The sequence below is a fragment of the Varanus komodoensis genome, unplaced genomic scaffold (assembly GCF_004798865.1).
Source record: "Varanus komodoensis strain SLA01 unplaced genomic scaffold, ASM479886v1 scaffold18_3, whole genome shotgun sequence".
Taxonomy (NCBI): domain Eukaryota; kingdom Metazoa; phylum Chordata; class Lepidosauria; order Squamata; family Varanidae; genus Varanus; species Varanus komodoensis.
The window spans coordinates 12,916,540-12,985,714 of record NW_025335549.1 but is presented as its reverse complement, the minus strand read 5'-3'; the positions used below and the strand labels follow the sequence as shown (position 1 = coordinate 12,985,714).

At 43.1% G+C, this 69,175-nt stretch overlaps 2 protein-coding genes across 4 annotated transcripts; one reads left to right on the top strand and one right to left on the bottom strand.

Annotated features, from left to right (window-relative positions):
* The first annotated feature begins 2,640 nt into the window (after window positions 1-2,640).
* On the top strand, window positions 2,641-4,246 carry LOC123022057 (growth hormone secretagogue receptor type 1-like). The gene is made up of 2 exons (XM_044427456.1): window positions 2,641-3,397; window positions 3,954-4,246. The coding sequence occupies exons 1-2, from the start codon at window positions 2,641-2,643 to the stop codon at window positions 4,244-4,246; spliced, it is 1,050 nt and encodes a 349-aa protein (XP_044283391.1).
* Window positions 4,247-9,358: 5,112 nt separating this feature from the next.
* On the bottom strand, window positions 9,359-63,619 carry FNDC3A (fibronectin type III domain containing 3A). 3 transcript variants are annotated; one of them, XM_044427209.1, is made up of 26 exons: window positions 63,477-63,619; window positions 45,238-45,377; window positions 41,608-41,683; window positions 39,010-39,086; window positions 35,727-35,961; window positions 34,071-34,349; window positions 32,162-32,217; window positions 30,201-30,355; window positions 29,371-29,430; window positions 26,704-26,842; window positions 25,029-25,082; window positions 24,484-24,605; window positions 24,212-24,386; window positions 23,420-23,506; window positions 22,671-22,809; window positions 21,885-21,953; window positions 21,153-21,271; window positions 20,403-20,508; window positions 19,319-19,494; window positions 18,416-18,529; window positions 17,047-17,196; window positions 15,547-15,827; window positions 14,416-14,628; window positions 13,515-13,681; window positions 12,558-12,679; window positions 9,359-12,149 (listed from the first exon to the last, which is right to left on the bottom strand). In XM_044427209.1, the coding sequence occupies exons 2-26, from the start codon at window positions 45,346-45,348 to the stop codon at window positions 11,832-11,834; spliced, it is 3,600 nt and encodes a 1,199-aa protein (XP_044283144.1). In that variant the 5' UTR covers window positions 45,349-45,377; window positions 63,477-63,619; the 3' UTR covers window positions 9,359-11,831. The 3 variants fall into 3 exon arrangements, with proteins under 3 accessions (XP_044283144.1, XP_044283145.1, XP_044283147.1); XM_044427210.1 differs by lacking the exon at window positions 63,477-63,619 and adding an exon at window positions 61,419-61,436; XM_044427212.1 differs by lacking the exons at window positions 45,238-45,377; window positions 63,477-63,619 and adding an exon at window positions 44,865-45,203.
* Window positions 63,620-69,175: the final 5,556 nt, after the last annotated feature.

Sequence of the window (69,175 nt, the reverse complement as noted above, 5' to 3'; positions counted from 1 at the left end):
AGTGCCTGTCCTGAAACATCCTTGTTTGCTGAGGGGGAAATGGACAAGAGGAACTACATGAGCAATTGGGACGAAGCTCAAACAACCCGTTTTCTGGACCTACTTTCTGCATTCTTTCTTTCTTCAACAATTCCGAAGTGGCCACCCATGTAGGAAATCCCTAGAAAAAGGGGCAAAAGATGCAAACTGCCATATGCTAATTTATATGTATAGATGCACATTTAGAATTTATTATAAGAGTTTTTATAAACGTTAGTGATCATTAGTTTACACTTAAAGCAATAGGCTGGACACATTTTGTCAGGCTGGAAATTGAATTGTTTTGATGGAATTACAGCTGATGAGATTTTTGCTTTTTTATGAATGTGTTTAAAGGCTGGTGCCATATGCAACTGCTGACCCTTGGCACCTTCCTTTCCTATATCCGCTTTCCTTTTTTATGGTTTCTTGTGAAAATAAATTTAAAATATTTTTAAAAAGCTTTTATAGGCCATCCGTTACAAGTGTCTTGGGACAGTTTACAAGAAAAAAAAAAAAAGACAAAACAAGGCACTGCATCCAACATCCAATTTAAATTTATATATAACTATGTTCCATCATCATATGAAAGATCACCTTTGCCATAAAATGTACATTCACCATCTTCTGTCTTTTATTAACTTTTGGGATAGATAAAAATCTGAACTTAGATAAAAGAATTAATTATAAGAAAGAATGCTTGCCTTGTGCATAGTACAGAAGGTCTGAGTTCATGTGATCGGCAGGAATGCTTGCCAGTTGCTTAGTTTTTAATTCTTTCTTTTAAACTGGAATTTTACAGGGTGGTTCTTCCAGCAGAGGGCAACTTCAAAAAGAGGAAGGGCCTCTGGAAGACCTTCAACAGAGACTTGAAGGTCTCTGTGGAAGGTCTCCTTAAAAGGATGCAGTGGAACCCTGTTTTCTACATCCTCAAAGACTGGGGATGTTCTATATGAAAACATTGTTAGGGTACCTGTGACAAAGTGCCTGACAGTTGGACCCAAAAAAGCTTTACGGTTCAGAGACCCGCTTTCTTACAAGTGCACCCCAAAGGTGCTTGGACAGACTTGGAAAATGATTGAATAAATGACAGCTGCATGAATGAAGTTTGCCTCTGTTGCAATCTTGCAACCTCTGGACAAATGAATTAAAAATGCACTTGGCCAAAACCATTCAATGCCCCACCACCTGCTGCAGGGAAGGCCTGGGCAGCAAAGTGTGTGGGGGGAATGTTCTCTCCCCACTCCGCGGTGCGCTATTCATACTTGCTAAAGTACACTGGGAAAATTTAATTGATCACAGTCGTCTCATTAGATTTGCAGTATCAAACTGCCACTTGGACCTCCCAGGTAACAGCGGATGCTCCCGACATTAGTTGATTGATTAAGGAGGAAAGAAACGGCAAGCCCAGCTGTTTAATGTTCCTTGTTTAAACGGTGGCCGATGTTGATAGATAGATAGCTCTAACATGCTGTCGAATTTGTCATGCCACAGAGAGGGAAGAAGGAGAAGCTCTCAAGTTCCTGGCTGATTTCCCTGGTAGAAACAGTACTGAACCAGGTTCTTACGCATGACCGCTGCTCTGACTGGGCAGAGAGATGCAGCCTTGCTCGCTCTTTTAATGGCTTTGCTACAAATGATGTCAATGCACCAGTTGCTTGTGGGATTATGTGGAAGAACCAACTGCACCGCTACCAGAATTCCTGTTGGTCTGTGGATGCACCGAAGGGTCTGGAAAGTATGTTGTGAGAAGGTAAGGCGTTTCTCAACACGCATGTCTCTGCCTGCTAGTTTAAGCAACATGTCCTGGCATTTGTTTACTTGGATAGAGGTTTTTTCTATCCCAAGAGGAAGGGACCTTTCCTGAAAGGGGTCTGCTTGTGGAAAGCTCTTCTGCACAATTTTGGGGGATCCCTGTCTCCCCAATACAGTTCATCCAATGGATCCAGCGTCTTTCTCAATGCTCATTGGATGCAGCACGTCCAGAACATAAAATAAAATTGCCATATGCACAAACTTTTGGGCTTAACAAGAAACTTAATGCTACTTTTGTACATGTTTGTATCAACTACTGAACTGCCTCCCTGAGACAACTTTTGCTTTTTCACTAGTCCCTAATAATGATCTGAAGGCAACTTTGCTGAAAGTAATTTCAGGCTGGGTCTGGTTAGTGTGTGGATGTGGTTGACAATGGAGGAAATGTGGGATAGAAATAAATATTTCTACCTTTCATGCTTCTAATTAAGGGTTGCATTGATGATTTATGTTACTATTACTGCTACTGTTCCTGGACTGGATTCCATGAGTTCTTAATCTGATAGCATTTTGACTGTGTAAATCAATTTTGTTTCTGTTTTCTTGCTTCAAGCAGGGTTAGAGGATCATTTTTAGCTCCCTTCCAACAATAATTTCAAAAGTCAAGTAATGCTGCGAGTCTGCATCTTCAAGTTTTACAGGCAATTGATTTGTACAACCATACCTCAGTCTTGGAAAAAATATTAAGATTACTTTGTTGATGAGTTATTAGAAGCATTTGGAAACTTCAGGTCAAAGCATAGACTGTTCACAAGTGGAAACAGGTTTGATCATTTCTCGGTTAGAAGAAATAGAAATCAAGCAGAAATGGATCCCTTCACACTGAACAACTCAGATGGAGATTACGCAGACTATTTTGATGTGACTTCCTTTTCATTGTTTGACATTCCCGTATTGGTGCCAGTGACAATCATTTGTATTCTCTTGTTTTTCTTGGGCGTTGCTGGAAATGTGACCATTATATTAATTTTTATGCATTACAAGGAGATGCGGACAACTGTTAACATGTATTTATCTAGTATGGCCTTGTCCGATAGTTTGATCTTCCTTGGCTTGCCTTCCGATTTGTACAGAATTTGGAAATACAAGCCATACATCTTTGGCAATTTTCTCTGCAAGTTTATTGTCTATCTCAGTGAAACCTGCACATACTCCACAATTCTCCACATAACTACGCTGAGTGTCGAAAGATATTTTGCGATCTCTTTTCCTTTGAAGGCTAAAACGACCATCACTAAAGGACGGGTCAAAGGTATCATTCTTCTAATATGGCTTTGTGCTTCAGTGACGGCCATCCCAACTCTCTTTCTCTTTGGTGTCGAACACCGCAATGGAAGCTTACCAGAGGAAACGAACGAATGCAAATGCAGAGAGCAAGCTGCCCATTCAGGGCTTCTGGAAACAATGACATGGCTCTCCACGCTTTACTTTTTCCTTCCCGTGTTTTGTTTGATGCTCCTCTATGGGCTGATCTGTCGAAAGCTCTGGAGAACTGCACATAACTTGGAGGGACAGCAAGCTGCAACTCGAGAGAGGAACCACCAACAGACGGTCAGAATGCTAGGTGAGTGGTAACCAGCTTGACCCAAACTTCTTTCTCAACTGTACTGGGGAGGGAGGGAGGGAGGGAGGGAGGGAAGTAAGAGAATCTGGAAAGAGACATTTAACACAACAGTCTTCAAAACAATAAATTTCACTGCACAGTTAATGGGAAATCAGACAGACAGCATGTTCTCATGATGCATCTGCTCCCCTTAAGGTGGCCGTGCACCTTCTTTTACAGAGGACTGCTCTCTATGACAGTTGAGGTGGGGAAAGAGAAAGCCTAAGGGGAAAACCAGGAGTTTGTGCATGAGAGGATTTCAGCTTGGTTCTGGAACTGATTACAAATTTCTGAGATGAGCAACCTGTTTGTCATTCTTGTCTGTCTGAGCTGCTGTCAAGCATCTCTGTCCAACTGGTCGATTTGGGGCTTCTAGGAAATAAATCAGCCAGACTCGCTCACACAAGAATGAAGTCTGCACATCCCTGTTTTAAAGGTTCAGAAATGGTTAAGGCACTTGTAAGAAAGGGAACAACTTGGAATTGCTGTGCTGAATGATCTGTCTTTCCTCTTTCAGCCGTGGTGGTCCTGGCCTTTGTGTTGTGTTGGCTCCCCTTGCATGTGGGTCGGATTCTCTTTGCCCAAGGAAATATGGTCCTCTATGAGATCAGCCAATACTTCAACCTCGTGTCAATGCTGCTGTTTTACCTTGGAGCATCTGTAAACCCAATCCTGTATAACGTCATGTCCCAAAAATACAGGAAGGTTGTATGCAAGTTTCTGAACCACGGCCGGCCGTGGCAGCCAAAACACTTCAGCAGGAGCATCAAGACTTCCGTAGAAGGTTTGGAAATCAGTTCTTTCATGTAAAATACTTCTGAGATGTGCTAGAAAAAGGGTGGTTGTCTTAACTTGCAAGATAGTTCTCTGCATCTGTCCCACAATACTGGCAATAATTAAAATGCAGTGAGGGTTAGAATTGTTCAGTTGTCCACTTCTTTCCAGCCACCCTGGCAGGGTTTGTTTCAGTTCCCTGTCTTATTTTTTCAAAGGTTTCTTTTGCATTTGCTAGAACTACATTAGCTTTGGATTAGCTGCTTGCAATTTTGATGTTTTCCATCCAAAAGCCATAACATTCACAGACAGTATGATTATATCCCCCAGGCATGAGGTCTGCCAAATAGCATTGAGTGGGCATCGAGTCCTCACTTTCCAGCCAATTAAAACAGTCTAAATGCTATCTGAATGAAACAGAGGTCAACAAAATCTTAGTTTCCATGTACAGACAAAAAGTCATGAGACGTATGGCCTGCTTTGCAGTGGTTGGCCATAACATGGTAACCCAAATAAGTGGTTTAATTGTGGCTGAATCACACACAGATCACCCTGTTAATCCATGGTTTGTTGGGCCATTGCTGGTGGCTTGTTCCCAGAGTGGCTTGTTGTGCTATGAGAACCCAGCGTGATGGCTTGTGCCAAAGGTGAGAGTCACGTGACAAGATCAATAGAAAACCTGTGCTCTTGCCAGCTGTTGGTCAGGCAAACAACACCTTTGTTCCCAGTTCCTGCTCCTGTTTTCTGCTCAGTCCACACAAATGGAAGAACTATGCAAATCAAGCCATGCTCTACTTTGACATTTGTGCAAAATTTCCCAAATTTGTGCAAGTTTCCTAATTTGCAGGTTTTGTGTACTTTGCAGAATTAAAGGTGAATTTAGTCATGAGAAATATGGGGTAAGGGGAACTCCAGAGACCAAAGATAGGAATCCATGGTTTCAGATCATAGCCTTCAGCAACATGAAATTCACCCTAAGTTTTGGAGTTCTACTCTCATCAGCTCCCAACAGCATGCTGGGTATTGTAGTCCATGCTGGGAATTGTAGTCCAAACTAGCTGAAGGATTTGGGGTTCAAAAAAGATGCTTATCTGTGGTTGTTTTGACTACTTTAATACATGTTATGTCTTCAGAAAACCTGCTGGACATAAATAGTTGAATAATGGTTTTCTTAGGCTGTTGTTAGAAGGAAAGCCCTCCAGATACTTCTGTCCTTCACAGCTCTGCTCAGCTCTTGCAAACTTATGGTTGTGTCTTCCTTTATGAAGTCAATCCATCTCATAGTTGGTCCTCCGCCTCTCCTTCTTCATCTTCTGCCTTTGATTTTTCCTAGCATTCTTTTCTTCTCTGCTGCATCTAACCATCTGATGATGTGTCCAAAGTGTCAGCTTCTGTTGGTCATTTTTGCTTCCAGGGAAAGCTCTGACTTGATTCGCTCTAGGACCCACCCAATTTTTCTCTCTTCCAGCACCATTTTTTGAAGGAGTCAGTTCTCTCTTCAATGTTCAGCTTCCACGCCTACATAAAGTGATTGTGAATACAAGAGCGTGGACAATCTTGACCTTGGTTTCCAGTGAAATACCCTTAAGTTTGTTGATTATTTTTTAAAATTTATTTTATATGCTGCTCAATAACTAAAGCTCTCTGGATGGTTTTCAGCAACACATAAAAATACAATATAAAATACAAACCACATTACAGTATTATTAAAAAAGGTTACCATAAAAGATTAAAACCAAATTAAAAACACCTTAAAAATCACAAATTAAACAAAGATTATCTTTTCCAGTTCCTTCATTGCTGCCCTTCCAAGTCTCAGTCTCCTTTGAATCTCTTGGCTGCAGCCTCCCTTTGGATTGATGAAGGAAGAGAGGTATAAACTGTCTTTCACAATATCAATTTCTCCATTGTTGACATTAAAATTGTGTACTACTTCTGAGTTTTGCTTTTTCAATGTTCACCTGCAGCTCATTTTTGTACTTTCTTCTTTCACTTTCATCAGGAGTCATTTCAAGTCATTGCTGCTTTCTGCTAGTAATGTGGTACTATCTGCATATTCTAAATTACTGATAAATCTTCTGTAAATTTCTGCTCCCCCTTCCTCTGATTGCAATCCAGCTTTGCATATATGTCCTGCATAGAGGTTGCATAGATAGAGAGATAAAATGCACCCTTGCCTGACATCTTAGCCTATAGAAATCCATTCTGTTTCTCCATATACTGTTTTGTCATTTCTCATCCACCAAATGTAAAGGCTCCCCCATTTCTTTCAGGACCATCCATAGCTTCTCACGATCCTCACAAGCAAAGGCTTTGCTGCCATCTATAAAGCAGACAGATCTATTTCTGAACTCTTTTGGTGTGCTCTAGCAGCCAACATATATTTGCAATATAATCTCAGTTGCCTCTTCATTTTTAGAATCTTGCTAGGATTTCAATATATGGTAAAATTCTTTACTGAAACACCTTGAACATTACTCTGTTTGCATGGGATATTAGTCCAATGGTCTTATAGTTAGTTGCTCCACTATTTTCAGTTCCTTTCTTGGGGCCTGAAACATTTCCAGTCTGTGGGCCATTGTTTTGTTTTTCGTATTTGTTGGCATGTTTTTGCTAGGATTTGGACCAAGGCAGGCATTACAGCTTGGAGTAGTTCTCTTGGTATCCTACCTACTCCAGGTGCATAATTCTTTGCTAGTGCTTCCAGACCAACTGTCACTTGACTTTATTTTGCAGGTTCTTCCTCATAGGATTCCTCTTTGAAAGAGTCTGCCATCCCTTCTTTTACCTTTTCTGTACAGTTCATCTATATATTGTTTCCACTTTATTTCCTCCTGGCCAGATGCTATTTTCCCTTGTTGGTTCCTCAGCATTCTTAACTAGGTTTGAATTTCCCTTTGATTTCTCGGATCTTCTCCAAGAAGTCCCTTGTTTTTGCCTTCTATTCTGTTTCTCCACAGTGGCCATTGTAATCATTCTTTTTGTTGTTAGGTGAGAGTCACTGAAAAGTTGCATTAAGGATTCTGACACCTTTTGCTTCTCTCTTGTCTTTTGCAATCACTCCCTCTGTCATTCCTCTAGGCTTTTCCCACTCTTTGCTAAAAGAATGGTCTTTTTTGCATATTCCCCCCACCCCTGCTTTCTTTTTCATGTTTTATCTTTTTTCTCTTCCCAACAACTCTTTCCCCCTACCCTGGAAACTTTCGGGAGTGGGCAACATGTGCCTTTGCAGAAGCTTTGCCTTAGACTCCAGTAATTCCTCACCATTAATTAGCACTAGTACTAGCTAGAGCCGATGGGAATTGTAAACCAAAATGAGTCTAGCCCCCCAGAGTTCCAATGAACTCAACTGTGCAAATTGCAGCGATCTTAACAGCCGAAGGGTTGTAAAAATTTATATTATGCTCCTATCCCATTTATCTGCTAATGTGAATCACTGAATTTAATAAGACTTATTTCTGGATAAACCTGCACTGCTTACTGCTATGTAAAGGATTTCATATTGTTTCAAAGGTGATAGTGATGGTGATCCAACTTCCAGCTAAATAAGCTTAACAAAATTCAAGCTTGCTTGCTTTTTCTGACTTTCCAGGTGGCTTTAATAAAAACATTATCTTTCTGCTCTGTTTGGAACTGCTTTGACTCATCCTTTTGGTCTTACATATATAGCACCTGGAAATGACACCAGGAAACAGGAAGTTGTGGTGTACATCCTTCAGTTCTGGTATGTACAGGAGAGATAGAATTAGATTAAATTAAACCCTGACTGAACTGCAGAATGTGTGTTGATTAAAGAGACAGCATTCAGTGGCAAATGGTACTTTAATTAAGCCACAGGGTTCTGGTCTGCAGTAGCCACCCATGAATGCTCCGTTGTCAGGTTGTGTGACATCCCAACCTGCAGTTACTGGTGGGTTAAGCCATGGTTTGCTCTTAGTTACCTTTGAGATGTTTAAGCACATGCAATCCAAACTGTCTAGGTTAGGATGTTAATGTCACTTATTTCTGGAAACTGAAATTAACCTATGATTTGCAGTGGACTATTGTTGTTGCACAGGAGAAGGGCAAGAATTTCATGCAGAAAAAGAAATCTCTGGCTCACATTTTGCTTTTGGGAGAATGGAGGAGACAGTAAAATACATATGTGCAAGAGAAAGAGAGCTGCCTGCTACTCCATCAGAATACCTGCTGTGACTGGCAGTTGGTTCTGCAGGCTTGCAAATGCTATTTTCTTGCTCAGGATTTGAAAATCAGACACAAATCCAGTAAACTGTAGTAGCACAGACTTCAAAGATTTGGGGAAATGCATTTGTTGAGGGAAGTTAACTTGGTGCATCATTCTGGGAAGAGGATTGCAAAGCTGAGATGTAACCACACAGAAGTCTCTTTCTGATCATTAATTGGCAAACTAATCTCCATGCTGCAAGTGAGCTGGGGCATCGGCAAATAGTTCAGCCGTACACTGTGAGTATTCAGGCACCCTCACCTCAAGGTCCCATCATATCTCAAACCTGGATTAGTCTAATGCCTGCTGGCCCTGAGGAGCAGAGGCACAGCAGCAAGTCTAAACCTCACCAGGATAAAGGTCCAGTTATGAAAAATGATGACGGGAGCCTTCCATCTCCACAGCACTTTGGAACGTGGCTTCCTGCTTCAAAGAATGCTAGATGTGGCGTGCTTTTTGCCTTGCATGAAAGCGTCTATGGCAAATACGCATGAAAGTTTCTATCTTGAGAGTCTTCGGAGTTCTTTAAACAGTAAGTCAGTTTTGACCCTTATGGTTTCTCCGCATTGTTATTCTCTTCTTCTTAAAATTCCTTGCCATCTGTAGAATCTGTATCATGGAAGCTGAAGCCATTTTTTTTTTTAAACAGTGCCTTTATGGTAAACCTAACATTTGGAGATTGGCCTTGACATGAAAACTGGGGACATGAGAAAGCATTTTAGCAGCATGACTAGTGCAGTAACTCCCATGGCCCATGTGTTCCTTCAACAACATCGGGACTTTAACCTTTATATGTAATATGCAGGAACAGGACTAATGGCAAAGGGACTCACAACTCCTCTCAATCCTGAAAACTGCGTGCAAAGAACTCTTGTGTTCTTTCCTTCAGGCTTTACTAGGACACAGCCATTTCACAACCCTGATGTGAACAATTTTATATTTTTATTGGCCATATTAAATATATTATCTATTTGATAGTTACAATTTAGTAATACAATGCCTGGCAGGTTTAACATAAGTATGAAATACAGCAAAATTACAATACAAGAGAAAAGGAGATCTAATACATTAATGCCACTAGATTACATCTATCTGGAATGTATAGTTGTAAATATAAAATTCTACATTATGCTTTCCAGTAAACATTCTGGAAATATAAACAGTTTGTGGCAATTACAAATACAAATTAAACTTTAACTTTCTAGGAAGTCACAATTTTGGTTAGTATTTATTCAGAAAACCTAATTTTAAAAAATGTATCTGACATACTATTGCCAATTCATTCAGACCCCCCCCCCAATCATTTTTGTCAGAGTTTAACAAAAACACATGCTTTGGCAACAGAAATCTGCTGAAAACAATCTATTGTTTCATAAAAAAGTGAAATATGAAAGGAAATTAAGGAGAACATGTTGTAAACGTTCCTGCAAACTAAGGACACTAACATTTGTATAAAACTCTTTCCAACACTGAAGAGGGTCTTCCATTACAATAAATGATTAACTTAAAAGTTCTGCTACAAGTAGAACAATACATTCAAACATACATTTTCCAGAATTTTTTTAAAATCAAAATAAATAGATCACAAAAGAGGAGAGTACATTTTTGAAAAAGGTTAATTTCAGATTGCACCATAAAATCTACTTTTAAGATAGTGATATGTCGTCTCGTGTGTGTGTGTGTGTGTGTGTGTGTGTGTGTGTGTGTGTGTGTGTGTTTTTCCCCCAGATGTGAAATGCAAACACAATGCTACAAACCATAAGCTATCATCATGAACTAACAGTCAGCTGAGAAACACTTTATGATGTTCTATTTTCTCAAACAGACACATGTTGAGCTAAAATGAGTTACACATTACTCCCACGGTCTCACATATAAGTGCAAGCATTCTGATGTTTCATAAAGTATAGCTGTTGAGTCCTCACCAGTATGCAAAACCTAACAAAATGCACGGCCCCTTTCACTTGACTCCGTTGAAAATAAAATGGGCGGTTTTCCAGCGTTCAAGAGAGCGTGAATCTAAAGACAACATTTAATTACTTCACAGGTACCTGCTGCAGAGGCTTGACAAAGAACAGTTCTATGTAGTGCATGATATCCACCCCCCAAAAAACAAAACACAAACACTATTCCATCCACAGCCAGACCTGTCACTGAAGGTTTTCATCACAAAACAGAAAAGACGTGAAGCACAAAAACAATGGAATATGGAATTGCTACGGAAGAGGGAGCAATTCCTTTAAAACTCATATCTAAACTTTTAGAAGAAAATTCATTTTCACATGTGACTTGATCAGTTGGATTACATTAGAAGAGCATCCCAAGAAGGGGGGGGAGGGAACAAAAACAAACCACAGTTTGATTTTCTTTTTAAATTTCACATTAAGAATAGTACAAAAAACATTTGCTCAGTTTGAGCCAAATAGTGAAACATTTATCATAAATGCACTTTTGTTCTCATTAAAGACCAAAAATCTGTGCTTTTCCTCTGAAAAAAACACTGCAGCGGTTTAAGTCAGAAGCACAGGTGTTACTGTTCTCTCAGGCACTGAGAGTGAACTCTGGGTTGGGCCAACAGTTGTTTACCAACGACAGAAAGCATTTCATTTAGAAATGTACAGTATACAAGGGGACAAGTTTTGCCACATCACATACCAATGCAGATCCCTCTGTGTGCAGATGATTTCGGTGCCTTGAGCACTTCTGATTAAAAAAAACTCTTGAGGATGCCGACGTCTTCTCCTACCACTGGCTCTTGATGTTGTGTTAAACTATTGGAACCCCAACGATTAAAACAACTCGCAAAATAAAAGTAGCACTATCGCTGAAGTGAAAGCGGATGTTTTGGTTTCGATTTTTTCTACAGTGTATCTCAAATGTGGTATGCTCTAGCAATGTTTGGTAATACAGTCCTGTTCTAAGCTTTGCTGCTGTTATCACACACGTGCCAAGACTTGGGCTGAAGTGGTTGGTTTTCCCCCACCCCTCACTTTGCTGTACTCAAAAATAAAGATCTTACTGTGAGAATAAAGTCAAGCTCTGAGAATCACAAGTGCGTGTTAAGGCAGCTTTTTCGTTTTTTTTTTTCTTTTTGCTGTTTTAAACAGCTAACCCTGATTAGAGGTTGCACAAGTGTGCTATAATAGGGATTTTCTTCTCTTCATTTCTTCCCTCTAACTTCTCCTATCCCAGGAGGTATGGTTGCTGGGGAAGGGAAGGGGAGTTTCTACCTATCCTGTCTTGCTGTTAGTCAGCAGCAACAATGGAAATGTCTGTCTTATACAATCATTCCCAGCTATAGCAATTTAATTGGAATTTACATAAATACCAAAGGCATAAACTTCTGCATGAAAAATAATAAGCTGAGTAATGCAGTCAATTCTTAGGGTCGCCTGCTTACTTGATCACAAAATATTGAATGATAACAGCAAACAAAATGGCAACTGTTGCAAAGACAACGAGAAGCAGAAAAGCAAACTGTTCGTCAGTGAACGCCTTCTTCCTGCTTTTCGTGAGGTCTGGGCTGATGTCTGAGCACTGCGGAACAAGCTCCTGCTTCTGAGATGAGAAAGCCGTGCTAGGACTGTAAGGTCCGTACAGCTCTTGCAATCCACTAGAGTCCTGATACTGCCGCCCAGCACACACCCTGAATCGATATTCACAGTTTGTCTGCATGTTCATAACACGGAATGAAGTCTCTGGTCCCTTGTATACCTGAGGAAGGAGCAAGAGCCGAGTCACCTGTTTTGGTAGAAGCGCACCTCCCCCCCCCCCCCCAGCCCCTCCAAGCCCCTGAAAATGATACACAGGGAGCCAGGAGCTCCTGCTAGTGGGGGGAGCTTTGATGGGGTGGCGCAGCGGGGGGATTTTCAGAAGCCAGGCAGAGGGGCCTTGTCTTGTTAGGGGGCGGGGTTGGATCTAGACTGACACAGAATCAATGGGCAAGCTCAGGCGACACCCCTGAATGGAGTGGACTCTGGTCCAAGGTGAATTTGGGTGGAGATGGTGGAGAGCACATTCACATTCAGGGAACTTTTACCAAAATGTATGAACATTTCTTCAAAGAAACAGAAATACACACTTCCCATACTAACAAAAAGGTTGTTCTTTCCCTCAGATTACCTGATCAACTTCCCTCCCGCTGGCAAGTTGTAAAATGTAAACGATGGCGTTGCCTTTCATAGGCGGTAAAGGCTCCCATGTCACCTCGCAGGCATTATCTCCCAGCTGATGGACTTTGGGCGCTGGCAAGAGGGAATGAGAGATCCGTGACTGAAATTCATTTTGAACACAGTGATCTTGCCCCTGACTAGTAACGCAGCAAAGCACAAGGTGTGTTCTCTTCAAGCCCCATATGGACAAAGTGACCCAATTCACACATAGCTGCAACGGAAGTTAGCTGGTAATGCTGGCCTCCTCCCAACACCCACAGGGGAGAGTCTTCATCCCGGGACTGCTCAGTGTGACGCCCGGATGCTGGAAAGCCACAGTCTGGGGCTCAGACAATGTTGCTTAGCCACCTCCACTGGGAGGAGGAGCCAAGCGGAGGCAAAAGAGCCGAGGGAACTAGGGCTTTGGTTTACTCACGACAAGCCAGTGTTAGGAAAAGAAAGACACAAACACTATCAAAACCTGACTTCTGTTTGAAGTTGCAATTAACCGGTAATAAACAAACCTATGGCTGAGCTCACTCATTAGAAATAAGTGCTATTCCTGCCTCTCTCCACACAGAATCACGCCAAGTGAGAAGGCCTCTAATTTCAAGTGTATCCTAGTTCTGTGAAGGCACAATGTGTGTGCGTTGTCTTCGCCGACCCGCGAAGCACAACAGTTGGCCTGAAAGTGTCCATTTAAGGATTTTGTGCATGCAAGTACAACACCGACTCCCTGTGGAAAAGACAAGCCACCTTTCCCCAAAAAGCCTTATCCATGCTGAAGAAGATACAAGGTGATGCTGTTTTCCAGTGCCAGTCCGGCTGCTCCTTGCGTATTCAGCATCCCTTTATACCTGATCAGCTCCCCGCCCCAAATTTCCCTGTGCCATGAGCACCCTCTGTCGAACATGATCAATGCCCTCACCTTTCAAAGCAGGTGGTGGAGATTTGGTTGTTGTGAATGCGTAAACTTCAGAAAACTCTCCCTCACCAGCATCGTTGCATGCTTGGATTTTAAAGAAGTACGTTGTGGATTCACAAAGTCGCTGAACTTTGTATGTGTGGCAAGGTCCACTGTAGACAGTGATGAATCTGGCAAATAAATAAATAAATATGAATAAATGATGCTCACTGCCTATCATTGCAACACATATGAGAAGCAAGTCAAAGTGTGCCTGAAAGCTAACTGCTCCGTTCCACGGCTGAATCATTAGCTTGGTTCTGGAAAAAGACAAACAACAGAGCAATGCTTGTGGCAAAGTTTCTGAGCTCGTATCTTTCAAGCTGTGCAACGCCCTCAAGGGATCCCGATGCTTCTTTGCACACCCACAAGATCTGGGCCAAGTGAAGCCGGAGTCAGGAGGTGGCCTTGTTTTCAGCCAGAAGGGAGGATACACCCAGCTTCCCCTCCCCTTTCAGAGGTGGGGAGCAAAAACACTGTCTCCCCCTGGCACACTTACCTACCACTGACCCCTTGTGACATGCGTGTGCAAATGCACGGGTGTGCAGGCCCAGAATGCAAGGTCTGCATGTGGATAGTGAGGGCATGACTGGAAACCAGAAACATTCGCCTTCTTGAATGTTATGGCACACTAGGCCACCTGGTGGTACCAGAGCCCATCAAGAAGGAAGGAAGGGAAGGCGCATGCACGCACGCACGCACACACACACCCGCCTTATGCACTAAGCCTACTATTCAAACTGTCCTTTCTTATTCCAGTTAAGGAGTTAAATCCCAAACAATTCCAGTCAAATCCTAAACAGTTCTTGACAGAAGAAAATGATAGAGGATATAAAGGAAGCAAAATATCTGCAGATCATCTCACCTGCCAAACTTGTCTTCCATCTGTAGGTTGAACTGTGTAGGGTTGGGGACTAAAACCCTGGTAGGGCCTTCACCCCATTTCAGCTTAAGGCTCTGGTAACTGAAGACTACACATTCCAGGTGTGGAGGATCAGGAGGCAAAGGCTTTGTTTTCGTTTTAATGGAAGGGCTGAAGGGACCAGTTCCAAGACTGTTGAAGGCCTGGATTCGGATTCTGAGAGGGAGGGATGGGAGAGAAAGTTGCCATTAGGATAAAAGGCTTTTGTTTTTCACAAAGTGTCTTTGGATGTGTGGATTTAACAGGATGGACTTTATTTTCTTTTAAATCCTCACAATGCAAATGATAAATTCAAGAGTTCCCGGCTAAAAACTACTTCGTGCATATAGGGCCTGTGCCTGACAGGGTTCAGAAGGGTTCCTACTTCGAGGACCTGCACCTTGGTGCTGGCTTGTTTTTTGCTTTCAAACCAGGTGGCATTTTTGCTGGGCCTTTACCTCACTGCACCATCTTCTCTTCGTGGGCACCTTGCAAAACAGCACGTCTGCCTGAACTTAACAGACAATACTTCTGAGGGCTATTAATTTGCCTCTTCTGCCCCCACAGCAGGGCGGGGGATCTGCGGCCCTGCAGATGAATCTGGATTACAGCTTCCACCATCCCCAGCTGCTGGGGTTGATGGGAACTGGCACCCATCTCCATTGGGAAGCTGCCCACTGCTCCATCTCGCCCAGCACCACTAAGGCTGACTGGCAGCAGTGCTCTCGAGCCCATCTTTACTATGCACGTCTAAACTTTCGTGCCCCTGCTTCTTCTTGGGGCAGTGCATTTTACATGTCCTTGGGGGCGCGTTCAGTCATGCCTCCCCTGCACGTGCCCACGGTCCAAGCTGGTGCAAGTGGACACCCAGCCTGAGGAGGAGACCCTGCCCCACCTCTTTGGAAAAACAAAGCGGGGGCATGTTCACATATCACGCATGCCTTTTATTTTGCTTTCCCACGGAGGCGCTCAGGGACATGAGACAAACCACCCAGAGAACCTTGGCTATGGACAGTAGAGAAATGAAACAAATAAGAATAAGAATCATGTGACCCAGAGTCTTCTGGTGGTGATATGGGCGGGTGGGGGGATTACCTGTATAAAGTGTCAGGTTGCAGGTTCTCCAGAACATGGCTTGTAACTCTGCCAACAGTTAAGAGCTGTTTTTCCCCATATTCTATGTTGTAGCCAATGACCTCTGCCCCATGGCAACAGGGCTCCTCCCAGTGAAGAGCAAGGCACGTTGAGAGAGGAAGAGGGGCTTCCATCTCATCTTCTTCAAGCAAGTGCAATACTGCGACTGCAGCCGGCACAGAAGCTGGGGTCGTCACCATGCCGATTTCCCCGAACAATCCAGCACCAGCTATATTCACAGCCTGAAAGGCAAATGGAGAGAAAAATATTGAGAAGGAACAGATAAGTCACAGTTTCCCAAAGTGCTGCAGCTGACACATCATTGTGTTCTGAACTGAAGCTGGAACTGCATACTGCAGATGCATGAAATGAAGCCGGAAGTGCCTGACAGGGTAAGAACGTTCCCCACCCACCCCAGGAAGAGAACGGCTCCTGTGTTGGAGTCATGTATCTCCATGTTGCCTCCTTCACTGGAATAAAGCAAGCCCAGAATGTTCACTGATGCAAAGAAGCAAAAACAAACACCAAACCAAACCAAACCAAAAACAGAGAGATACAATGTTAATTACTCACTGGAATGGGAAACAATCCTCAAGGTAAAAATTGTTAGATTATTTACAAGCATTTATTAAAACAGACACAAGAAAATAAATCAAACATACAGGTAATAATGGAAAGTTGCCTCCAAATCCTCCCTGGAGCAACTAGAGTTTAAATTCAAATTGCTTTCCTAAACCTTCTGACAACTGATCTTACATATTCAGCAATACAATGACCACATTGCAGCTTTAAGTGAAAACAATGACCCATTCCACACAGACGCTTATGCCACAGTTCAGTGTTACATGCTTGAGCAGCAGCAAACCTTAAACTCAACTTAGAGCCAGTGTGGTGGGTAAGAGCGCGGGACTGGGACCCAGGCGATCCGGGTTCTCGTCCCCGCTCAGCCATGGCACCAACTGGGTGACTTTGGGCCAGTCACAGACTCTCAGCCCAACCTACCTCACAGGGTTGTTGTTGTGGGGTAAGACTGAGAGGTGGGGGAGGAGAATTATTCTAGCTCTAGGATGTTTGATTAGTATATCTTCTCAGTCTTCCATTAAACATGTTTCGTAATATTCTAACACATTTCCACTGTTTTTCAGATAGTTTCCAATCACCCAAAAAGACAAGAGGCAGCATCTCTTGAGGATAAGCGATCTGGGCACATCCAGCATTTGGACGAACTGTGCCTGATGCTCAAAAGCCACCACTCGCTGACCCAGACACGTAAATACAGACAGACGAATAAGTCACAGTGTTTTGTACTCACAGGAGCCTTCAAGCGTTCAGACTTGTTGCTCACAAAACACAGCTTTGGAACTGAACTAATGCTGCCTTCACGACCTCTTTAGAGAAATGCGAACCCCCTTCCACAAACACTCGAGCAGGCAGATGCATCCAAAATCCATGTCTGCATACCTGAACTCTGCAGTAATATGTGGTGGCAGGCGTAAGCCCTTTCACTTCATAGCTCAGAAGAGGGCCGGAGTATATTATATGCATCGATCCTTCCACCTGGCCCCACTCCAGTCTGTATTCACTCACTTCAGCTCCATTACAGGCTGGACTCTTGGGGGAAATAAAAAACAATGCGACAAACAAGCCGAATTAAGGAATGAACACTTAGCATTTAGATCGATCATATGCAGGTGACTTAAAATTGGCGCTGCAGAATATGCTTCAATGTGACACGGAAGTGAAATAAAGAGAAATAAACCGACGCCTGCTGGTTGTGTAAGCGTTCACCTACTGAATCAATGCTTACTACAAGCACCTTTACTGACAATTACTCAGAATCTTCTTGACTAAGTCTCTGTCAGCGTTGTGCATCGAAATCCGCCAATGCTTCCTAATCCTCCGTCGAAGCACCCTATGCCAGTAATGCCCAAGTATGTGAGGCTAAAGTACAGTCACACATTTCAGTGTTATTTGTGTCTGTCCTCCCAACAATCCACTAATATGGGGCGCCAGGAACATTTGGGTAGTGGACGGGCCCAGGGTGAGAATGGACATTTTCAGGGGAGCGTATGAAGCCAGCAGGTGGCTTACAAGCAGGTGAGAGCAATAGCATAAAACATACCTGAATGAATTAGTTTAGATGGCTTGTGAGGAGGGCTGGGGCTGGCAAGGCAACAGCTGACCGGCTGCAGGGCTGGGAGGACGCATCCCTGTGGATCCCTGAATCCTGGCTCTCACCGCCACCGCTACCCAACCTCTGGGCAGGCACAGCAACAGGGGAAAGGGGCCACCACGGCTCTTCGCAGAGCCACCCACCCCCAAAAGCCCAGGCAACTCCTGGAATGCTGCTGCTCAAGAACAGCCACGCAGCAACTGTCTGCCCTGCTTGGCCAGAGGCTGGAAGGTGGCTCTGGAAGATAGGTGGGCCAGGAATCTCCTGGGACATTTCTCCAGTCTGCACAACGGCTGGCTATGAGGACAGACCCCACCAGAGCCAGGCCTGCGGCTGCAGCCTGCAGACCCAGCAGTGAACAGAGCAACGGAAGGGGAGGGCGGCCCGTGGCACCCGACAGAGCCCCCAAGCCCCTGCACTGGCCTGATAGGCCAACTACGCCAAGGGTTTCCTGTGACTCTTCCAGAATTCACAAAATCCTGTGTTCAGGGGACAAGCCTAACTTGCATTAAGCACTTGCATCCTTATTTTGTGCGTTAACAGTGCATAGGAAGTCAGTCATTATTTCTGTGAATCCACCCAGAATTTCTCCATGCAATTCTCATTTATTACAGTGACAGCTGAAGAGATAAAGAATTATACTTCAAGAAAACGTACCTCCCATGAGGCTACTACGCAAGTAGCTGTCCTACAAGTTAGCAAGGGGGTGCAGCATGGATCCGGGGGTCCTGGAGCTGTGGAAATCTCTGCTTTTTCTGAGTAAGGGCCAAGCTGTTAAGGAAACTCATGATCAGGAAAGGCTACAGGCATTCTAAAGTCATTTATAAGCTGGCAGAAATGAAAACATGAAGAATTGGGAATGTGCTTTCTCTGCCCCTTCTGCTTTGGGGTCAGCACTTTAAAAAGTTATCTTCCTTCCAACTCTGGAGCCAACGCCTGACTTCCCTGGGTTTAGAATTCAGAATGTGGTCTGGGCCCCATTCATCTAAATAAACTAGCACGATGGCTACTTTTCTACGGATTAATCCCATGCTGCTCCAACTAAGTTTGGATGATGAAAGCTTATGGGGTGAACACATTTTCCAATGCAACTCCATCGGTCACATTTTATTAGTGGAGCAAGTCAACCTAGCTGGAAGAAGTGCTCGGAATCAGAAGCAAACACAGAGCTTAAAATATTAATTCCAAAGGTGCAATCCATAATTGGCTGGCAAGCCTTTTTGTGGAATTTGGAAAATGGCATGTTCAGTGCCAAAGGAAAGCATGAGCTAAATCACTATGGCCAACGCACAGCTGTAATATACACAAAATGAAGCCAAATGCCATGCCTTCAAAGCAAAAGATGGGAACATCTCCCAAGGCTCTCCTTTCCAGAAAGATTCAAACCACAGGTAAGACACACGATTAACTTGCACAAACGAGTCTGAGTTCTTGATTTGTGCCTCTGGATTTGCACCATACAAAAAACATACGCCTCCTGCAATATCCTGTTGCAAGTGCACCAGAAGCTAAACTCTATTAAGCAATCTCTTATTCTTAAAGAGGAACTCGTTCTGGTACCCCAGCTTTGTTGGCTGCCCGAATCCAGAAGCAGTATGTTCTCCCAGGCAGGAGACCATTCACTGTGCACTCTGGCAACTGGCCACGGTATATCTGCCTGCGATCGTCTTGGTCAGAGGTTGCCATTTCTGCAATGTACTCTGCCACCTCTGAGCCACCGTCCACGGAAGGGGGTTCTGTAAAACATTAAGAAACAGATCCGTCTAAGTCAGGTAAGTGAGACCTCAACTACAGCTAGCTGCTCGCTGCCTTGTTATCTTAAGAGATACCGTCACCACCCTTTGGTGCTGCTGCTGGAAGAGAGGTCTCCTAAGGCCTGGGAATGAAGCCCAATTAGCTCCTGGGAGAGCTCCAGGGACACCAGCCCCACTCCAAAGTTAGCCTAGCCCATGTTACAGCACCTCTTGAACTAGGAACAGCACCAACTTCGGACAGGGCTTTGTTAGGTATGATGTGCTCAGTTCTGAGGTTTTTCAAACTAATGTGCTGTCTGCACCATGCTTATTTTATTTGGCCTCCATTTCTGCCCAATGCACATGATTTGTTTAGATATGGAGCAGGCAGAGGGAAGAATGGGATCTACTAGTAGATCCCTGGGTGATTTCGAGTCACCGACTAGGTTTCTGAGTCACAAAAGTTTCTGGCTGGCCTTCTACTAATCACTCATCTTTTAGCTTCAGCATTTCTCACTCACAAAATCCTTTGTTCCACTCTGCTAGCCACTCTGTGCTGTGTGCTAGATTCTTCCATTTACAGCAACTCAGATGGGGGCTTGCATTTATAGGGGGTACAGCAGACAATTGGCTACAATGCTGTGGCTCCCATTCCCCTTTCCCCTATTTCTCAAGGTTATGCTAAAAACCCAAAGAAGATCCCAGCAGCCTGACCAGCCCAGATTATACAGTAAGCCCTTTGAGGACACAATCACTGGCATTAGGAAAAACCATTTTAAGCCATGTTTTGCCCATGGGATGGGAAGCAAGGCAGTATTTTCCAAGGTTCATTTTTCCAACATGCATGGTATACAAAATCTAGATTCCCTGCTGCCCCCCACCCCCCGTTTCTTCAAGAAGTTGGCTCCTACCCCACTGAAGAGCAATTTCCTTAGGTTTGGCTTTGCCCACCAGACACGGAGAGTGGCATGGGCCAGGAGGAACAGCGGCTGTTTGAACAGTGAGTGCATCAGATGCCTAGAAAGAACACACATGCGCACAGATGCTTTAGCACACAGGTGTGGAAAGGTGCAGCGGCAGTTTCACAAGTCCTTTCAGTATCATGTTCTTTTTAAGGAAGGCTGTAACTTGGTAGTGTCCTCCACCAAGACAAATTTATGTTTTGTACCAAGAACAATGCTGTGATCTGCAACTTGCATAAAATAATTCATATTTATCGAATTTGCATAGATTTCTACATGGCTTATTCTGCTTCTACAAGGGGAAGGGCAATAAAATAGGAAGGCCCTGAAACCCACCCACTGGGACAAATCCTGCTTAATCCCCAGCTCTGGAGATTTGCACCATGTGGACCCAAGGCATGGTTTGAAGGCACATGACATGGCTCCCTTGCTGGAGTTGCACAGGGCTGGATGGGCGTCTGCCTGGGAAGGAGGTGTGCATTGGCTTTAGTTTCACCAAGCACTAAAATTAAGAAGGTGCTTGTTGCTCACTTGCTTTTGAAGTCCACAGTCATGGCCAGGAACATGGTTTTAAGAAGCAAAACTGTAAACTGAGATGCACAGCATAACGCCTCCTGTATTCTGCAAGTTTGCTTTTTGTGCTTGCCAGGGAATTGTCCTATTTGCACAGGCCTATTTTTCCAGGACTTCACTGCTCACCTGACTTTGGCCTCCTCGACCAATACAGTAAACCCTCAGTCTGTAGGAAGCCCCAGGCTTGAGATGAGTGCACACATGTTCTCTCAGGGAACCACTATAGGCTATCTCCCATTTATTGCCTAGGGGGAAAATACAACATCAAGAACAGTGCAGTCAGTTATGTTGCAATGATTGAACAACTTAACTGTTGGAACATTGTAAAGATTTGAACACTGCTGTTTTGGCTGCAGTCCTCTATTACTTCCCCTTTTCCCCTCCTGTTCGAACGACTGGAGCTGGGAAGAGGCTCTATACGGACCATCCATATGGGGTTTGATCCAGATTTAGTCATGTTATAGTAGGCTTTAAGTAGGGAGGGGTCTATCGGGCAATTTAAGAAAATGTCCTGAACGCCACCGCAAAACGTCTGCTATGGCAAGGGTGGCAAAGGACAAATAACCCGCTGAGAAGACAGTATAAGGCAACAGGCAGAGTCTGAGCCTCGATCCATCAAACAATCTCTCTGAAACCGAGGTTCTGAGTACCAACAGAAATGGATTTTGCAGCAATCCCAGCTGCTGCTAAGAAAATGTGGCTTTTTTTTTTTTTTTTTTAATGGGAAAGGTTGGCCACCTTGGAAGACACCAAGAAAGGTGGTCTGCCCAGGGATAGTAACCTGGGAAAGGGGGTAGAACCCAGTGAAAGAAATGGGATGCATTAACCAAAGACAATCTGATCCACCATAATGCTTACCGGCTGAGCCTTCTGAAATTTCTAGGATATACATAGAGATGTCTGACCCTCCATTATCCTTTGGTGGATCTGAAAGGACAAAAAGAGAGCTAGGGTCAGGGTATAACAGCTGCTGCATTATTTGAGTGATTTCTTTAAACATGGTAAAAATCAAAGTTCATGCTTTAGAGGACGGGTAAGAGCTGAACAAGATCCCTCCACTTTTTTTCCTATAACCTAAACCAAGTAACTAGGTTCAGTTTGGATGCCAGGAAGCACTTCCTGACAGTCAGGACCCCGAGGGTGTGGAATGGGCTTCCACGAGAGGTCGTTGAGGCCCCATTGGTACGGGTGTTCAAGGATAGGCTGGACATGTGCATGGTGAGCATGTCGTGAGCGAAGCTGGTTGGAGCCGGGGGTCAGACTAGATGGCTCCTTCCAACTCGCTCTGTTTCTATGTAACTACAGTTTTCAGAAATGAATCTCTGCACTGACTGCTGGAATAATGCCTGCAGATCAGAGAAGCTGTAGTTAAATTCAGAACCAAGTTTGCACTCATGTGGGGAGGAGGGAAAAAGCAACGTTCCATCTGCCTCACATGTATATACGTGCGCTAAATAGACAGCAAGCCAAGCAATTGCAGAGCCCATCAGTCCAGACTAATGCACCTCTCATTCATGACTTCTGCTGAAATGGAAACAGCACGTGCAGAGCTCTGAACTGCAGCCAATGCCTTTTTTCTTTTAGGTAGCAAACAGCAAAGGAAGCAAAAAAGAGAGTGACAATATAAAATGGAATTTTGCTTACCCCAGGTAACTTTCACAGTATGTGAATGAATCTTTCCCTTTACAGTTGGTTTACTTGGAGGTCCAGGTTTGTCAGGGCTTGTGCTGTATTCTGCTACCTCACTAGGACCACTTTTTCCTTCAGTATTATGAGCAAATACCTGCCATGTCACAAAACAGAGCGTCCATCAGCTTACAACCCACCTTCAAATCTGGATGAGCGTAAGAGCTCTGCTCGGTTAGACCAGTGGGTCACCTCACTAGGATCCTGAGTCCTACAGGCTGTCAGCCAGATGCTCTCAAGACGCCCACATGGACGCGAACACAACACCCTCCCCCACCCTGTTGCGGCTCCCCAACAACTAGCACTCCGAGGCACACTGCCTCTGTGAGGAGGAGATTTCCCAAGGCAGTGGCTGTGAAACTGCCCGGGGAAGGAGGGTTGTCCATAGTGAAACCAGTTACATGGGCAGAATGTAAGGCAGCATGGAACGGAATGAGATGAGGATCTTGTGGGACACTAATAGGTGAGAAGGCCCGGGAGTCTTCCCAGTGCTTTCTAAGAAACAGAAAGACTTCCACCCAAGTTGAAGAATATACACGATAGAGCAGTTTGGAGGTTTCTGTGTTTGCACTTCTACTCAGTAGAAGCTCAGTAGTCCCTTGTTTAGGCTATTTTACAGGAGTTACTCTGTACCCAACAGATGCAGATTTTCTATGGTGGGATTTAAGTTCTGCGGTAACACAATTTTGTCTGAACTTGGCACATACCCTAAATTTATAAGAAGTATTCCTCCTAAGGTCTTTTAAAGTGCAAGAAAGTTCATCTCCATTGTACCCTGCTTGAAAACCATAATCCTGTACAAGGAAGAGGGGAAAAAGACATTTTTCTTAAGCAATGTGGTACAACAACATAGATACGTCTAAAACATGACAACTATGCTTATTTGAAGCTAGGAGCCCTCATCCTGGCCAACTGCATGCAACCGTAACAGACCTCCACTTGGCTAACCCCATGGAACTGCCCCCAATGTTTAAAGTACATGAAACTCCATGTATATATGAACTATATACCATATTGTTATCATATTTTGTAACTGTATACCAGGGACCAGAGAATGCTTTATGTGCAGAAGAGGTTCCGGATTTGGCATCTGGCATTTCCAGTTAAAACAGAACCAGCAGAAGGGAATGGGAAAGACTCTTCCCTGCGTAGAACACAGGACAACTTCTGGAAGCAAGTCCTGACAATACAGGGCACAGTGGACCGACAGTCAGACCTGGCAAAAGGCTGCACAGGGTTTATGATGGTCTTTAGGTGTGTTTCAATAATGGTTGTTTTGCGCCTACTGGCTCTGCCCCCACTTCTACATGTTTGACATCTGAGTGGCAATCACTTGGTCCTGAGACGATTCCCTGGAAAATTCAGGGAACATACTACCAAGTCCACTACCAAGTCACCAGGCAAAGTTTCCATCTAACCCACAGGGCAGTCTCTCCTGTCAAGATATTCTTCTCATTAGCAGCTCAGTCTTCCAGAATGTATACATGCATCAAACTTACAGAACCTTCCTCTTCCATTTCTAAAATGTAGGTCAGAGAGTCATCTGCAGATATTCCACTTGGAGGACTCCATTTCAGGGATAACCATGTTACCCCTGCTTCAGTTAGCCGAGGGGGAAGCGGTGGTGGTGGGACAATTCCTATTGTGTAACATACCAATGTCTCACTGAACCCACTGGGAGAAGGGAAAAGAAAATTAGCAAGAACGTGCGGTCTTAAAGATGCTCTGCACACGTAGTTTGCATAAAATTACAAACACACAGCATTTTTACCTCATTCCAATGTCATTTTTGGCTGCCAACCTGAATGTGTATTTTGTAGAGGGGGTCAGCTTGGTGACTTTGTGCTGCTTTAAATGCCCATAGTAGCATTCCTTGAATGTGTCATTCTTCCCCTTTACAAATAAAGAAAAATGAAGTCAGAGAGTCTGCTAGGACACAGTTCTCACTCGGATGGCCAACCTACGTATGCCTGGGTTGTACTTCCATATGGAGCAGTCAATGTTAAGTTCAGTTAACAACACTCCAGCAGCCCAAGATGCAATGAAATTGTTTCTATTGTTTGGCAGTCCAAGTTGAATATGCTGGAGAAACCTATCCATTTCCCAAAAGAAAGGAAAAACTAGAGCATATTAGTTTTCATTTGCTAATGAAAAGCTCCTCTCTCAGCATTACACTGAACAGTATTATAAATCTTAAAGAAAAACTGCAATATCTCAGCTTGAGCAATTGAAATGATAAATATGACTTTAATGACACATAATTCCACTTCAGCAAGGTGATTTAAATACAATTTCCTCATAAAGTAAGGAGCTTACCTCATCCCATTCTAAAAGGTAGTTGGTTACTTTGGAGCCATTGTCATTAGTAGACTGAAAAGAAGAAAAGGTGTTATTTTGCCTAGCTACTTCAAAAGGAAAACCTCTAGCTCGCTATTCGAACCATTTCAATGCTTGATACGGAACATATACGAAAGACTTACACATTCCACACACCTTGAACTGCAGCTCCCCAAGCCAAATCTGAAGGGAAGATGAAATATTCACTGGCTAACATCCCTCCCAATGTTCTGTTTGACTTGCTCTAGGCTAGAAACTCCTGGACTCATTCAGAGACAAACTTCGTAACTCAACTTTCAACAGCCATCCAACCTTTCCTGTAATTAGTGAGCCTTCAGCCAAATGTGCAACGCATTTCCCAGTAGTGGCTATCATGGAACCATTTCCAAATCAGCAGAGGCACCGCCCCACCCACGCTTTCCTTGTTCTGCAAAAAGAAGCCTCCAAGGAGGAGGATGTGATAGCAGGCTAGTTCTGTAGATAACCAGTTTTATTTAGCACCATAAATTTTATTTTAAAAATGCATGTGTCACCACAGAGAAGCATACTAGTTTTCCATTTTCATTTTTCGCTAGGAATCAGGGTGAACTAGTCTACCTGTGCCCCATGTAATTATCATTATTTATGTCATTTCTATACTGCCCCATAGCTAAAGCGCTCTGGGCAGTTTGCAACAGTCCATAAAACAGAGACTAAAATACAATACAATATATAACATCAGAAATACAGTGGAAGTTTAAAACAGCTAAAACAGAAGAAAAACAAAGAGAGACTTGGTAAAGCACATGGGACGGGCTTTATTCTTGGCCCTCTAGATACTGTTGAGCTACAACTCCTTCTACCTCACATTAATGGCCAGGCTGGCTAAGGCTGATAGGACCTGGAGTCCAACAACATCTGGAGAGCTACTGGGTTCCCAAACCTACACAAAACGTCCCCGTACTGTCAGCCACCTAGGAAGGCCAGTGCATGCATGTGCCTCTAAGCAACTAATTAAAATCTGATTTGATTTCTAGTGGATAGAGGGCAGCTCCAGTCCTTGCAGGGCACCTACCAGCCGTCACAGAGGTCAATGCCTTACAGGGAGCAATAACTTGTCCCATGGCACTAACATGGAACTGCATGGATAAAGATAAATGTTTTCCTTTTTTCCCATGTCAGAAGGACCTACAAACCGAAGTGTATTCTCTTCCCCTAAGAAGAATTTTCTGGACTAACAGCCAGAAAGCTATGTGCTCAAGGACAGAGTAAGTTGTAAGGGATTCAAGCAGCCTAATTAATTCCTCAGCATGGCTTTCTTCTCCAAATGACACTCCAGATTCTGTACCTTCTGGAGGCATCTGAGCTTGCTTAGTCCTCGTTAGGCTGTGGGGGGAATCTTTGGGTGGTGCTATTTTTTGGAGTTGAAAAAATATTTTGTAGTTCTGTAGATGTCAGGGCTTTCCTGAGCATGTGGATACTTCCCCCTGTTGTTTCTCAAGTGCCACAGCTTAGCTCCAGTCTGGTTCTAAGCAATTACTTCAGCTTGAAAATAGAGGACATTATTGGATTTGCTCAAAGTACATTACTTACGGTGCAAGAAAAAAAATCCTTTTTCTTTTAAACCAGTTTAATCAAACATGTATGCTAAAATCCACTTTGGCTTTTAAGTTACCTTCCACTGTAAATTCAGGCTATTTTTGGTTTTGTTGACCACTTTCGGTGCAGCTGGAGGGTCTGGTTCACAGCTCTCGGTAGTAAAACTAGCCAGCTCTGAAACAACTTCCTTTGTGGAACTACTGGAAGCTGAGACTCTGTACGAGGAGAAAAAAAAGTTACAGAAAAATTTCAAGTATATAGGGAAATTGAGAAATGATGTTTGAAATGTGGTTGCCACAATGCTACGCCACACAGACTTACTTATGGGACTACATTTGGCATGCGTAACCCTCCTTCTATCAAACAGACCAATTCGCTCTTTCCTCTGAAAGAGGACTCTTCCCTGACCCACCTGTTCTAGTGCTTAGTCACAGAATTCAGTAGGTACCCTGTGGATAGCTTCAAAGATAAACTATCTGCCCCTAATCTGGGCAATCTGTCGCCTATGTGCCATCAGACTTGCAATGTAAAAGAGAGAGAATGAGGATTTTGCACAAACAGTGCAAGAAGAAATGCCCTTAGTTTTAGTTTCTAACCAAACGTTGCCCATTTCCACCTTTTCCACCACTTGCCACACTTACAAATGCTAATTGGCAGACTGACGACACACACTCTGGCCCTTATTGCACCCTCAGAGCGAAGACGTCATAGCCGAGGATAATCCAGCGACCAAACTTGAGCATCATTCTGATACGCACAGGCCAACAGAGAGGGCTCTGTGCGCCAGCTGCAGCATGTGTGCCAGGGGTCCAACACCACTCCCCTAACTCTAACACAGGGCTAAACTTCCATTGAAAATGATGCGATTTTGAAAAACCCTTCCCTGAGTAGCTTTTTTGGCACAGCTCATCCTGTCTGCCCATTCTAAACACATTCCCACCATCAAAATCATGCCACGACACCTCGTTTCTCCAACCCTAACCCTACCCTGGTGGACACCCCTAACCCTAATATAGGGCAAAAGTTCAATTGAAAATGATTCAATTTTGAAAAAGCCTTCCTTGAGTAGCTTTTTCTGCACAGCTCATCATCTCTGCCCATTCTAAACACATTCCAGCCATCAAAACCATGCCAGGACACCTCGTTTCTCCAACCCTAACCCTACCCTGGTGGACACCCCTAACCCTAAAATAGGGCTAAAGTTCCACTGAAGTGAGGGCGATTTGGAAAAGTCCTTCCTTGAGTAGCTTTTTCTGCACAGCTCAACATTTCTGCCCATTCTAAGCACATTCCAACCATCAAAATCATGCCAGGACACCTCATTCTTCTAACCCTAACCCTACTCTGGGACACACCCTAATGATAAAATAGGGCTAAAGTTCCATTGAAATAATGAGATTTTTAAAATGCCTTCCTGGAGTAGCTTTTTCTGCACTGCTCATCATTTCTGCCCATCCTAAACACATTCCAACCATCTAAGTCATGCCAGGACACCTCGTTTTTCTAACCCTAACCCTACCCTGGTGCACACCCTAACCCTAACATTGGGCTAAAATTCCACTGAAAAGAGGGTGGTTTTGAAAAAGCCTTCCTTGAGAACCTTTTGCTGCCCAGCTCATCCTTTCTGCCCATTCTAAACACATTCCCACCATCAAATTCATGCCTGGGTACCTTGTTTTTCTAACCCTAACCCTACCCTGGTGCACCCTGTAACCCTAACAGAGGGGTAAAGTTCCACTGAAAAGAGGGTGGTTTTGAAAAAGCCTTCCTTGAGAACCTTTTTCTGCACAGCTCAACATTTCTGCCCATTCTAATCACATTCCAACCTTCAAAATCATGCCGGGGCACCTCGTTCTTCTAACCCTAAACCTACCCTGGTGCACACCCCTAACCCTTATATAGGACTAAAATTCCACTGAAAATAATGAAATTTTGGAAAACCCTTCTTTGAGTAGCTTTTTCTGCCCAGCTGGGTACCTCGTTCTTCTAACCCTAACTCATTGATTGTGAACCTTTTAGAGGCCGAGTACCCAATCTGCAACCCAAAACCCACTTATTTAACGCAAAATGCCAACAGTGCCATAAAACCTGAAAACTGAGGTTTTAGTTCAGAAAAAACAACTGGCAGCCTGTCCAAGAAAATATATATATATATACCCTTGGCAGCACACTGACTGGCCATATGAAAGCACGTACGAATTGCAGCTAGGAAGTCGTGGCTTGTGACGTCCTCGCCTGGCACTACTTCACCTTTTTTGAACATGCGCCTGGCCCCTATGTGCACTGTTATCCGATGCTCGGCTTCTGGGAGATGCTGGGGTGACTTGGCTTACATGCTGACAGAGAGGGCTTTCATAGGTTTGCCACCACTGATCTAGTACCTGATGTCCATGCCTCATTTTTCATCTTTTAAATGCCTGAACTGTCTTGCAAATATTTATCCCCTCAATGAAATTATGATAGACGTTTTGAGCACATATCTGCATTATCTTTGGTCGGTATGATCACCACGACTGAAGCAATGAACAGTAAACAAACTTAAGGTACAATCCTGCCCATGTTTAGACAGAAAAAAAGACCTGGTTGGCTGGAGCAAGCTGGTAGCTACAGGTCTTTTTCATGCCTAAAAGCAAAAGGTTGCACATTTAGTTAGATCATTTGAAACTAAATTGATATCTGGAAAGCAATTTAGCCATTTCTGCAGAAAATGCACTCTCTAGCTGCATTTGTTCTACATGCCCACCTGACGTGGTAATCAGTTGCTGGTCTGAGATCAGGAAGGATAAAAGTTGTGTCTTCACCACTGCAGAGAGAACAATTTGTTAGGACACCACAACTAAGTATCTGCAACAATAAAGCCCCAAGTCAAGTAAGGATGCAATTACCTAGCTGGAAACCGATTCTCTTGTACCTGCGGGACTTCTTTCCCACGCCTGGCTTTGGCCAGGAAGCAAGCCAAGCCAATATTAAGACTGTGAACACTTAAATATACCAAAGGAATCTTTCTTTGCACTAACTACACAAAACCAACAAATCCTTTGTACAGAAGCAGAACTTGGCTTGTACAGTGAGTACCTGGGCAGCTTCTGTGAAAGATGGCCTCATGAACTTGCTTCCTGCTGGATCCCTGTGCAAAAGCCCAGCATGACGTGGACTTGGGGCAGAGAGAACGCAGGCCTGAGTCCAGGGAGCCCGGCTGAGGAAATCCAACAGGGTTTCCCCCCTACCTGGATTCCCTGCACTTTGCAAGTACAACTATATTTTTCTTGCAACTTTGTTCTAAACATTAGCCCACAGTGGCAGATTAGTACTTCTGAGGTGAGAAGAAAGATGCTGGACAGTGCACCAGTCTGTAAGAACAGTGCATCTTAAAATTCTATTCTCCCACACGTCAATTCTTAGCATTGGCCACAGCATTCAATCTTCACAGATCAACGCCAGAAAAAACCCATCAATTCACTCTAAAAATAATGATGATGAAAACAGAGCTGGAGAATAATCCTAGTTGCCATGTCAACCATAAAGGTCTCAGCTGTGACAAGTTGTGTAGTTACATGAAGAAACAGTACTTACACATAAACAGATTTAAATTTTCCATTTTTACCGCTGTTTGAGATTGCCACATCAAAAGTGAATGTTGTTGGAGTGGGATTATGAGTTTCTTCATTTTGCAATGCAACTGGAGAACTCCAGGACAGGACTGCTGATCTTGCCTGTATTTCAGAGATCTTTGAAAACAAAAGGAACAGGGTCGATTTTCAGGCTACGTGGGACATGTTAGAAGAATGTGCCTATTCTCTAATTCACTACCCCAAGTTTAAGTGCTAGGTCTGATTTCATTTTTATCCCGATATTTATAGTTCTTTAAATCATTTGTGGGACTCATCCATCAGCAGCTCTATTCCACAGTCATACACATGATGCAATATTGTCCTAGAGTCCATTAAACTGCTAATACCCTGCATTTTGAAAATTGCCATGTGGCTGAGGCATCAAACCCTCTTCTGAATGCTGAAACTGTCATCAGTCTGCAAAGTGTACAAAGGGCATCCACCTGGTACCATGAAAACTACACACCTGTTTTGTCAATGGTGTCTATTCTAAGAAAGCAAGCTTCTTCTTCCTGCCCAAATATGGGTGGGACACTAGACCAAGCCAAGGGTTGTGGGACGGTTTGGAAGCCACTTCTACTACATATCTTGCTGGGATTTAGATGACATGGCAACCTGTGTCCAATTATGGAGATGAAGCAACATGTGACGGGGAACTTGTGCGGTAGGGAAAGGAAGCCATGGTGGTTTCTTTCCCTTCCCTGAACATGCAAAACTGGTGAGAATTGCCTTGAAATAACTAGTGCCCCATCTTGCTTGAAAAACATGCAAATATTTGTCTTGTCTCCAGCTGGCACTGAGAAGCCATGGGTACTTCTTTTTCCTTGACAATGCAAATCCAGTCCATCTACAGACAGGAAGTTCCTATGGAATCTAGGATTTCCTCAGCTAACAGGATTTGGGCATGTTTTCTAAAATTATAATTATTTTAGGAAAACTCAAATCCTACTCTATATATCATATACACATCAAAACAATGTCACAGCAATTTCCAATTAAAAATGTTAACAGAACAAGCACCAACAGCACATAAAAGGCAATTTAAAAAGTAGCAGATCAGCCATTAGGAATTTGACAGGAAGATCATATGCCTGTCGTTAAGAAAAAGTCTTAACTAAGTGGGCAAAGAATGAATGAGAAGCAGCCAGACGAGTCTCCTGAGGAAGAAAGATGCACAGTTTAGAAGCAGCCACCAAGAAAATTCTTTCTTACGCTTCCCAATCAAATAGACAGAGTAAAAAATGGACCATCTTCTTTGCTATAGTTGCTATACTGATAGAATGGCTGGTTCTGAGAAAGCCCAACATGGATATTTCTGGCTCTTGGTATCATCCAAATTTAAAAGAAGTGTGTCAGTTAAATGCCATGGACTGAAATAAGACTCCAAGTAGGCAAATAAAACTCCGGGCCCCCTATTTCTGTTTGACAGTTGTCCTGGTTATATAACTATTATTCGTCTCCCCTTCCCCCTAATACAAAGTAGGTTTCAAAGCTCACAAGAATGCAAGTTAAGCAGGCTTTGTGTCAAAACTCATAATGCTCATACCAAGGATTTCAAAACATTTCTAGTCTTGAATACTGCCCAACTTCAAACACTTTGAACTGGGTATCTTACATTCAGAGAGGAAAACCTGGTGCCAGAATACTTATGGCTAACTTTTTTCTTGATGTGTCATTTTAATATCCAAGGTGACCCATATGAGTTTTTCATCAATTCACCAAGGTTTGCATGAGAAATTCATAATTTGCATCATTTTCTGTAGCTACTTCAGAACTATGAAACCTCCATTTCCTCATCCAAGGACAATGCCACATCTCCAAATATCGCAAACACTTTCAATTTCAGTCGGTTTTGTAAACAATAATGTTTGTTTTTGAAAACATGGAAATATTGTATTACATCTAAAAGACACAATTACTTACTGTAGGCTTACTGAAGCTCAAGAGGTCTTCAGACTTTCTAGATTCTGTGTCAGATTCTGACAAAAAAAAATCTCATGTTAGATGAAGGGAAAAATGAAACAAGGCCACTCTTATCTAACTGGAACCCAAACAGAGAATTTTATTAGAAGAACAATAGTACACACTGTACAAAGTTCACTGCCTTTGTTTGTCCACTGGATCTGCTAAGTATGCAAGTAGCACTTTCTTTTAGCTTGCCATACACCACCCAATATTTATGCATATCTTGCTTTTCCTTTGGAAATTCTTTACTCACTGGTGAATTTCTATTTTCCATGAGTGAAGGAAACCAGGTTGCTTGGAGATGCCCTGCCTCTGGAGCTAGGAAGGCAGGCCTTGAAGTGATCCTGCAGGAGGAAAAGCCTGCTCCAGAAGCTCTAGTTGATAGTTCTAATGACTTCAGTAGGATAGTCTTCTTCAACAATGTTGACCCATCAAGATATTAAACTACACACGCAATCTTGACAAAGGGCCTACAAAGTAGCTGTTATGGCACATTTGCTCCCATGCTTTCATGCAGTAATAGTTTAATTTAGCAGTAAAGGAATCCACCTTCTGAAATAGTTCAGTGGAAGTAAATAGGGCTGGTGGTGCAGACAAGATAGAAAACAGTATTTTGTATTGGTGAACTCAATTACTCCTGTATGAGAGTATAGATAAAAGTTTGCTTTTAACTGATCTGTGGCCCTATCTAGAAATACATATGTATGCTATCTCTCAAATAACAGGTGCACGTATATATTCTGATAGGTCCAATGAGCCCTTAAAACAACCAGAATTGTCCTTTGCTCTTAAGAGGGAGGTTCACCAATTCCTTTTCTTTCTGCACCACATTGCATATTTTTAGTGCCCGCCAATCTTCTTGCGCAGATTTTCAGCAGGCATATGAAGGACTGCAGCAGGAAGGGGTAGGAAAACTCAACTGCATATCACGCTTGAAGCTGGCTTTTCAACAGTACTCCAAACAGTAATGTTTCCAAAGGACCCTCTGTCAAACCCATTAAAATCCATGAGACATGTCTGTCTTTTCACATGGTGAGTTCTACAGGTCAAACCTTTAAGTGGGCATATGCAAAAGCTGCATTTCAGGCAACAGCTAATCCAGCAATCTTAATCTTCTCTTTTACTTCTGAACCACCAACTGCCAGCAATTAGGCTCCTCATTAAACATACACCCTGAGATATACTGTCTGTATTAGAAAAGCTCCTTTCTAACTGACAACAGCAAAGAACAATCAGAGGAGAGAGGACAGATACAGAACAGAATAACCAGAGGAATGAGTGCAAGCCTTCTAAACTTAACAGACAGACTCACCTACACTCTTGGATAGGTACCCACTGATGTTACATATTTCTGGAACGGGGTATATTGGACAAGATGTTGTGGAAATGAGATCATATATAGTTTCTAAGTACTTAATCTTCTGTACACGCATTACTGTAATCTTCACTGGATCTGGTTTTGAAGACATCAACTTCCTTTGCAACCGGTATTTTCTCAAGCTCAGAATTTATGCTGGGGAAAGGGGCAGGGGTGTGTGCGTGTAGATTAAACTATGAAAACACCCCAAATGTTAGGCGATCTCTCTTGCAAATAAGTCACTTGCATTTGTAAGAAATCTGCCCCCCACATAATCCTCCAAATATCTTGGAGGGTAAAAAACAGAGCCAACATATTCCCTACTACCAAAATGCGTGGAACAATGTTATTTGAAAGGCTGTCTGCATCTTCTCTTCAAGTCCAGAAGGAACAAAGAAAGAGTTCTCTCTTTGTTCCATTAAGACGACGCTGTCATTTCTGTGAATTTTCACTGGAAAATGCATGCAAACTACCAAACACACACTCATTTCCAAAATAATTCTTACGTACCTCCCATTCCTGAATCAGCTGATGGGATGGGGCTTCCCCTGGTTTTTCCTACTTGCTTCTGCTTTATCTGTCCTCCTGACCCTTGTTGTCCCTTTCCATATCCATTCTGAATGTTGGCGCTATTGTTAACTTTATGAGGCGAAGAAGGAGGACTGTTTGTTTTACTATTTGTATGTCCGCTAGCTTGCCGATCTTTTAGCCTTTTCTTCAAATGCTCCTGCATTTTGAGAGTCCTTTCATCTCGCTGAACAAAATTTGTTCTGCCATGGGAACGGGACTCTAAAGGGGCACCAACAAGAAGAGCCCATTAGATGGAACACAGAAATTGCAATAACTTGATTTTATTTTCTAAAGAATTATCTCTCCCCACCTTCCCTTTGGTCCCTGCATTTACGTGCTTCAAGGTCTGGATAGGTTAGACATCTGGAATATCAATAGCTGGCCCTTATAGCCAGCAACAATTCTTCAACATTAACTGTATAACTATAATACAAACTGTGTGTGTGGATGTGAGGAGGAGAAACAGGAGAAAAATTCCTGTGAGTGCTATTCTTGGTGGGAAGGAGAGTTTTAAATGTAACAGAATAAATTACTAAGTTTTCTAAGATATTATTGTGCACAGAGATGATAATGCTGCAAGTCTGCACTTTTAAGCTTCCACAGATCTACTTGCTTCTAATCCATGAGCAACGACTCCAGCATCCTGGGAAGGATAGCATGGCCTTACCTACCAGCACGAGAACCAACAACCACAGCAATCCTTTGGCCTCTGCCTCATAGAATGAAATCTCCATTACAGATGGTCACAGCTAAAAACTGATCCCATTTCTGGGGTGGGGTGGTCTCGTGCACACGGTGGCCAAGATGAATAGAGAACCCCCTTCCCTTGTGTGTCCAACCTGCAGCACGCTTTCGACAGCAAACTCTATAGTCACTCTCGCATTCATGTTGTGAGAACGTTGTGCAGACTCAACACTGAACAATGGGTGACAAGACCCTACAAGGAGCAGCAGGGGCAATCTCTAGACGCTCAACAAGCAGACTGAGCAACCTCCACCAGGAGAAGCGGAATTGTCTTCAGCTTCTACTTTGACTTCTGCGAACGGGGACTGATGGCTATGTGTGGCCTGCGAGTCGCTTGCATAAAACAGGTGCTTGGCATACTCATCTGGCAGCAGCATCCTTTTGCTAATGCTCAGCTGAATTCCTACCCTGTCACATAGCCATGGGTTCAGCTAGTCCACAACTAAGCAAAAACCTGATGCTTAAAAATAACAGTAAATGCACCTGAGAGAACATTCATTCAAACCACCCACTACTGGCTCAACCACATCCATTAAATAAGTCTTGCAATATTTTTAGAAAGACTCAGGATTAGATGATGCATCTCTCCCAACAGGGAAGCGACTAAGCACATTTCTCGACATGCCCTTGCTGCCTGGACTTTACATATGGGCAGTGCAGGCAAAAGGAAACATGTGGCTGATTTTAAAGATTGCGAAGATCAAACCAAGATGTTTTCATTGTGGCTAGAATATTCTCCCCTGATGCAGTCTAGTCAGGAACCACGCTGCTGCATTCGGCACGCCTTGGGCATTCTGACTACAGCTGAGCCAACTGTGAGGCTGCGTTTTCTCTTGCCAGCGAATGCCTTACCTTGCTCCTGATAAAGATGTGGTGAGGGAGGCGGCGGGTGTTGATGAATGAACTGCGGTGGTATTTCTCCTGTCCCTGGAACTGGAGGGTAAACTGGGTGAGGAGGATGAGGAAGCAAGGCAGGGTGTGGGTGCATATAATGGGGCACGTGTGGAGGAGGTGGATGGATGGATGGATGGAATTCAGTAGAATGCGGCATAACTATGACCTTCCGAACTCCATTTTCTTCCACCACCTGCAATGGGAAGTGAGAGAGACCAATTCGTTACTATAATTTGGTTGTGGGGGAAGGACTTACCACATATTGATGTTTAGTATTCTGGCTCCTCTTACCTTCATTCTCCCAAGCTGAAGCTGAGTTTTGTGTTTTTAAAATTATAAATTGTTTGCTGCTTTTTCAAAATATCTAATGAAACGAAACAAATCTCATCTCGAATGGTAACCTTGTTAATTCACCTATTCAGACCGCCTTGAAGATCTAATGGAGGGGCAAACCCAAGATGCACATGCTGTATTTGATTTTACTGCAATGATGTTCAAGCATGCCACATCTTTGGCTTGATTGCTGGTGTGTCAGACAAAACAACTTGCAGAAATCAAAATTCAGCTACAAACACATCGCAAAAAAGTACTAAAGAAGTATTCTTTGGCAAAGTTTGCCTCTCACACAAATTCTTGGTGGGGGATGGCACGTTTACCATGAGATAAGCATCAAGCGTTTGTAACCTGAAGCAATGAATGGCTACAGTATAACCATTACAAACTTAAACCTAACCTCACTGCTTGCAGAAGACATGGTACAACATGCATTCTTTCTGCCAACATTTCAATTTGTAACAGTAAATAACTGAAACCATACTATCATCTCCAAAATCTAATTACACTTTGTGCCTGGGTCAAGTAATGTTACAAATAACAAAGCAATTCCATGAACTCTTTTAGGAAATTATTCTGCCTGAAGCCTGTTTAGACCTGAGCTGCCTTATGCAAAGGTCCGCTTGACCTGAGATAGTTCTGCAATAAACTGGAGCAGATTTTTTTTTTAGCAGAAATGCCTGAAATATGCATAGCATATCATGGTAGTTCTAAAGATTATCCTTTGCCATTTATGAAGATGTACAGTTGGAAGTATCTGGCATGCTTGGAAAATTTCCCTCATTTTTACTAGGTGCTTCACCATTCGCTAGTGATAGATACAATGACAGTTCGAAGGGGGTGATGACAGGGAAATCCTGCGGTAAAGTTGTTAGACTTTTTTTATTCTAAGGTAGGATTTAGAATCGGAATAGAAAAGAATCTGAAATGAGAAGATAAAGATATTGAATTAGAGATGGGGGGGAAGTTCTAAGTCATGAGGAGAGCCGGAGAGTGCATAAATCCAAGGCATTCAGGTTGAAAATGAACTGGAAATGAACCCTGATACTAACCTGCCACCTTCCGCTAATGCTACACCAAGGCAGGGCTCCCGCCAAAAGCACACCTAGCTAGGGAATCTCTGTATATCCAGCAACAGGCCCTGTGCAAGCACAGAACCCGTGTGCGTGATGCACAGAGACCTGGAGGAAGATTTGGCTGCATCTTGGCTAGGATGGTGCTTTCATTTCCACAGTAAAATGCAGAGTCTATGGAAAGGGAATACAAACACTGCAGTGGGGGGCAGCAGGTTAAATGTCTGACCTGCCTTTGTCTCTGTCCCCACGGAGAATTCTAAGAGGCATCGTCAGAGGAATCTGAAGAGGCGACTCGGAAAGTTGGCAGAACTGACTCCTGCACTAGGAAAATACAAGCTAACCTTTGAGATAAAGAATAAGCTTAGGTGATGAGCATGGAAACTGCAAAGGGTGGATCAGCTGATGGTATGGGCGACTGCAAGCTTCCATTGGCCAAAGTAGGACTCCATCAAGGTGGCTGAAAAACTACAAGTGAAGAGAAACCCTTTGCAGCTACCCTGTTGCCTGAACGCGGTAAAGTTTGCTTCTGAGGAGTGTGAAGCATTGCAGAGTCAATCTTAAAAATCAAGGCCTTTTCAAAGATTCCCCTTGCGATTCAAGAAGGCATGATAAGCATGCTCCAGGTGTCTGACTCAGCGCCATCAATCAAGAGGGCTTTAACAATTCCCTCCTGGGAGCGCAACATTCAGAGCAGAGTGGTTCTGAGTCAGTGAAGCCAATTAGAGTGGATAGCAAGGCTGCAGTGCTCAGCAGCAATTTGCATATGCCTTCAGAGATGAACTCTGAGCTTGGAAAAAGGAATCTGACCGACACGAAGCAACTAGGTCCCAAAACCTGCTAGCAGATCATGCCCGTGGCGAGGACTGATCTGTTCAAGAGATTAACTTATGGAAAAGCTTATTTCTATGTGACCTGTGCCTTGCTGATACAGCAAGTAGTGCTGAAGAGGTACCAGCCATGGGAAATGGTACAAAAGGACTTGTAAAGAAGGAAGAGACTATTCAGAACACAAGTTCTGCTGCCATTCTTCTGGCCAGGAGCAGGCTGTTCAAAAGTCTGGGAGATGAAGTAACAGGGGCTACGGTTCCCCCCGCCCCCTTAAACTGAAGGATGTAACATCATGCAATTCATAATGCTTAGCACTCTGGAAATATGGGTAAATAGAAACAGACCAGCAAAGTAGCACTGTCTGAAGGCTTTTCTTGTCTGTGTCTTTTCTTTGATTTGGTCTGCATACAAAGGATTAGAACTGGGCTAAAGCAAGGTATTATTACTACCCCTGCTCAGTAATAAGAGAAGTTCCCTTCTATTTCAGTACCTGGACAAGTTATTCTTCAAAGAACCTGCTTCACAGCAGATACAGAGAAGAGCACCCAACGCTAGGAAAAAATATGGTTCCACGTCTCAACAAAGATTAAGACGTTGGGAGTATCATGCAGTCTGCTGCACACCATTATCCTCCCTTAGCCCACATAAGCCTGGCAGAGTGTTCCATATGCAGCTAGATTCATGCTGTCTAGTTTCAAAGCCTGTTTACAAATTCTGCTTTAAAGCTAACCATGGCTGGTCTGAAGCACAGTGCAGAGGCAATACTGCTGTTTAATGTTACTGAAGGAAGAGAAACTCCTGACTTCTTAGCAATAGTTAAAAGACTCAGAAATTATGTTTGTAAAGGTCAAAAGCAAAAGTCAGAGCTTCAATATAACTTTTGCATATCTGCGAGGGAAGGGGGTAAGAGATAACACATTTATTTAAAGTTTCTATAAAACATTAAGTGGGAAATCCTCTTTTTACTGGGAAATCTCTCTCGTACAAAAGGATCCAAGGATTACCTGAGATACATAGCCAGGAGGCACAAATATTGGAGGTACAGAACCATTTGGTGACATCATAGGAACATGTGCTGGACCTGAAAGGAAACCAAGCAACAGAGTGTTCACGTCTGCATGTTGTGCTGAAGTGTGTGCAGTCACGGTTCATTTGCTAATCTGATAACCTAAATGGTAATTACACACATGCATACACATTTTTCCTTACATAAAAGGTTTAAAGTGATTTTCCAGTCTCTTCAGGAGCTTTAAAATTGTGCAGACAGCAGTTCTCCAAACCACATTAAGTAAGAAGCTGCACCAAGAATGGGTAATGGCTTTGAAGGCAGAAGGATAATGGAAGCCTTTATGGAAATGACAAACCTTAGAGAATTTCCCAAACTGTTGGCAATAACCATGGAAAATGTGAATCCAGATAGCTATGTTTGAAAAACCTTGACCAGGGGAGTCATACCTCAGAAAACTAGCACCCACAATTACTGATTAGGAGAGTCAGAGAAGATTTTCAAGGGCACCAATAATCCAGCAACACCACTGGATTACTTTAGTGTAGTTTTCTTATTTCATTATAATTATATTTGCTTGATGTTATATGGAACATGTTATTAGTGCTAATATTATCTCCTGCCCGACCAAAACAACCAAATCTGAGTACGCAGACTCCCATCTATATGGCTTCTTCACGTGACGTGCAAACAGGAAGCATGCAACTTGCATCTCATGCCACGAAGAACCAGGTGGGGTGGAACTCTTGAAGTATAATTAGATTTATGGAGGAGGCTGCAACAACTATACCACTACAAAAAAGGGAGGGAGGGACTTGCTTTCCGCTTAACTATGTTTGGGAGGGCAATCTTCCTGTTACCAGGAAATCAAGCAAGCATAAAGACCTGACGGCCATTTTGGAGCTTTATTCTTCTCGGTCAAGGCTTGATTTATGTTCTAGCCAGACGTATCTAGTTACATATAACTAGATGCAATACCGAACACTTTCCTGTAAACCAGGGTTTCATGAATGGTCTAATGCTGGCTTAAAAGCTTACGCCACAGCCTGTCTGTCCATAGGCAAAATGCAAGCTGTAGTTCACCACAAAAAGGACTGGAAGTTACTAACTGCAAGGAGACAAGGCTGCAAGCTCAGTACCTACTTCATTTCTAGCATGCCAAACCAGGGCCAGACAAAACTGGTCTTTCAATAAATTGATTTTTTAAAACACAGGAGTCAGTGAGCATTGGTTTTCACAAGAACTGAATATCAACTGTCTTGCAGGGCCTGCAATCAAACAGTTTTAGACAAGGATTAACCAATCTAAATTATTCCCAGGAGTAGTCTACAATTTTCCAAAGGGACATGGTCCAGTCACTGCACTAACTACAGTTACACATTTCTGCAATCTTATCTCATCCCTCCTGACAACACTCATGACCCCCTGCTTCTTCTTTCCCTGCTTAATCACTGCATGGTTCTTCCTGCTACTAAAGCAGATAATGGGAAGCAGCAGACACAGAATAAGAAAGCACCTCCTCCTCCGCCTGGGTTCCAAATGTTTCAATACATGGAAATAGTTCAGTAGCCCAAACATGGAGAAATGGGTCTAACGGCTTCCTCTCCACTCCTCTCCACTTCTGCAGTTCTCCCAGTGTCAATACCGGACAACCATCCGGGTCACACACTGAGAACAGGGGGAAGATTTGTGGATGATGGAAAGACCCACTTTGCTGCCCACATTCCAGGAAAAGAATTCTGCTTGCTGTACTAAATCCCACAACTCAAGACAACAACATGCAGTAACTTGAGGTGAAGTTAAGGCTTTGCCACAAAAGTGCTGAATAGTTTCTTTAGGCGCTCTTTCAACATATTCCAGTTGCAGCCTGGAGGCAGGGAAGGTCTTTATCCCCTCCAGCCCCCTCTTCTTTCCTGTTCCACTTCCTCTAGAAACTGACACAGACACAGATTTGGGTGCATGGAAATATGCACAAAATTCCCCGTATGAGATCAGATTGGATGAATTTTGCCCACTGTTCACTGTGCTTGCTTTGAGGACGATTTCTACCGGGTCGGGCTAGCAGTGTGATCCGACTGCCCCTCCTGCAGCTCCCCCTGCAGAATGCTGCTTGGCTTCTCCACTTGTTTTCTTCTTATGCACCCTTCTGCATTTTACACATGCCCTGTCTGAAGACCGGACAACTGCATAAATTGCTTCTGTGGGCACAGTGCAGGCACACTGGTATAGATGGGTAGCCCTGATTTGCGGCGGGAGCTGCCTTAATGATGATGTGATCTTTCTGACTAAAACCAAGTGGATGCCTCCATCCCAAGGCGGTTCCTCCAGACCCCTTAAAGTGCTACACGGGGAAACAAGGGACCCTGCTGAACAGGATGAACTTTGCTGTGTGTAGTGGGGGGAGAGGAGGGTTATCCCCCAGTGCTGGGTAAAGTGGCCTTCTGTGAACGCAGTCCTCCTTCTTGCAGAAGGCTAATTCTGGAGCTAGCCTTACAGAGGTGGGACAGTAAATCTGGAAGCATGCATTTCAACCAAGGAAGAATATATGTAATGTCATGATACATATTTCTGGCACAACCCTGTACGAATTCTTTACCTTGAATACACTGGATGTGTCCATCTTCAGTTCTAATTGTGAAAGTCTCTCCTGGGTTTACTTGTACAAGGATAACCTAAGAACAAGAACAGAATGTTCAGTCCCATCTGAAGGCAACGTGTTACTTTCCAAAAGCAAAATACACATTAGGGGATGCTAACAATGCAAGATTCACCATGAGCATGAAGTGTTTCTAGACATAACAGCATGAAATTATCGTACATGCCAGCCAGTCAGCCATTCTGTAATCTCTGGTGCAAAGGTTATTTTTTATCAACCATGGAAGTAATTCCACACAATTCCAAATTTTTAATTATGGCATACCAGTCTGTCATTTGTTGTTACAGGAGGGCAAAAAAGCTTTGAAATCATTTCCCTATCTTGCCGCATGGAGGCAATTCTTTCCAGTCAGGGACACCTGGACAGAAGTATTCGATTTGTATTGTTCTGCATCATTATATGTACTAAAATAACTTTGCTGGAAAATTGACATTTCTAATTCAATTTTAGCTGTCTTCCACCAATTCTACCTGAAATATTACTGTATTACAGTTTGCTTGCTTTATTTCAATGCATTTAATGCCATTTTATATATATCTTCTAGATGCTGTGTCAGCACTGAAATGGGAAGGGCTGTCTCAGTGACAGACGGCAAAGGTCCAGACTGAATCACTGGGCTGGAAGAGAGTTTTGCTGAGACTTGATGAGCCACTGCCAGTCAGGATCAAGCGAAACGAAGTGGAAGGATCAGTGGTGAGGCTGCTTCCTTATATTCACACGCTTTCAAAATATCAGGTGCAGTTCTCTCGCATCTTCACGAGTCTATGACACCTGGAGATTTCTGAATGCTGGCTAATTGAAATGCTTTTCAGCCAGGAAATGGCTCTCTGAACCATACGTTTGGCTGTTATTATGGGCCAAGTATATTTTTGGCACACAGTGCTCTTGGATTTTACATTTTGCCCTCAGTTAGTATATAAAGTATGTTTTGTACTAAGTTTACAGTAGTAAAAGTCAAAATGAGTGGATTGTGACAGAATATGAAATTAAGAATTTTTTGTTTTTGTTTTTGCTAGCTTGTGCTTGGATTATAAATGATCTCCTCTAAACCTTTCAAGGCCCAGGTATATACATACAGCTATCTAGAAACATTACAAAGGGATCAACTAGAGCAAACTGTGCGGTCAGTGAAAGCCAAAATGGCATGTGTTGATCAGATAATAAGAACAGCAAAGGTCAATGATGAGCTAACACAAGCACGTAAAGCCGCAGCTAAACTGTATGCCCTTTACTGGAAGGCGTTCCCACCCCCCTGGCCACTCCACAAGAACCAGTAAGCCAGAAGCCTTTACGGTTCATTTGCCTTGCTTCTGACCCAATTCTTCAGGGCAGAACAGGCCCAAACATTTTACACTTGTACTAGAAGGCACGACATTCAACCAAGGATCAATTAGTTCCAAATAAAATGATAAGCCTTTTTTTCCTCTCTGCTTCTGTTCCACTCACAGAAGTCGTTCTCATTAACTGCTGTTGATCAGTATTCAGCAGGCAGGAGAAGAAAGCAAAGGAAAGCGGTAGAGGGGAGAGCAGAGGTTGGAGGTTGGGATTAGGGAAAATCATCAGGTGCAGAGGTGGAGAAAGAAAAGAGCAGGGCTAGGCAGGGGAATAAGGCTAGGGAAGAAAGACAAATAGTCATTATTTCAAACTGTACCTCCTTCCTAACCTCTAGTCTCCCTACTTCTGTCCTCAGCCCAGCTGGTCAAAGGAGAGCAAGATTTACAACTATATCTCTGGTACATAAATCCACTATTTCATTTCTTCAGAATCCTTTAAATTTCAAAAGAGGCATGTTGTTTAGCATGCTATTTGAGACACACAAGTGGAGCCTTCATTGTATGGAATGTGTCAGAAAGCCTTATTAGTGGGTTCATATGCCATGATCACAAACGTTTTTCCACTTTTATTGGATGCTACACACACAGAGAGAACCACCTACATCAGATTTTAAATATGCACATGCATCTACCAAGTTCTGCAGTGGAGGGAACAGATAATTAAAATGTTAATACAAGCCACAGTGTAAATCACTTTCCACTTAAACTCTCTGTGCATAAGTAAAGCTAAGTAGAAGCCAAGCCAAGAGAATTTACAAAGCATATATAAACATGTCATAGCTTTTCTTGAAATTGAGCAGAGAATTATTTTTGCCTTGTCTATTAGATGTACACAAAGTGCCACCTCAAAATATGTTTTACCAGAATTCCCATTTGCTAACCACTCTTCTCAGAAAAAACAATTCTGGGCAAACTTCTTCCTTCCTGAACTAACCACCAGCTGTTTCTTTTCTAAGAGAGTTTTGATCACACATGAAACTGGGACTTTAGACTTGTGTGTTTTTAACTCCAATCATCCATGTGACATAAGACTCCTTTTCAACATATAAGGAAATCTCAAAAGCAGATCAAGATATGGCTTGGCAATAAAATGGCTGCAACAACACGTCCCTTAGGCATGCCTAAAGTAGCTCCTTGGATACCATCCTTAGTGCCCAGTTACAATCTCTGCTGAAGATCTTCAAATAATTACCTGCAATTATGAATGGCATTTCTGAAATTGATTAAACAAAAGATAAAAAGACTGACTCTATTGTGTGCTCCATTATGCAATATAAAACCATCAAGCCAGGGGGAATAAATCTTAAATGAAACCATTTGGCAGCCTTTTAATTTAAACCAAGCCATCATAAAACATTAGGGTTGATACTTCCTTTTTTAAAAAGCATGCAAGAAAAACAAGGAAAACTATCCAGGAAAAACTAACTTTTAAAATATCAATGAGGAAAATCCCTTAGGAATTGCATTTACGCTGGTTATCTAGATGACATTAGAAGCTGGTTCTGAAATACCATTCTGTGCCTGGCAGCAAATGCTTGGCAGCTTTACGTATTTTCAGCTCCATGAACAAAGAGTCCAATATCTTTAGAGATCACTACATCGCATATCTAAATATCAGTTTATATATGTGGACACATCAAATATAAGTTTTAGTAGCTCCTGCCCTTAAGGGCACGGATCTGTTTATATGTGAACTTGTATGTGGATGCTATAAATAAACAAAGCATTTGTGAAACTGAGTGTTTCTTGTATAAAACAGCAGTTCTATTACAATATCAGGTCTTCCTCTCAATATAGATATCACATCAAAATATGATTCCCACAACCTATGGACACATTGACACCAGATACTTGTGTGCTTACATCTTCCGCGACTCTTGAGATTATAGAGCAATTGTGGCTTGTCCATGGTTTGTGAATCTGGATAAGATGAAGATCTCAACAGCATGGCCTCTTCTCCACTGCTTTTAAATTAGGGCTGTACCCCATTCTGCATTAGCCATCAAGTTGTTTTCTAGGATACCCACTTTGAACACACAGGGAAAGAAGAGATCTGGTACAATTACAGCCTCCACACACATTCAGAGCATTATAGGAACTTTGTTAACATTTTTCTTGAAGTTACTATAATTACAGAAGGCATTCTCCAAAGACCATGAACCTAAGCGTCTTCAGAACAGAGTGTCACCCTCTCCAACATAACGAGAAAGTGTTCATATTATCTAAGTCAACTTGCCTGTTGCGTGGTGTCCCCATTGACCATATGAGGTAGAAGTGGCACTTCATTCAAAATAGGTGTGGCTTCTAATGGAGGTGGCTGGTCTGCCATCATAGCTGAAATGACCATTCATTAATAGTTTCTCTCACATCAGCCACCTGGTAGGAAAAAGAAAAGTTCCAAATGTCAGAAAGCCTTTATTAAAGTGAGGAGAGAGTTAGCTCTGGGCTCTGAAACCTATTTACCTGTTTAGAAAAGCTCAAGAGGAAAGGGTCAGATTTCTATATGATAAAGTGGCACATCTTACCAAGACTATAATCAACCGTTCAGAAGGATAAGTGCAGCACCAGACTATGCAGAACCTGCGAGCTGCTTTCTGACTGTGATTACATTTATTTATATCGCACCCTTTTCCAATTGCAAGTAACTGAGAGTGGCTTAACATCATCTTCCTCCTCTACATTTTCCACTCACAGTATCCTGTGTGGCAGATTGGACTGAGAGTTGCCCAGTAAACTTCATGATTAAATCTAGAACTTGAATCTCTTCAGTCCGTCTAATATTCTAACCACTACAACAGCTCATTATGGAAATCAGAGTGGTACAGAGCTCTCAAACAGTTTCTCACCCGGGCACAGATATGCTCAGTTCAATGCTTTTGCTATTTCATGTGCTTTCAGACCAAATTCTATCAGCACAGGGGATCCCTAGGGGAAATACATCAACTTTTCCTCAGGGCTCTTTCCCACTAAATCACGCTTTACAATGCCAGATCCTGAGTTCAGGGAGCTGCTTGCTGGACCCATCCAGATCAGGCTTTCTAGCAGATCAGACTGTTTATCCGTGTAGTCCTGTATGGCATATTCTGACACTGGCTCTTCAGGGACTCAGCCTTTTCCACTGCTTGCTTGCTGATCATTTTGGAGATGGAAATAATGACTGTTCTGCTTGGAAAGCAACTGATCACTGAGCTACAAATCCCTCGAACTCCTACAACCCATTTCATACCACTGGGAAACATGAATCATCTGGTGGCATGGATACGTTCAGGGATAAACTGGCAACTTTTGGAGTTTGTCACTTTCCACCATTTTCATAGTTGTTCTAAAGGCAACGAGGTTGCATCTAGATGTCGGAGGTGCCAAACAATACTTTGCCTTACATGAATGAGTCTCAGAAACATGCACACTCCAATTTGGAACATTTATAGGAAATAATTCACCATGATATCAGTATTGGCAGGCCATGGTTTGCTCTTGCTCTCCAAAGCAGAACTAGAGCCACTTCAATTATGAACCTGAATTCTGCTTTTGGGGGCAGTTATTAATTATAGCTTGCTGATGCAGATGTAATGGTGCGCCATGGTTTTGTCATCACATGTGAACAAAGGCACTGTCATATCAGCCAGACACCATACTGCAGGTTAACTTTTAAATGTCTGCAAGGGTACCACTCAAGCATGCTTTGAAACTGAATTTATAATCTTGAGATTCATTTTGTTCTCTCTTTTAAGTTGCAAACTGTGAAGACTTTAAGAATAGGCTGATCTGAAAACAAGACTGGGCTATGCAAATAGGGACTGGCTAAGATGTCAAGTGCTCCGATTGAGTTTTATGAGAAAATGCAAGCAGGTCTCAGATAGCTGGGGTAGCTTTTGCCCTCCCCACAAATGTGACACCCCTGGCAGCCCATTTATACTCCTGCAAGGCATTTCTGAGCCTCGATAAGAAAGCAGGCAGGCTGTATATGGGAAGACAATGGGGTGAAAAGAAGGGCAGGTTCAGCCCTCAACTCTTTTTCAGTCCTCCATCTAAATGACTGTCATTTACCTCTAAGGGTTCGAGCTGACCCCTGCATTTGGTGATGCTGTTGCAAAACAGAACCTGGTCCACCTTGCCTTCTGCCACGGATACCAGATTTCCAAAAACAGAGCAAATGCATGGGGCTCTTCCAGGGGGTCACACAACTTACTAGCCCTCCTTCAATTTCTTCTACAACAGATACTTTGTGAGCACTGAGGTAAAGAGACAGTCACTTTCCTGTCTACAGTAAGCCAAATTTTAGTATTTGATAGTCACTTTTATTAAAGTTCTCTAGCCATAGCATTTCAAGAGACTCTCATCTTAGCAACACTGCTTTCTGTTCTCTGTCAACACATCTCAATACAGAGAAAAACACAAGGAAAAGCCCACTGGGACAGAGCCACATTGCTAAACAAGCATTCAAATTATTAGTTTAAAAATATAACCAGCTGTGAAAAACATGCTTGAAACATTTGAGTTGCAGGTGGCACCTTCAGAAGAGGGGGGAGGCACTGCACAGGTGGCATTTGGAGTTTCTTTCCCAATTTAGGTGTCTAGCACAAGACAATGCAGGTGTATTTCTGCTTTAAGAGGTTTTTTTAAAAACTTAATTGGTTGGACATGTGGGAGAGGAAGAAAAATACCTTTATGTAGTATTACTTAGATTTATAGTCTTTGCCCATTCCTAAAGCTCCAGGCAAATGATGATTTACAAGCAACACACTCCCATTAGAATGAATTAAAATTCAGTCCAATTAAAATACCTTTAAAAAAATTCAATCCAATTAAAATACCTTTAAAAAGTCCCCAGGAGCCTTCCAGTTTACCCCTCATCCCTCATACCCTTTGCAGCAGCTAGACTTCAGGAGTGCAGGGAGTTCCTTTTCAATACAGAAGAAAAACTGTATGACCCCTTACTTGAAATCTGAAGGGACACTGTCTTGCCACATTATGTTATGCTCTATATTCCAATCAATTTAAGCTAAAGCCAAAATATGCCTTCACCATAGGCATTTAACTATTTAGCGTACTTGCAAATATGAAGTTGCAAAAAAATCCTTTGGACGTGGGAAACAGTGACAGGGACTGTCAAACAGGTACTATGAATCAAAATAAATGTTGATGCATACAACTTAATATTGGGAAAGAAAATGGCTTCAATACTCCAGACCAAGATCTGTTCTACAAATGCATTTTTCACACATTCTCTTTCCCATGCTACAATTCCTCTGAATTCTGCTTCCTTGTGTATGTGGGGAAGGGGAAACCCACCTGCATGCTCCCTTTGAATGGTGAAGCAGTGGTGGGGATTGGGTCCAACCAGCCTAATCACCACCATACCTTTCAGTAAGGGGGCACTGGTGATGGCTGTTCCTTCGTTTACTCTTTACCTCTGGATGCCCCCACCCCACCCCTGGGCTCAAGCCTTCTTGCTGCACCATTCAAAGGGAGAAATTAGATGCGCATCTGGAACCTTCTGGAGAGAGATGGCAAGTCAGCAAGCATAGCAAAGAGAAAGTGTGACTTGCTGTTCCCGCTCAACCTCTTCCACTGGAGGTTATGGAGAACTGGGGTCAGTAGCCCAGCCATCACTGCATCTAGGGATGTGGAGGAATCCATACTGGGGCTGGGAATCCAACAAATTCCCTGGGCTTGACTCCCCAGACTCTAGTCTACTCTGTCATGCCCATGAATCTGAGTTTCTGGCAAGTGCTTCCAGCATCCACACAGAGCTCGCCAAAGATCCAGCCTTGGACAACAAAAAGTGTCCTCTTCCATATCATGTGCAGCAGCCTTTGTCTGTGCCCCTACACGTGACGCAAAGGCAGGCCACAGAACCTTCATTCCATGAGCACTCAAGAGCTCTTCTCGGTTTCTGGGATGAGGCTGAGCATAAAACAGAAGTCTGCAGCCTACTGGGGGATGGATTCTGCAGAGGTCTGCCACAATACTAACTGCATCCTCTCAAAGCCTCCCTCCCTATCCAGGCCTTTGTTACACTGCCTGTGGAGTGCATGAATGGGAAGGGGCGCCTGATTTCCCCGTGCAACGTGATAGGCCAACACTTCCCATAGAGATACTCAGACAGGGTGACCAAGGAACTGTAAGAAAGGGGGCTACCTTCTCTTGCATGACTATCATGCACCACCGCCACTCCCTCCTCCAACTCTTTTCCAGCCTCTGGCGAAGCGCAGGGGAGGGGAGAGGCTGAGTTTTACCATTTGATAGCCTCTTCTCTTGCACAGAACAGCTTCTAATCCACCGCTTTTTCCTCACAATAAAAGTGGAAGCATTAAGAATCCTTCCCCCCTCCCCACATGGATTTTTTTCCATGTCCCAATACAATGCCAGCAGTAAGCACTTCCTAACAACTGCCTCCATTCTTTCCTTTTTGGTTTCTCATTCCTTCTTTGTATCATCCTGTACTTAAAGAGCATATAAATAAAACTAGTTACAGAGGGGGGAAAAGTAATAAATAAATAGACAAGTTGTGTAAACTTTGCCCTATGCTGGCCTGGGTTAGTTTCATAGTGGATTCATTTGCCTTTACATATAATACAGGAAAACTTCCATACACACGAATGATTAATCCAGCCTTCCATACAATGTCAAGGCTTGCAGCATGACAAATTATTCACAGTCATTATTTACTCATCTCCCCCTTCAGTCAGCAAAACAAGTTGGGAAATGGACATATTACATTTACAGCTTAATTATAGGAATATTGCAATGTTGTTAGTGCTGCTACAACTACACTGACCATATAGCCCATTTGAATACTTGGCTACTGGCCTGCAGCCCCAAAATTGACAGTCTTAGATGTGTTGCAGCTGCTGAGTTAGGGGGTGTGTAGCTTTGGGAAGGCATGGATTTGGGGCTACTGTGCAAAACTCTTGTCTTTCACAATTCATCACTTTGCTAGGGTGCTGCTGGTGGAACCTGAAACCTGCTCCCAGCTGCAGTCTGGTTTAAAGATGTGCTGGAAGCTTTCGAGCTGCTTATATTTTAGTCATGCACCGATGTTCAGAACAAGAACAAAACATAATGGTATTTTACCAAGTCTTGGTTGCTTAGATAGCTAAAGAAGGTATATGACCAACTGTTAAATGGACTATCATCCAGAATGGCAAGTGTAGAGCATGAACCATGTCTACGGTCGCAGAAATTTCCTTTCCTCCCCTTGGTGCAAAAAGAGGCATAATAATTATGCTTCAGACCTTGTGTGCCACACTTTTCTAAAGCTGGGGCTTTCAGGTTGCTGAATGCACCCAGAATTGAATTCTGCACTTGTAATGACTTAGCCAAGCCAAGAAAAAAATGTCAGTAAACAGAGTAGCAAACACACTGTTCAAAGGTTGCAAAGGGATAAGATTTCCTTTAAAATGTGTATGTTGAGCAAAAAGGTTGATGTTGCATCTTGCTTACAAGGAAGATCTCTCATTTCTTTTCAGTTATCTGATAGTACAGAAAATACCCCCCCACACACACACCAACACATAGTATCTAGTTTACTATTCAAGCCTTAAGGGACATAAAATTTAGTATAACTCATGTCTTTTTGGCTCTGGAGTTTAGAAACAAAGGGGGGGGGGAGCCATTTTGGAATAAACATCAATTTGGAAGTAGCCATGTAAATGGTCCCTATGAAAGGACAACAAAGCCCTTTACAACTCAGAAAATTATATGAACTCACTGTGACACGTTGTTTCCCCCCACCCTGATAAACACATCTGTAACACCTTGTCAAACTACTTTCAGGGGGAAAAATCCCTTCACTGAAGCAAGACCACACATGAATACTTCAGGCAAATTCATTTCCATATTGCAAAATTCAAGTGAGGTCAGAAAATAAGGCTTTTGACAGAAAGCTAGTTATAGCTTAATTCTGGGGGGGAGGGTGGATGAGGCCCACCTTCTCGCCATAATAGCAATCTGTTCATAAACTCAAGATACATTTCCATTAAATCTTGACAAATAATTTTAAAAGTTTCCCAAGAGACCTTATATGCACCCCTTTTCATGCATAATATTTGGCCTCTATCCAGAAAAGCACCACAAGTTAACATGAGGCACTGGAGGGATTTTTAAGGCAATGCCCAACAAGTAAATGCAGTCAAACGTTTTCTGTATTCACCAATGGAAAAATACCCACATAATTAATATGTGAAACAGCTTTGGCTGTGGTGGGGATAAACCACTGAAGTTTTTGGAAAAAAAAAATCCTTTAACCCCTGAAACATAAATACACGTCTCTCAAGAAGAGACTTCATATAAAGGATTCTCCCGAAAGCTGTACCCCCACACCTCAAATCCAAAAGAAGAATGGCAAGCTTGTTATAAATTAACACAATCTGCTAAAGCGTCTGACGCATAAACATTAGCTCCACATTAGCACCAGCAAACTCCTAAGAAAAACTCCTAGCCTTATGAAGATTTGTACAAATTCAAGTGCCATGAGCACCTTTTACAGGCTAAAATGAGCCCATCTTGCAGTTTAGCACCTTAGACTATGTTTCTATGCCTAGCAGCTACAAAGAACAAGAAATCACACTTAAGAAATGAGTCAGGCAGCCTCTACTATAAATCTTCGCACAGACAGGAATGCTAGGGAGACCTGAAGGCAAGCCATGGCTTTGGAAATGCGTCAGAGAGATAGCAAGGCCATCTTGTGCCACAATCCTAGTGAAAGTGAAGGAGAGTGGAAACATGCCAGAGAATAAGTAGCCAAGTTATTCACCCAGAGTTCACCAAATATTCTGCACCACACACATCAGGACCAAAAGGAAGGGGAGCAAAGTCGCTCATGCAATAGGCACAGTGCATTTTCCTAGGATGGGCCATAGATGCATTAGTGATCTGCGGTTCACTCTGCTCCTTGCATGCTCAGTAAAATAGCTTCACTGTTCAATATGAGTAGCAACATCAGAGCAGTAAACTGATGTCACTTCAAAGCAAAAATCATGAAGTGCTCAAGACAGGCCCTTTACAACTGCTCACGGAGTCCAGGCATCATCTCAGTGTGAGCCAGTATTCCCATGAATTATCAGGTAAGATTTCATAATTGCTAAGGCATACATACAGAGACACTTGGTGCTTGTAGACCAAACAAAAGATAACTAGAGAGTATATGGGGCACCATTTGTGGACCAAAGCAAGGAAAAACTCAGAAACGAAGTGCAACCCCCTCTCCTTACCGCCACTAAACTGGCTGGAGCAGAAAACAAACTTGGAGATACATGGGAAACAACTGAAATCAAATGAGAAGAAGAGAATGCTGACACATTGTTTTTAGCTGCTAAGAGGGCAGGTGTGTGTATGTTCTGTCCAAACTAAAGGGTTAGGATTGAAGCTTGAGATTAATAAACAAACGGTCAAGGAACTACAGACCAGTCACTCTGACATTAATACCTGGGAAAATTCTGCAGCAGATAATAAAGAAGTCAGTTTTTAAGCACCTTTAGACAATGAAGTAATTACCAGAAGCCAATATGGATTTCGATTTCGTATGGATTTGGATCAATGGGTGATCAACATGATTGCGTCATGTGGCAGCTTTATCACCTCACCTTTAGATTCTTACATTTAGAATGCCAGCAGGCACACACATTTTATATGTTAAAAATACCCCACAATTAAGTTCATGGGCAAAGCACTGGCTCGTGCTTCCCCAGCCAGTGCTTTGCTGCAATCCTGCGCTCCCTGGCCATAAAAAGTCCATGCACAGAAAAGCTGCCCTGGTCCATCAAGTAGGTGCAGTGGGTAATTGCTCCACTCCATTCATTCTTGGTGTGAGCAGTGCACTAAAGGGAATCCCTGAGACTTGATCACATTTAGTAATGTGCAATTCAGACTGGAACAGGCAATTGTAACAAACACCAGCTAATCCTCAGGAAAAAAGAAAGGGTTCCGCTCTGCAACCACACAACCAAAGCCCTTTAACTGAGAACTATGGCGAGCTGCAAGGCTTCACTAATAAAGTGTCATTCATGTAAATTTGCTAATAGCTGCATTCCAGTAGTCAGGGTCCCTGGGAAATGCCATATTCCAAGAACACCTCCCTCTCCACAAATCCCAGGTATAATTTCAGAGAAACAGGACTCCCTCTCTCCTGTCACCATGGCCTGATAAGCAGTGAAGACTAGGAGAGCACATATTAGGGAAGAACAGTCCATTCCCTGCTTTTCCATTGCCCAGCATGTTCTTCTCCAACCCACAGGGTCATCTGTGGTTGAGGGGAAAGAGAGGAAGGGGTGAGAGAAAAGAGTAGGCATTTGGAATATAGATGAACATTACAAGAACACCAAATTTGTTCCATACCAGATAATTACAAGACTCGGGTAAATCATAAGTCTACTTATATCATAAGTTGATCCCGGCAGTGGCTGAAATTTTAAAAAGTTCAGTTTCAAGCAGATCAAACTGAAAACATGGGTGGAATAATACTAGCAATTCCTGGGAACCTACACAGACCCCAAATTTTCATATGAGAGAAACACAGGCAACCAGATTATGTGGGGAGCACACCAGCTGAAGATTTCCAACATGGGGATCCCTTTCCCCCACCCTGAGTTCTCAATTAACAGTAAAGAATTCGGAGGAGGGGTCTTCCACCAGCAGTGGCACAAGAGCCAAGGCCCTTTCTTCCTCACTATGCATCAGGCTTTGGAGAAACAAGGAAGTAGAGCGCCCCCCTTGCTCCTTCTCATTTTCCCAGTATCTGGTACAAGATGGGAGTGAATCACTCACTTTGCATATAGTTACAATTTCTGCTTTGGGAAAATTACTGGTAGATGCCTTTAGTTTATGTGATCTAAACAAAAAAATCATGCCTAACAGCAAACATGAAGACTCAGAGCTTGAAAACTATCGGAAGGTTGTAGATAAATAGAAGAGTGGAACAAATTACAAAAAGATATCCTTGACCAATGATTTAAAAAAATTGTTTGTCTTAAATATTCAGCCGGTTGCCTGAAATCAGAAAGTCCTTGAAAGACAGTGCTGGAAAACCTTGCAACTGTTCCTCGGTCAAGGTGTTCCTGAACCATTTGTTAGTTTACAGAAAAGACTATCTCTGTTACAACCAAACTTAAGTTTATTTTTACAAAGCATCATTAGTTTCATTTACCTATGTGCATTGTTATAATCATGATAGCTGGGTTGAGTGTTATCAAGGGAAATTTTTCCATAAAACATTTTCCATAATGGAAAACATTTCTGCTGCTATGTTTTCCCACAAAAAATCTCTATCTCTAAATATACTGTTACACAAAATTAATTAATAATGATGAACAGCTACAATACCAATTAAACTGGACAGGTTCTAGTTGGTAATTAGGTTTTCAGATCACTCTAACTAGAATATATTCATCTCTATTTCAGTTACACAGCTCTTTGGAAATGCATTGAGCACCCTTGCTTTTTACTTGGAATTTATTCTTTATTAAAAATATTTTCAAGCTATCCCTCTTCACAGGACATCAGGGACTGCAATGTGGTATGGAAAATTTCCAGTGTTTTATTTTTCAGAAGAAATTTTTCCATTTCGTAAGTTCATTATAACAAAGAATATATGCCAACTGCAAATCCAATATTACGGAAACTTGGCAGTTTCAAAGTTTAATTGTTTTTCAGGTGATTATCCCTAGCAAGTATGTGAGAGAATACAGATGTATGTCAGCATGAAATGGAACTAGTAAGTAGCAACAGTAAAACTGAAGGTGACCTGATAGTTGAAGTGGAAAGGAATCGACTCTATTCAAACAGAGGAGCAATTGCCAACAAATTTATTAGTGTGTTAACAGTTCTCAGTACCTTCTTCTTAAATTAAGCATTGTATCAGAAGGTTGCAATATTGTCTTTAAACTTTAGACATAGTCCAATGAATGATTACATAACAGAATATTTAAATCACACTGCATGAGCTTTCGCTTTCCCTTCCAAGTAGAGTGCTATTTTACAGCAAGTAAGAAAGGAGTGGGTTGGTCTTGTCCTGCTTAATGCCATGGCTTCGTGTTGTCTCCTTGCTTTTTGACATCTATATGAATTTCCTGGGTAGAGTCATCAGGGAGTTCAGAGTGAAGTGCTACCTGTATGCCAGCTAACGATAGTAAGCTCCTTCACTCAACAAGCTATACATGGACCAATTATAGATTGCAGATTAAATGCAGAAGTGGAGCTGGCATGGGCGGCAGGGACTCGCTCACTCTCCTGGTCCCCAACAGCCCATGGACTGCTTAACGCTGATTGTGATTACATGCAAGCCAAGCCCCAGCCAGAGTTAACTCAGAGAGGAAAAACAAATGAATTTCTCTCTCTCTCAGAATGCAACTCACCATCGCATGAGACTCTGCAAACCTGGATTGTAGGCTGCATTGTCAACATGGAAATTGCATGTGCCCTGCGCACATTACAGTCAATTGTTGGCTAATTAGCCCATGAGACCACCACTGTCTTGTGCAAGGTGGGTTATTAAGTAGTGGTGAAGGTTTCATCCCACTCTGTTCTCGATCTACTCCTTACACACACAGAAATAGGAACAACACATAAATAGAGTTCTATTCACCGGAATTCTATAAAGATTGGACCTGCTTCTCTCGAAATGCAGAATTCCAAACTAGAAAGCTTAGGCTCTGGAGGTGAACTAGGAGTAGTATTTGGAATGTGCTACTGAAATGCCAAGGCTAACAAGGGAGATTAGCCAAGCAGCTGGTGAGAACTAAACCACTTCCGGTTCGGAGGGGGGGATATTTTTACAAGGAAGAGTGGTATGAGTTCATCAACCCAGTGGTTTCCTTGTCAAGTCAAATAGCAAAGCAATTAAGTATTGTCTTGCATTCCCACCATCTGGACCATAAACATCCCAAAGCTTCCTCAGGGTTGAGCCAACCCCTTTTGGAGAGGAAGGAAGGAGGGAGATTCAGTTTGGAATAAACTCCTGCCAAGAGCTAACTCCACCAGTCAAAGGAATAACTGTTTTGATAGATGCTACTTGTTACTTTCTATGAGGAAGGCTGAGCGCCAAAGAATTGAGGCCTTTGAATTGTGGTGCTGGAGAAGACTCTTGCGAGTCTCTTGAACTGCAAGGAGATCAAACCAGTCGGTCTTAGAGGAGATCAACCCTGACTGCTCTTCAGAAGGCCAGATACTGAAGATGAAACTCAAATACTTTGGCCACCTAATGAGAAGGGAGGACTCACTGGAGAAGACCCTGATGCTGGGAACAATTGACGGCAAAAGAAGGGGACGGCAGAGGATGAGATGGCTAGATGAAGCCACTGAAGCAGTTGGTGTGAGCTTAGGTGGACTCCGGGGGATGGTGGAGGATAAGAGAGCCTGGAGGAATGTTGTCCATGGGGTTGCGTTGGGTTGAGCACGACTTTGTGAATAACATAACATAACTTGTTACTTTATTGTTATTCGGTTTGTATTATGAAGCCAGGCTAGCTCAATAAAGTCCATATTTTATAAATCTTTCACCTTTATCTGGTAGAAAGGGAAAAAAGGAAAGATGTGCTTACCACACTGGTGCCAGTAAAACGTGTTTTACTGGGCAATTGCTTTAGCTTCACATACTTAGATTGAAGTCACAAATTTAGCTGACACAGGGCAACAGAGTGTGGGGTGAGCCAAAGCAACACAAAAGGAAATGGTCCTTTTGCAGGGCTGCTGAGCTGCCCACAGACGGTTTACCTACTCTGACCTTGCCCAGGTTAGTCTCCTGCCACCCCAAGCAGCCATGTTTACTATTGAGTACACTGCAAGCCCTTGCTTCACTACTACTCCCACCCACCTCCGAGCTCGACTTTCAGGGCTCTCTATCTCCATGCCAAAGCAAATGTCTGTGCTGCTGATGCAGGTGGAAGGCCCTGATCTCCAATATCATCATTTGTGTGCAACATCTGTGCAAACTGAGGATCCTGGGAGCTTCCATGGCGGGGGTTTTCAGCGATCACGTTGCAGATCACTGAGAGATGATGTGCCTACATCAATACATGTACACAGAAAGGCTTGTGTTAACACAAGTGAGAGAATAAATTATGTCCGCTTCTGCAATAAGCTCTTCAAGAATGCAATAAAGAGTTCAGTATGTTTTCCTCAGCCAGGAATCCCAAACTTTTCATTTAAAGTCTGGTTTGCAGAAGAGATAAAAGCTGAAAACAAACCATCCTGACCTTGGCAAATTTAATCACAACTTGCCTTTGCAGAATGCCAGAAAACAGGTAAAAGAACAAAAAACGTATAAAGCTTATTTCACTGGCAAACTTATGTGCCATGATAAAATAAAACTCTCAAATATCTCTTTGACAGAGTAGTATATTCAGCACCTTTCCAGAGTATGTTTTGTTTTTTTAAGCCTCTCAAAAATCAGTGTTTTACAAATGGTTTACAACCCTTAACTCCAAAAGATCTATTAGGAAAAAGAAGGCGTAGAAGGTGCACCTTTATTCTTGGAGAATATCAATTTAATTTCATTGCAGTCCTTTGCTGTGCTGGCTTATAACCTTGCAGGTTCCCTATAATATTCTCGCTTGCATGTCCCTGAATTGCAACCCTGGGATTTTTTCCTTGATTTGTTAATGTATATGCTGCTTGAAGTGGCTCAAAAATATAAAAGATTACTTTGAGAATAAAATAAATATGAAGGAATTACCAAACAACATTTTTCCTTTAAGAACTTGTGTGTGTAACTGCAACTGAATCTGCTTTACTTTGCAAGAAAAAAGTAGAATCCTGCAAACACCAAAGCAGTAGGGTTAGTTAAGGTTAGGCATCATGGTGAGATTACCAAGTGAACAGAAACATGATTACAACGAAATACTTACTTTGCTAAAAAGGAAAATAAGAAGAAATAATCTTACTGAAGAAGAAATGATGACCAGCAGCAATAAGGACAGTTAAAAGTTGAACAAATCAATCAAAACCACAAAAAAGTGAACCATAAACTATTTTAGATTCTGGGATACAACAAACTTTTATCACATCATCTAGAGATCTACAGCATTCCAGTTTAAAAAAACAAACCCTGAGCAGATATACATACTACTACTTCATCTGTGAATTCATTATGTGGAAGTGTCATTGGGCTTTTAACAGTGAGCTCATTCCTAATGCTCAAGCTTGACCACAGACTTCTACACAAGGTTCAACCGGCCACCGGCTGGCTGGGTAAATCTGCATCTGGCTCTCTGCTAACCTGTCTGAAAATCATTAGACAGACTCAGAACTATCACAGCAATTACATCCTTGTGCAACAATAAACTGAATTCCAGAGAATTCTTGCGTATTGTGAATAAGAAGCCCATCCCCTCCTACGTTGTTTCTCCTCTCTAGCATGACTCCAAACAAACCAAACCAGCCTAAATAAGAATGGTTTGCTTGTGATGTCATTCAGTCAGGAGATTTTTATATACTGCTTCACAACAAACCAGAAATTGTAAACCAAGAACAAACCGTGGTTTTCAATTGTGAATTCTGAAGAGAATAACAAGTCTGGATCCATCATTTAGACAACACATGGAACAAACCACTCCTGGTTTATTTAACAGTCATGCTTTGCAGAAGCGAACATGCTATGTACACCAGAACACATTTCATTCATGATCAGCTTCACTTCAATGCTCAACATTTCATCTCTTGCTCATGAGATGCCATGTTATGGCAAACTGCCACAAAGTCTTCCACTAATTAGGAAGGCGCAGCGGAAGTGAGGAAGGAAGGAAGGAAGGAAGGAAGGAAGGAAGGAAGGAAGGAAGGAGGGCTAGCACTACAGGAGTCAAGTCACCATCCCTGAAGATGACAATGTCATGCAGTGGAGGGAATTTTGTAGTACAGAAATGTCACTGGTTGTCCCTTCCTCAACCTGGTGCTGTTCAGGTGTTTTTGAGTTCAACTTTTATCAGCCCAGCTAGCCAATGGTGAGCAGCGCTAAGACTAAACCATCTGGAGGGTAGTAGGCTGTGGAAGGCCAGGTTATGGTGCCCAATTTTATCAAAAGTAAATTCAGACAATAAATAACTTGAAAGAGATGCTGCCATCTCCATATAATATATGTGAGACAAATGTATGTTGGAAAAGACTCCACTGAGATATGGTAAGCAGTTATATGGGGCAGGGGCTACTTTGTGGTGGCACGTGTTGTAGGATGCCCAACTCATGTCCTTTATTTATCCAAGTTCATAGTCCACTTTTTCTCATAATAAACTCAACGCAACTTACATCATTTTCCTTCTCCTGCTCTTGCTCTTATCCCCCACAAACAACCCTGAGAGGTAGGTTAGCCTGAGAGTCTGTGACTTGCCCAAAGTCACCCAGTTGGCTCCATGAGCAAGTGGGGACTAGAACCCGGGTCATCTGGGTCTCAGACCCATGCTCTAACCACTACACCACACTGGCTTCAGGTGTCACGCAAATACTTAAAAAGAAAATTCCGGGGCTTCAAAATTCTCTGCATGATGCTTCATGGTGCTTGGTGCATTATACCTGGTCATTTACACTTACTGTTTTCCTACTGTGGTGCTTTCATGTTCGTGTTTCATTTATTTTGGGTGCAATCCTATGGGTTGTACTGTTAGATGGGCACCTCTGATCTTGCAGAAGCTTCAGATGCTCTGACAGGCTTCTGGTGGCAAGCCATGAGGAGCAATGCAGGCAAAGGCTGCTTCTGTGTCCTCGAGTGAATACATTTCCCAACAGAGCAGAGGGCCTGGAGGAGCCATCTCCTCACTCACCCCTACCAGAATGGCCCTCTGTGAGACTTCTCCAAGACCCTCCAGGTTTGCTGGCTCTGCAATTCTGGAGAGCAACCAGCGTGGTTCTTTCCATGGCAGCTGTGAGGGAAGGGAGAGTCCCCTTTCTGAGGGCACCACAGTGTCCATGACTCAGGAGAAGGCCTCCAAACATCCAATGGTCCCTGGGAAACTCTCCTGGGGCCACAGGACTGCTGGCTCCTTTCGTTTTATGTTCACCTGAGGAATGGTGGGTGACTACATGGGAAAGGGCCTACTTTGTGGGGGCAATCTTTTTTATGCTGATTTAAAATTTCCTGTAAGCTGTCCAAGAAACCTAAGTGACTTTGGACAGGTCTTTATCCCTCAACATAACCTAACTCATGTAGTTGTTTTGCATTGCTTCGAATGCCACTCTGACCTCCACAGAAGGATAAGAAAAGACGACAGAGTGATAGTCATAACAATATTCCTAAGCATTTGAAGAGAGCTGCGTAAATGAGCTCAGTGATCACCACAACTGACATTATAGAACAGGCTATCACTGTTAGCCCTGCATTACCAATGAAGGGTTAGCAGAAAAGTTGCTTGGCTGGGTTTCCCCACTCCCTTCCCAATGAGATCATGGCTGAGCAGAGATATTACTAACTAGGAACTCCCCAGTTTATACTTGCCTGTGCTGGACCAACTTCTTATAGACCTCTCTGGTTAAAGAAGAGCAGGAAAGGGCCCAACACACTGAAGTCAGTTTACAGACTCACAGAAAAAAAAAATATATTGGTTTGATCCAATGGCAAACTTGCCAAATCATGCACCAGACAAGGAACATATCAGAATCAAAGAGCATACAATGCTGTTTTTCAACATGCCCATATCCATGCCCATTTCAAGTAATTTGAAAGTTTAATTCAAAGAAATGTAGCTTTTTTCTATTCTCAGAAGTTGATAAGCTGAACGACTTGAACAAACAAAAGTAGCAAATCCATTTATTCTCAGTTTCAAGTTGTACGTGTAGCACATACAGAAAGGTGCTGCCTTTGTAGTTGTAAGTTACAGCTTACTAGCCGAAGATTGTATGTATTTATCAACACAAGTGCTTGAATACTGAACAAAGCTGACTCTCTCTCTCTCTCTCTCTCACACACACACACACGTGTGTGTGTGTGTGTGTGTGTTTTAAAAAAAAATCAAACAAAAGTATAAAACAAATAGAGGCTTATCTCCCTTACAGACTTTAAGAGTCAAGACAAATACACACCATCCTTCATTTATATTTAATTATTGAAACAGCTGGAAAGGAATATGAATATGAACAGGAAATACAAACACTATGAGCTAAGTACACCTGCCAGCTTTTGCGTCACCCACAGGCAATTGGCAAGATTATCAAAATACACACGAACTGCTGTATGTTGAGGAAGGGGCTCAGAAAGACAGACAGACAGACAGACGGAATCTTCTTAGTTCTTAGAAAGAACCCTTAGAAACAAGGGTTTCTATCAAATGAATCATCCTCCAAACTGCTGAACAACATAACCACAGGGCTGAAACCTGCAGATCTCAGTTTAAATAGCTACAACAGTCTCTTTCTTGCCTACTGATCTCTAGTCCAGCCCAAAGGCAACAAAGCAGGATTGAATAAAAATACTTGTCTAACCATAGCAGCACCTACCTTTTCCACATGAGAGAAGTTGAGGGAGGTGTTGAGTATCTAGTAGCTGTGCACTCACTCCAGTCAAAGGGGAATAGCTAGAAGGCTACGTGGCATTCAGACACAGCAGCACCAAGGGGGAGGGGAGGGGAAGAGAGAAGCAGAGAAGGGAAAAAGCATCACCCTCCTCCAAACGACTTTAATAATGAGCTGCAGCAATAATTGGAGAGAAACAGCTGATAGTCTTCCTACAGAATCTTTCCAAAAAGGAACACCAAGAGTCACTTATTTTCTAGCTGCCTTCTTAAGTGGAACATCAGCATTGAATGGGGGAGGAGGACAGAAGGGGGCAGTTGCAGGAACCCATTTTTCACTCCAGAGGGGGCTTCCTGTTACATGGACAGAATCTCTGGTGATATCGCAGGTGCGTGCAAAGTTGGGTCTGACTCCTGAAATCCACTGAAAAGATATTACAGATCTGAGCTCTTTTATAACTACCTTCTTTCACATGCATATCATCACACTCGTACACAAATACCAAAGTGTGCCCATCTGCCTGCATTGGCTGATGCAGGTTCCTATCCTAAGTACAAAGAAGCCCTGACACCTTGCAGAGGGTTCCAGTCACCAGTCCTGGGACCATTCATGCAGCACTTCAGTGTTAAGACCACCACTGGAATCCAACATGCTCAATGCTACACCAAGCTCTCCCAATTAACCAAGTTCCGCCTGGACCTTGTTCTCACCAACACTCACCTACCCCACTTCTTGCAAACTCATGGTCTTCACAAATTTCAAGCCAGCCTCATCAGTGCGATCCTATTCCCTCACCACTGAAAGCTCCAGCATATCTCCCCTGTACCCCAATCTCATCATCCTTTACTCTCCCTGTATCCTCAGTCACCTCAATCTTCTACATCCTTATGCAATGAACACCTTTTACAAAGTCATTGTTCAGAAAACGTTTTAACAGCAATCCATGGCACTGAATTCTCATATCCCCCACAAACCCATTCCTGTCCCTAACACTCTTCCCACTCACTTCCCCAACTACTCATCGGCAGCATTATCCTCTTATTCCACCTGCTCCCTCCTTTTTTCCTTCCAAGCCTCCTCCCCATCCAACAGACCCTAGCATCCCCCTATCCCACCATAACCCAAAAGAGAACAGGAGTAGGAAGGAACGAAAGTATTATCCACAGGAACTGGAAACAGGGATGATTGGGAAATAAAAGATCAGATGTAGGCCCTGGGAAAAGGAAGCACAGAGAAATCACAGAAAAGCCAAGAATGAAAGGGTTGTTTGTTGGACTTGTTTATGATGCCATTCAAACATAAATGTTTAGGGACATGATGTGGGGAGGGGGACAGAAGGTAAGAGTTCAGTTTAGTGGATTGATGGCATAGAACAGCCTTCCCCACCCTGGAAAGGGTGCCTGGCTGGGGAAGGCTGGAGTAGAAAGGCTAGAAAGGTGTGTTGGGGGGCTCAGAGATCAGCTGTCCAGGCCGGGAAGGCTGGAATGGGGATGCGAGGCTGTTTTTTGAGGGCTGCCACCATGGATTAAGGCTATGAATGTTTGGAGAGGAGGAGGAGGAGGAGGAGGAGGAGGAGGAGGAGGAGGAGGAGGAGAGGGGCTTGGGGGAAGGTGCGTGTCCTGGAATGCAGGCGAGGGGACTTGCCAGGGATGGTGCGGAGCGATAAGAGATCAGCTGGAGGGGCTGGAAAGGGCCAGGGGACCGCTGGAGGCCGCGGGGAACAGAGCTGCTCGGGATCGGAATGGGATTAAGCGGCAAGAAGGGGCTGGGGCGGAGGGGGGCTGTGGGGGGGGGCGGATGGGATTAAGACGTGTACAGGGCTTAGGCCAGGAAAGTACTGCTGGGAGGGCTGGCGGGCGGTGGGGGGCAAGTGCGCCCCGTGGCCCCCGATCCCCAGCAGCCCAGCCCCGGTTCCCAGCCCGCCAGCGCCCCCAGCCTCCCGCCACCCCCACAAGCAGACACAGCCCCGCCCTGGCGGCCTGGGAAGCCTCCGCCGGCCCTCGGGGACGGCGGGGAGGGAAAGGAAGGAGCATCAGCACTCACCGTGCGAGCGGGAGCCGAGCCGAGGCGCGGGCGGCAGCCGGGCGGGCGGGCGCGGGAGGCCGACTCAGGCGCGGCGCTGGGAAGCGTCGCAGTCGGAGCAGCCGCAGCAACAGACCCCGTCGGACGGTTCCGCCATGATGGAATGCAGGCGTCCGCGCATGCGTGCCGCCGCCGCCGCCGCGGCGACCAACGCGAGCCGACCCACAGCCGAGGGCGGGGGAGGCGCGAGGCTCGTGCGGCGGCGGCGGCAGGAGGAGTAGAAACAGGACGCGGCCGGGCTCGCGAAGCTCGATGCGGCCCCTCCCTCCCTCCTCCCTGCGCGCCGCGCAAAACAGCTTGTCGCTGGTTCCCGGGAAGCCCTGAAACCCGCGCGGGAGGGAGGCATCTGCGGCGCCTGGGTGAAAGCATGGCGGCGGATCCTGAAAGCGTCTTTTGCGGAACTTATCCTAGCAAAGGCGTCGGTGGCGTTTCAGGTCGTCGTCTTGCACGCAACCACACGCCGGGCCCAAAAAGGGCTCCTCCACCTGTGCGCTAAGCGGGGGCATCTTGCCCCGCAAGGCGCTCGTCTCCCCTGCGCCGTGCTTGCTCGCGGGGAGGGCGCTTTCCATGCGCTCGGGGCGCAATCCTGCGCGCACTGAGGTTGAAAAAGCCCTGCAGGGGGTGACGGGGCAATGCTGCGCGGCCGGACCTTCTCTGTCTAACTTTGCAATGTTGCGCTTCTGTGCTGACCTTCCAAGAAGCATTTCTGCAATTTAGTTGCAATGTTCCTAGTTTTAGGGGCCACCCGGAAGCGTCTCCCCTTCCTCAGTTGCCGTTGCTTGGAGCGCATGGCCCGTCCGCCTCTCCCACCTTGCAGCGGGGGGAAGATGCACGTGCTCCTAAGTCCTCTGCGCCCCAGCTAGACATCCAAAAAACACCCTTCCAGGGAAATGCAGAGGCGTGAGGTTCTTCCCGCTTACAATGGATGGACATTGGGTGACAATAACATGGCCAGGACTGCATCCTCATTCTATTTCTAATTCACCCAATAGCAAACGTTTTCTCAGTAAATTATAAACCGTTAATAGTATAAAATGCAATTCAACGGCTAAAATGCAATACAAAGCAAGGAGCATGGGTATATTTATTTATTAGCTTTATATTCTGCTTTTTTTCTTGCAATGCACTCAAAGCAGCTTGCATAATTCTCCTCTTGCTCTCAATCTTATCCCCACCACAACAACCCTGTGAGGTAGGTTGGGCTGAGGGTCTGGGACTGGCCCAAAGTCGCCCTGTTGGCTTCATGGCCCAGCAGGGACTAGAACCCAGTTCACCTGAGTCCCAGACCTGCGCTTTCAACCACTACACCACACTGGAATAGCTAAAGATACAGAAAAACAACCATTGAAATCTAGAACTTGGGCTCAGATGCCTGGAAGGAAAGAAAAATATTTGCCTGGCACCAAAAAGATAATCATGTAGAGGCCAGGCAAGCCACATGGGAAGTCAGGTGCCACAACCGAAAGGGCCCTTCCTATTGTAGGCACCCCTCTGACTCTGGCAGGGACACCTGAAGAAGTGCTCCAAAGATGTCCTAAGGACCCAAACAGATACAATGCTTTGGTACACCCAGGACACGGCATCAGAAGAGGAGGTGACTTGTGCCACCAACATCTGAAATACCCTAGTGGAACCTCCATCTCCCTTCCTGGTATTCTGTAGCATGACTTTTTCTTTCTTTTATGCAGATTTGTCTCCATGCGTCTTCCACCCTGTGTACGATGCCTGTAATTCTTTAAGTTTGGAGGGCTACAGGCATCTGAATTAGATTGCTCCCTAAAAGTAAATATCGACATACCTGCATAAATCCAGGTATCTCCCAGAATACAGAAGCTTCAACAAAGGCACACTCAATAGGCATATATATGTCTCTACAGCAGCAGTGTCCATATGTTAACTGGTCAGATATTTAAATACTATAAGATCTTTGATTATAGGAAGTGAGCTTTTATCTTTTGAGTGTTGTAGTATTGGTCTTTTAAGTGATACTAAAAGGGAGTCAGGAGAGAGTAGAACATCCATTTGTGTTGATGATGCATTTTATTTGCCATTTTATCTGTTGCTTCTTGCAAACCATCCCGAGACGCCAGTTGATGGTTTATAAAAGCTTTACATAAATACATACATAAATAAGGAATAATTTAAAAGCACATGTGTGTCCAAAAAAGAATAACCAAAGAATGCTCTAATAAAAGTTTATCTGTGTTATAACTTCCACCCAAAAAGTGCTAACTACTACACATCGCTGAAACTTATGATTAAAAGCAGCACTCGCAGTATTACTCCGCGACAATTAGTTTACTTAGACACAGTTTTATGTGGTGTCCAATAAAAGGAGCATGACTTTTTGTGGAATAAGATCCATGAAAACCTCAGATATATGTGCCGAAGTGGCAAACACAGCTAATTTGTTTAAACAGGGCATGCTAATTCCCTTTACATCCCTCCCTTTACCAATTATTTATTGTATTATTATTTATCAATTACTTATTCACAGATAATAGGTATTTATAAGCATAGATAATGGGTCACTATCACTGATCGGCTTCGGTAAGTATTCCCAGTAGTGAAGCTGTGAAAGCCACAGGACCAAGCCTAGATTCTAGCAAACGTTGCAATTGAAAGCATTGGCATACAGTTGCTGCCAGGAAATCAAATTTGCTAAAGAAATAGGCAAATGTTAAGAACTTACCTTCATTCCCCACTAACTGATTCAAAGTAAAACTCAATTCCTCTATCCGTGTCTGCTAAGAACTTTTTTTTGGCCATTTTTTCACTCTGTATTATGCTGCAAGGCCAATTTAGTATGACAGAACAGCTTAAAAATTATTGACACAAGATTGTGTGCCTCACTGCCCATTTTACTATGGAAGCCCAGTGCCATCCACTTGCGAACAGAAGGGCTGGGCAAAAGGATTCCAGAACTGAGTGTGGTGGAAAATCTAAGCTAAGTGGAAAAGACCAAACTTAGGAAGACGAGTAATATAGCACAAACTCCAGAAGGACGAATCAACCTTGCTTGATAGAAAGTTGCAACCTTTCCAAAGATAATCCTAAACGAAAGGACACCCTCTCAGATGTACAAAACAAAGAGTTAGGTTTACAAAAGTGTTTGCCAGGGATATATTAAGTAATCTCACATAACCCAAACAATTCTGGGCATAATACTCATCTTCATGTATTAACCTTACCTCACAAGCTTAACTTTAAAGCTGCCCATTTGACAATACCCCAGGATACCTCATTAATCAAATTATTCCGATTTTCATTTGAAAAACATCTCTAGGAAAGAGTATTCCCAATAAGTATGCCCAACTCTGGGCAGCATCAACTTAGCCAGTCAGCAACATTCTGTGTGAAATTGTATCTCCAATTTGCATTTTGCACCAAGATGCAAAATTCTTCACGCATCAACTCAAACTCTGAAGCTTCCCCTCACCCTGCCACCTTGTGTATGGTTAAATTGTTCCTCTGGAGGTTTTGTTCTTGGCACTAAGAGCTTCAAGAAGAAATAAGTTGAATATATATATATATATATATATATATATATATATTCTGCCCTACCCACTTTTGCCTTTGGCTCCCCGCTGTTCCCAAGCTTCTCGGAAGTGGAATTCAGCCATCATGCTGAAAGAAGTTCTTCGCCCTTGGATTAAAACAGTGGGAAGCCTGCAGCCCCAGAAATGTCATTTAAAATGTTTTAGATTGGCACACGTGTTTCAGAGATAGGTTGTTTCTGTTTGTTTGTTTTACTGTATATCAGTTTTTAATGTCACATTAATTGGCCCTAATAAAGTTATTGCCTAGCAGTTGACGTCGGGTTATTTTTACTTCCTGGACCAACATCTCCAACTTGGGGAAAGGTTGTGTCCTTTGTTTTGAGACAGACAGACAGATAGAAAGATAAACTCATTCTGCCTGATTTTCCCATATTCCAGGCTCTACAAAATTATATCAAGAATCAATGTCCTAAATACTTTCAAAAGCAGCAAGAAAGAAGAAAGTTCACATCAGTTTAATGAAATCAGAGCAGCATACAGGATGTGTTTGTTGACCAGGAACAAAAGGCTTAGTTAATCATTTTACCTTGAAGAGAATTCCTGGAATCTCTTCTGTGTGTTGTGTCAGGAACCTAATAACTCCACAGACTCTAATCCGCAGGGATGTTGATTGGAGGCCTTTAAAAAACTCCTTTAATTTTCAAGATACTTCTGTGGGTGCTGTGGGAAGAATTTTCCAGGTTGTTTCTTTAAATATACTCTTCCTGAGAATATTTTATTGTCTAAAAGGAGTTCTGGTGTCTTAATGTATTTGTGTTGCTTGCTTTTCTAGGGTGAAGCTGCATTTCTAAGAGCCATTTTAAGCACTTGACCTTGTCAAAATTACAGTCAATAACACCCACAAACGACTATAAAAATACCCCAGTTCAAAATGGGAAAAAGCAGGAAAAGGGTGAATTTCAATACAAATGTAAACATTTCATATAGATAGGGAACCATAAGCCTTTGAGGTGTTTATGGGATTTGCCATAGGATAGTGCCCTAAAAATGTATTTTAAAACTATAGTTAGGGTTGAGGTGAGGGGAATGTGGAATGGAAATTTGAATAGAAATGTGGAAGCCTGAGAAAAAAGTAGAAAAATGGGAGAAAATGTATTAAATGTGTTTTTAAAATATTTTCCCCCAATTGTTAAATTCCCTGCCATGCTCGCTGTCCCAATCAGTGGTGTAGTGGAATCAGGGCTCACAGAAATAAAGTGGAAAAACTTTCATATGAGTGGGTACACAGCTTCCATCTGCCTCCACTCTCAGAATTTCTCATTCCCTCCAAGTTTGCCCGCAATTGCAAGGGTGCCTGGGGTCTGCGAATGAATTTTCCCAGCACCAATATACTTTCCCTTCTTTTCTTGCAAGATAACTATGCAGAGTATTCTTGCGATTTTTTTTTTTTTTTTGTGAGAATTCTTGAGTTCTTGGGAAGGAAAGAAAAAGGACTATAAATATAATGAATTAATTAATATTCTGGAATAGCTTAGTCCTGAGTAGGTCAATGGGCGATTAAGACTCATTAGCTTTACCAAAGACATGCTCATAAAATATAAAGATCAAGATCGTTGTGTCTGCAAAGAGCTGCTGTCGGATAAATGTAGCTTCTGCACTAACATGGTTTTCTATTCTCTGTAAACATTAAAGAGTATCTTTGGAATACAATGGATGTTTTGTAACTGTTTTTCACATAGATGAAAGGAAAATAAAAAGCAGTGATATATAATATCCTTTTAATTTTATTCTGTTCCTATTTTTGAATGTTCCATTGTTACTAATTGGTTGCATGGAGCTGGGTTAATTTATCTTCCTTGCAAGTAATGCTTCTATTGTGATGATAATAACTGTGTGCAAGCGACAATACATTTTGATAAGAACATGAAACGTTCTATGGAGCTTGTGTTTTAACAGTGCTAATGGATCCATGACGGACTGGTGCCGCTAGCTCTGGGAAAGCACCTATCAGGATGTCCAGAGACTTGACTCCTGCACTTTTCTGTGCTGGTTTGTAATGCATCTTGTCTTGCTCTGCTGATTTAACTCCTTGCATTATGGCAGAAACGATATGGCAGAAGTCTAAGTATGCCAAAAGCTGTTGCATGCAAAAGCCTTCCC

Bases quoted from the DNA above. Each gene is read 5' to 3' on its own strand.
- FNDC3A (XM_044427209.1), bottom strand. From the start codon at position 45,348: ATGGTCATTTCAGCTATGATGGCAGACCAGCCACCTCCATTAGAAGCC. The intron at 23,507-24,211 runs GTAAGTTTGATG...TTCCTTGTACAG, and splicing joins AAATGGAAGAGGAAGGTTCT to GATTATGGTTTTCAAGCAGG. The intron at 14,629-15,546 runs GTAATCCCCCCA...CCTCCCTCTCAG, and splicing joins CAACCTGACACTTTATACAG to AATCCGAATCCAGGCCTTCA.
- LOC123022057 (XM_044427456.1), top strand. From the start codon at position 2,641: ATGGATCCCTTCACACTGAACAACTCAGATGGAGATTACGCAGACTAT. The intron at 3,398-3,953 runs GTGAGTGGTAAC...TTCCTCTTTCAG, and splicing joins ACAGACGGTCAGAATGCTAG to CCGTGGTGGTCCTGGCCTTT.